At 48.1% G+C, this 72,089-nt stretch overlaps 2 protein-coding genes across 2 annotated transcripts in view; both read right to left on the reverse strand.

Annotated features, from left to right (window-relative positions):
• Positions 1-2,841: 2,841 nt before the first annotated feature.
• On the reverse strand, positions 2,842-29,275 carry LOC142244988 (lactase/phlorizin hydrolase-like). The gene is made up of 17 exons (XM_075317155.1): positions 28,750-29,275; positions 25,683-25,753; positions 25,284-25,364; positions 19,332-19,434; positions 19,119-19,197; positions 17,141-17,816; positions 15,316-15,961; positions 13,615-15,165; positions 13,128-13,396; positions 11,337-11,627; positions 11,042-11,247; positions 10,693-10,885; positions 8,338-8,447; positions 6,158-6,292; positions 5,854-6,074; positions 3,305-3,541; positions 2,842-3,118 (listed from the first exon to the last, which is right to left on the reverse strand). Exons 1-17 carry the CDS (start codon positions 29,273-29,275, stop codon positions 2,892-2,894), a joined length of 5,622 nt encoding a protein of 1,873 aa, XP_075173270.1. The 3' UTR covers positions 2,842-2,891.
• Positions 29,276-52,630: 23,355 nt separating this feature from the next.
• MCM6 (minichromosome maintenance complex component 6) overlaps positions 52,631-72,089 on the reverse strand; it is a 48,091-nt gene continuing 28,632 nt past the window's right edge. Inside the window, exons 9-17 of the mRNA XM_075317156.1 lie at positions 68,393-68,534; positions 56,401-56,508; positions 56,159-56,314; positions 55,738-55,866; positions 55,475-55,636; positions 54,824-54,953; positions 54,594-54,746; positions 54,367-54,506; positions 52,631-53,471 (exon numbers count right to left, since the gene is read on the reverse strand). Of these exons, the coding sequence (XP_075173271.1) occupies positions 53,355-53,471; positions 54,367-54,506; positions 54,594-54,746; positions 54,824-54,953; positions 55,475-55,636; positions 55,738-55,866; positions 56,159-56,314; positions 56,401-56,508; positions 68,393-68,534 (1,237 nt within the window). The 3' untranslated portion in view covers positions 52,631-53,354. The remainder of the gene's footprint in view (positions 53,472-54,366; positions 54,507-54,593; positions 54,747-54,823; positions 54,954-55,474; positions 55,637-55,737; positions 55,867-56,158; positions 56,315-56,400; positions 56,509-68,392; positions 68,535-72,089) is intronic.

Consider the following 72,089-nt stretch of genomic DNA (forward strand, 5'->3'; position numbering starts at 1 on the left):
GGCACTGATTATGGGGCGCCCACTGGAAGGGCACAATAAGCAGCGCATGTGTGGGCACTCCTGACACTGATTATGGGGCGCCCACTGGCAGGGCACAATAAGCAGCGCATGTGTGGGCACTCCTTGGCACTGATTATGGGGCGCCCACTGGCAGGGCACAATAAGCAGCGCATGTGTGGGCACTCCTGGCACTGATTATGGGGCGCCCACTGGCAGGGCACAATAAGCAGCGCATGTGTGGGCACTCCTGGCACTGATTATGGGGCGCCCACTGGCAGGGCACAATAAGCAGGGCATGTGTGGGCACTCCCTGGCACTGATTATGGGGCGCCCACTGGCAGGGCACAATAAGCAGGGCATGTGTGGGCACTCCTGGCACTGATTATGGGGCGCCCGTTGGCAGGGCACACTAAGCAGCGCATGTGTGGGCACTATTTTGGCACAGTTTATGCCTCTGCTGGCATTATTGTTTTCCAGGCGGCGCCCCTAGCAGTTACTGTATGCACTGGTGTAGTATTGCTTATAGCGGTGCCCTTTTGGCCCTGTTTATAAGGGGTTTCTGCTAGTTTGTGATGACACTGCTAGTAGCCACATTTCATAGCCACTGGCCAAACACTCTGCCCCTTATACACATTTTCTCAGCGGAGGAAGCCGGTGACAGTCTCCTATAGTAATGTCTTATCTCCTTGAAAACAAAAAGATCGGACATGTTGAAATCCAACTGCCTGGTCAGTCTGCTGTGGGGAGTTTCGGGAGGCCCCCATAAAGAATAGATGATGATCAGCTGTCCCGCCATGATGCGCCGATATACATTTGATATATATGGCCATCTACAGATTTATGTAGGGCGCTGTGCTGGCATTATTATCAGGAGGTGCCCTGCTCACAATGTTTTATGGGGTCACTTTCATGGCAGTATTTATAGGGGCGCTCTGCTGGCTCTGGTTTATGGGGTCACTCTCTGGCAGTATTTATGGGGTCACTTTCTGGCAGTATTTATAGGGGCGCTCTGCTGTCACTCGTTTATGGGGTGACTTTCTGGCAGTATTTATAGGGGTGCTCTGCTGGCTCTGATTTATGGGGTCACTTTCTGGCAGTATTTATAGGGGCGCTCTAGTTTATGAGGTCATATTCTGGCAGTATTTATAGGGGCGCTCTAGTTTATGAGGTCATATTCTGGAAGTATTTATAGGGGCACTCTGCTGTCACTTGTTTATGGGGTCACTTTCTGGCAGTATTTATAGGGGTGCTCTGCTGGCTCTGATTTATGGGGTCACTCTCTGGCAGTATTTATAGGGGCACTCTGCTGGCTCTGGTTTATGGGGTTACTTTCTGGCAGTATTTATAGGGGTGCTCTGCTGGCTCTGATTTATGGGGTCACTTTCTGGCAGCATTTATAGGGGTGCTCTGGTTTATGAGGTCATATTCTGGCAGTATTTACAGTATAGGGGCACTCTGCTGTCACTTGTTTATGGGGTCACTTTCTGGCAGTATTTATAGGGGTGCTCTGCTGGCTCTGATTTATGGGGTCACTTTCTGGCAGTATTTATAGGGGTGCTCTGGTTTATGGGATCATATTCTGGCAGTATTTATAGGGGTGCTCTGCTGTCACTTGTTTATGGGGTCACTTTCTGGCAGTATTTATAGGGGTGCTCTGCTGGCTCTGATTTATGGGGTCACTTTCTGGCAGTATTTATAGGGGTGCTCTGGTTTATGGGATCATATTCTGGCAGTATTTATAGGGGCGCTCTGGTGGCTCTGGTTTATGGGGTCACTTTCTGGCAGTATTTATAGGGGCGCTCTGATGGCTCTGCTTTATGGGTCACTTTCTGGTAGTATTGATAGGGGCGCTCTGCCATCACTCGTTTATGGGGTCACTTTCTGGCAGTATTTATAGGGGTGCTCTGCTGGCTCTGATTTATGAGGTCACTTTCTGGCAGCATTTATAGGGGCGCTCTGGTTTATGAGGTCATATTCTGGCAGTATTTATAGGGGCACTCTGGTTTATGAGGTCATATTCTGGCAGTATTTATAGGGGCACTCTGCTGTCTCTCGTTTATGGGGTCACTTTCTGGCAGTATTTATAGGGGCACTCTGGTTTATGGGGTCATATTCTGGCAGTATTTATAGGGGCGCTCTGCTGGCTCTGGTTTATGGGGTCACTTTCTGGCAGTATTTATAGGGGTGCTCTGGTTTATGGGGTCACTTTCTGGCTGTATTTATAGGGGCGCTCTGATTTATGGGGTCACTTTCTGGCAGTATTTATAGGGGCGCTCTGCTGGCTCTGGTTTATGGGGTCACTTTCTGGCAGTATTTATAGGGGTGCTCTGGTTTATGGGGTCACTTTCTGGCAGTATTTATAGGGGTGCTCTGGTTTATGGGGTCACTTTCTGGCTGTATTTATAGGGGCGCTCTGATTTATGGGGTCACTTTCTGGCAGTATTTATAGGGGCGCTCTGGTTTATGGGGTCATATTCTGGCAGTATTTATAGGGGCGCTCTGCTGGCTCTGGTTTATGGGGTCACTTTCTGGCAGTATTTATAGGGGTGCTCTGGTTTATGGGGTCACTTTCTGGCTGTATTTATAGGGGCGCTCTGATTTATGGGGTCACTTTCTGGCTGTATTTATAGGGGTGCTCTGGTTTATGGGGTCACTTTCTGGCAGTATTTATAGGGGCGCTCTGGTTTATGGGGTCACTTTCTGGCAGTATTTATAGGGGCGCTCTGCTGACACAGTTTCATGGTTTCTTGTAGATCCAGCATCTCATCTCTCAATAGTCGCACCGCTCCGGTCTGCTCATCTCCATACACGTCACACACATAATATTAAATACGTGTTTATTGTTTATTGTGTACATTTATGCTGAGATTTCCAGGACTTTTTTCTCACATCTAAAATAACTCTGACACCTTCACTTCTTTCCGGAGTTTACTATTCATAAATGAAAATAGAATAATGAGTAAGACGGCAGCGAGTAAGAAGGCGAACTCCACGTATAACGCGATCATCGCATCCGAGGTGGAGATCTTCAGTCCAAGAAAGTGGACAGCTGGCGGCTCCGGATCTCCCGGGGGTCCTGTAGTGCGGCCGCCGCCCGCTGTGGGGCCAGACGTTGTACCTGCTGGAAAAAGGGAACATTAACGACTATTTACAGGTGATACTTGGGCTCCAATATAAAGAAATAAGTGTATTAACGACCAGAATTTGACTGTCTGCAGGGGATCATCTCGAGGGATCAGCACCTGACACTTTTTACCCCTTTCATAGGCGCCTTTATTTATGCAACATGAGCGGTCACACTCACCTTCAGGCTCTGAATCAAGACAAGGATGAGACCCGTTATGTGGGTCGGGGAAACCGTTACACAGCACCACGGATCTGTAGTATTTCACAGACACTTTAGGAACACGATGCAGATCGGGGTCCGAAAAATTAGTGTAATATAAACCGAAACGTTCAGTGTAACCTGTGGCCCACTCAAAATTATCCATCAGACTCCAGGCTGAGTAACCGCGAAGATCAACCCCATCATACTGCACCGCTGCAGAAAAGAAGAGAAAGGAAAGAACAATACTGGGCAAATTATAATAGCAACTTGTACGAAGGGGCAGTATTATAGTAGTTATATTCTTGTACATAGGGGCAGTATTATAGTTGTTATATTCTTGTACATAGGAGCAGTATTATAGTAGTTATATTCTTGTACATAGGGGGCAGTATTATAGTAGTTATATTCTTGTATATAGGAGCAGTATTATAGTTGTTATATTCTTGTACATAGGAGCAGTATTATAGTAGTTATATTCTTGTACATAGTGGCAGTACTATAGTAGTTATATTCTTGTACATAGGGGGCAGTATTATAGTAGTTATATTCTTGTACATAGGGGCAGTATTATAGTAGTTATATTCTTTTACATAGGGGCAGTATTATAGTAGATATATTCTTGTACATAGGGGCAGCATTATAGTAGTTATATTCTTTTACATAGGGGCAGTATTATAGTAGATATATTCTTGTACATAGGAGCAGTATTATAGTAGTTATATTCTTGTACATAGGGGGCAGTATTATAGTAGTTATATTCTTGTATATAGGAGGCAGTATTATAGTTGTTATATTCTTGTACATAGGAGCAGTATTATAGTAGTTATATTCTTGTACATAGTGGCAGTACTATAGTAGTTATATTCTTGTACATAGGGGGCAGTATTATAGTAGTTATATTCTTGTACATAGAGGTAGCATTATAGTAGTTATATTCTTGTACATAGGGGGCAGTATTATAGTAGTTATATTCTTGTACATAGGGAGCAGTATTATAGTAGTTATATTCTTGTACATAGGGGCAGTATTATAGTAGTTATATTCTTGTACATAGGGGGCAGTATTATAGCAGTTATATTCTTGTACATAGGGAGCAGTATTATAGTAGTTATATTCTTGTACATAGGGGCAGTATTATAGTAGTTATATTCTTGTACATAGGGGCAGTATTATAGTAGTTATATTCTTGTACATAGGGACAGTATTATAGTAGTTATATTCTTGTACATAGGGGGCAGTATTATAGTAGTTATATTCTTGTAAATAGGGGCAGTATTATAGTAGTTATATTCCTGTACATAGGAGCAGTATTATAGTAGTTATATTCTTGTACATGGGGCAGTATTATAGTAGTTATATTCTTGTACATGGGGCAGTAATATAGTAGTTATATTCTTGTACATAGGGGGCAGTATTATAGTAGTTATATTCCTGTACATAGGGGGCAGTATTATAGTAGTTATATTCTTGTACATACGGGGCAGTATTATAGTAGTTATATTCTTGTACATAGGGTCAGTATTATAGTAGTTATATTCTTGTACATAGGGTCAGTATTATAGTAGTTATATTCTTGTACATGGGGTCAGTATTATAGTAGTTATATTCTTGTACATACGAGCAATATTATAGTAGTTATATTCTTGTACATCGGGACAGTATTATAGTAGTTATATTCTTGTACATAGGGGGCAGTATTATAGTAGTTATATTCTTGTACATAGGGACAGTATTATAGTAGTTATATTCTGCAGTATTATAGTAGTTATATTCTTGTAGTTATATTCTGCAGTATTATAGTAGTTATATTCTTGTACATGGGGCAGTATTATAGTAGTTATATTCTTGTACATGGGGCAGTAATATAGTAGTTATATTCTTGTACATAGGGGGCAGTATTATAGTAGTTATATTCCTGTACATAGGGGGCAGTATTATAGTAGTTATATTCTTGTACATACGGGGCAGTATTATAGTAGTTATATTCTTGTACATAGGGTCAGTATTATAGTAGTTATATTCTTGTACATAGGGTCAGTATTATAGTAGTTATATTCTTGTACATGGGGTCAGTATTATAGTAGTTATATTCTTGTACATACGAGCAATATTATAGTAGTTATATTCTTGTACATCGGGACAGTATTATAGTAGTTATATTCTTGTACATAGGGGGCAGTATTATAGTAGTTATATTCTTGTACATAGGGACAGTATTATAGTAGTTATATTCTTGTACATAGGGACAGTATTATAGTAGTTATATTCTTGTACATAGGGGGCAGTATTATAGTAGTTATATTCTTGTACATAGGGGGCAGTATTATAGTAGTTATATTCCTGTACATAGGAGCAGTATTATATTAGTGCTTCTATTACGACCTATCAGAATGTGTTAATGTCTATGAATATTATTATGCCTCCTTGTATATGATGTGCTTTTGCATACTGAATCTATATCAGACGTTTGGTTGTCTGATATGGGTTACAGATATGTTCTGCGTGCATTATATATAATCTCGTACCTTTCAGTGCCTCGTTCACGTAATGCTTATAATAATATGTTCTCCATTCATCATTTAGATCTGTCCCGCGCTCGGATATCCCATTTTCGGTGATATATATGGCAGGGTTGTCAAACTCTTCCTTTATCCAGTGTAATAACCTTCTCAATCCAAAAGGCGTCACTTTCAGCCATACACTACCAGATGTAAGCCAGGTCCGGTCGCTCAGTAAATAAACCCCCCTGTAAAGATGTACAAAAAAAATACATCTAATCGTCTGTTTATTTTCCTTAGAACCAAGTTACACTTTCTCTGTCACCTTTACCTGTCCCCTTCATAAGCCTGATACTCTATTCCAAAGTTCGCTTGCCCGACCAGCACGGTAGTATAGTGGTTCAGGCCAAAGAAGTCGTACGTCCCTTTTATTCTTTGCTTCTCGCTTTCGGTGAACTCTGGGAGCCTGGAGATAAAAATCATAGAAACGGCTAGTAATGCATAGCAAGAGAGGAAAAACTGCCGGTAGGTAATCATGAACCTCGCGACTTCAACCAAAATTGATGACGATGCCTCTATATACCCATATCACTTCCCACCTAGACTACTGCAACATCCTCCTCTACGGCTTTCCCTGTAAGGCTATGCTCACATCTGTATTATTTTTGCAGGTAATCGCATGCAACTCCATTTACCGTTAAATCAACATATAATGTTCCCCATTGTAAGTGAATGGTATCTGAATATAAATGGGATCCAATAGCATAAATGTAAACAGAGCCCAACATGCTCTTGCTTCTCCAAGTCATCTTTAACTATGTTAGTGGCTAATTCACTCCTATCCTTGTTCTTTCTTGCTTCTCCTAACAGGCCCTCTGTGGCCCTCCATGGGCTGATCATGGCAATGCAACCGGAACATAGCTTTTTAAATGAGTCAGGCGTGGGGATGGAAGTCCACTGGACCTATCCCTCCATCTTCTTCCCAATCAGATCAGCTTGATTGACAGATCTGCATTTACAAACATATAGGAAGAACCAAGTAAACTCCTCTACTTTTGCCCAGATTCTTTTTTTCTGTCTGGCTCATTTCTGAAGGTTTGTTCTCCCTGAAACGCTAAAAGTAACAAATAGTTTTCTCTCTCTGTGCCACTAATTGGAGGCTATATAGATCTGTATGCAGCGAACTCCCTCTAGTAGTGGCTGTATAGATCTATATGCAGTGAGCTCCCTCTAGTGGTGGCTGTATAGATCTATATCCAGTGAGCTCCCTCTAGTGGTGGCTGTATAGATCTATATGTAGTGAGCTCCCTCTAGTGGTGGCTGTATAGATCTGTATATAGTGAGCTCCCTCTAGTGGTGGCTGTATAATCTGTATGTAGTGAGCTCCCTCTAGTGGTGACTGTATAGCTCTGTATGCAGTGAGCTCCTTCTAGTGGTGGCTGTATAAATCTGTATGTAGTGAGCTCCCTCTAGTGGTGGCTGTATAGATCTGTATGCAGAGAGCTCCCTCTAGTGGTGACTGTATAGCTCTGTATGCAGTGAGCTCCCTCTAGTGGTGGCTGTATAAATCTGTATGTAGTGAGCTCCCCCTAGTGGTGACTGTATAGCTCTGTATGCAGAGAGCTCCCTCTAGTGGTGGCTGTATAAATCTGTATGTAGTGAGCTCCCTCTAGTGGTGACTGTATAGCTCTGTATGCAGAGAGATCCCTCTACTGGTGGCTGTATAAATCTGTATGTAGTGAGCTCCCTCTAGTGGTGGCTGTATAAATCTGTATGTAGTGAGCTCCCTCTAGTGGTGGCTGTATAGATCTGTATGTAGTGAGCTCCCTCTAGTGGTGGCTGTATAGATCTGTATGCAGAGAGCTCCCTCTAGTGGTGACTGTATAGCTCTGTATGCAGTGAGCTCCTTCTAGTGGTGGCTGTATAAATCTGTATGTAGTGAGCTCCCTCTAGTGGTGGCTGTATAGATCTGTATGCAGAGAGCTCCCTCTAGTGGTGACTGTATAGCTCTGTATGCAGTGAGCTCCCTCTAGTGGTGGCTGTATAAATCTGTATGTAGTGAGCTCCCCCTAGTGGTGACTGTATAGCTCTGTATGCAGAGAGCTCCCTCTAGTGGTGGCTGTATAAATCTGTATGTAGTGAGCTCCCTCTAGTGGTGACTGTATAGCTCTGTATGCAGAGAGATCCCTCTACTGGTGGCTGTATAAATCTGTATGTAGTGAGCTCCCTCTAGTAGTGGCTGTATAGATCTGTATGTAGTGAGCTCCCTCTAGTTGTGGCTGTATAGATCTGTAGACAGTGAGCTCCCTCTAGGGGTGGATGTGGGTAAAGAGAATTTCTTAGTTGTACTCAGTGATGTGAAGCAGTGAGGTTTCCTCCACCGCTGTGCTAGATATGCCATTATCTTTACTTGGTTTTCCAGATTTTGAAAACATCCAGCCATAAGACATTATGAAATAAGCGTTGGGACATGGATGATGCCGGCTGTTCTGTTATTGTCAGCATACACACCGGCTTTCAGTCAATCCTATAGCGAGGCTTCTCTCTCGAACTCTGTCCTTCATAACTTCTGGGTAATCCCCGGTTTTAAAAATAGGATATGCAAACCAGCCACAGAAAAACTGAAAGTCATTAATACATAAATATTATGTTAATATATGAAGCTGTCACATTTTACCAGCCACAATGCACTATAATGTATAACCTATGCTGAAATCACATGAAACGCAATGTAAAAAAATATGTAAGAATATACAGAGCAAAAATGTTCTAATGGTCTTCTTTCTAACTACTATTGTACTGCCCAATATGTACAAGAATATAACTACTATAATACTGCCCACTATGTACAAGAATATAACTACTATAATACTGTCCCCTATGTACAAGAATATAACTACTATAATACTGCCCACTATGTACAAAATATTAACTATTATAATAGAGCTCCTATGTACAAGAATATAACTACTATAATACTGCCCCTATGTACAAGAATATAACTACTATAATACTGCCCCTATGTACAAGAATATAACTACTATAATACTGCTCCTATGTACAAGAATATAACTACTATAATACTGCCCCTATGTACAAGAATATAACTACTATAATACTGCCCCTATGTACAAGAATATAACTACTATAATACTGCTTCCATGTACAAGAATATAACTACTATAATACTGCTCCTATGTACAGGAATATAACTACTATAATACTACCCTCTATGTACAAGAATATAACTACTATAATACTGTCCCTATGTACTAAAATATAACTACTATAATACTGCCTCCTATGTACAAGAATATAACTACTATAATACTGCCCCTATATACAAGAATATAACTACTATAGTACTGCCCCTATGTACAAGAATATAACTACTATAATTACTGCTATGTAAAAGAATATAACTACTATAATACTGTCCCTATGTACAAGAATATAACTACGATAATACAGCCCCTATATACAAGAATATAACTACTATAATACTGCCCCCTATGTACAAGAATATAACTACTATAATACTGCCCCCTATGTACAAGAATATAACTATTATAATACTGCCCCTATGTACAAGAATATAACTATTATAATACTGCTCCTTTGTACAAAAATAGAACTACTATAATACTGCCCCTATGTACAAGAATATAACTATTATAATACTTACTCCATGTACAAGAATATAACTACTATAATACTGCCCCTATGTACAAGAATATAACTACTATAATACTGCTTCCATGTACAAGAATATAACTACTATAATACTGCCCCTATGTACAAGAATATAACTACTATAATACTGCCCCTATGTACAAGAATATAACTACTATAATACTGCCCCTATGTACAAGAATATAACTATTATAATACTTACCCCATGTACAAGAATATAACTACTACAATACTGCCCCCTATGTACAAGAATATAACTACTATAATACTGCCCCTATATACAAGAATATAACTACTATAATACTGCTCCTATGTACAAGAATATAACTACTATAATACTGCCCCCTATATACAAGAATATAACTACTACAATATTGCCCCTATGTACAAGAATATATCTACTATAATACTGCCTCCTATGTACAGGAATATAACTACTATAATACTGCCCCTATGTACAGGAATATAACTACTATAATACTGCCTCCTAAGTACAAGAATATAACTACTATAATACTGCTCCTATGTACAAGAATATAGCTACTATAATACTGCCCCTATGTATTTTAATATTACTGCTCAGTGTAGATGTGGAGGAAGACATTGGTTAAATTAATATGAAACAATAGAGTGATTTCAAAAATCAAATACAGACCATTACTTTTATAACAATACATGGTGTAACTTAATGGTCTTCACTTACATCTCCATTAGAGATGGGCAAATAGTGACTATTCGAGTTCAGATAATGCTTACCGAATACCGAGTACTATTCCAGTGTTGGTCACGGCAAGAAAAATGCTCGGGTTCCCTGTTGACTTGCATTTATGTTCATTATTCGTGACAAATAGAACTTTAGGATTCCCTCCAAATACTCCTAACACGAATAGTTACTAATTTCGCCCCTCATGAATCCCCATCCCTCATACTTGTTTGATTTGCCGGTGACGTATTTGAGGCACGTACCTCACCTTCACTGGTAGAGGATCAAACCTTCTAGCGTCTGTTTCTAGATAGAGTATAAATCTTGGAGACCTATTTTTTCATGGAGGTTTGTGTGACCAAATCGGAAATGTTGTAGATTAATAATAATGACCACCTCGCCCCAATAATACTGAAATAACCACATTAATGCCATATGATACAAGAAGCCTGTAATCAGATTTTCCGTACCATCATGTACCGCCATGCCGCATCGATATCCTCTTGCTTATAGGGGTTGATCGGTTCGGCCCAATCAGAGTTGAGGGTGATGGAGATCAGACCTCCTTGAGCGACTCGGTATTTATCATTATACAGGTGCCATACTTCTGCATGGGCTTTAATCAGGTTATGTCCTGCCAAATACACACCAATCCCCGGTGATCTGATTCCTGTGAGGACGAAAAAGCTGAGTATTACAATCTGGAACAAAGACATGACGTGTGAAGTCCATTAAAGCAGTAGATAGACCTTCCCGATACCCTTCTTGTCTATTAGGTTGGACCCAAGAGACCCAAGCCTTAACTGTTCCAGAGGCCACAACATACCTGGTGCAAAGGCCCCTTCTCCGTACCCCAGGTTGGCAACGATGTACGGCTCGTTGAGAGTGATCCAGAACTTCACTTTGTCACCCAGTCTTTGGAAGAGAACTTCAGAGTAGTCCGTAAACCATTCTACTATTGTCTCGTTCTCCCAACCACCGAGGTTCTGCAGAGCTTGAGGAAGATCCCAGTGATAAATGGTGACCTGAGCAGACGAAAACAAAGTAAAAACTAAAAACAAGAGATATTGGAACTCATTGGACCGGTGATGCTATGAAAAGGATGATTTACTACCTGTGGTGTAATACCGGCAGCCAGCAAACCATCTATCAGCCGAGAGTAGTAACCGAGACCGGCTTCATTGACGTGGTCCTTAGACCCATTGGGGAGAATTCTCGGCCATGAGATTGAGAATCGGTAATACGAGACGCCAAGACCCTTGATAAGTTCTATGTCTTCGTCAACCCGGTAGTAGCTGTTGCACGCCACGTCTCCATTACTATCATCATCAATTTTAGATGACGTATGAGAAAACTGATCCCAGATGCTGAGTCCCTTCCCATCGGCCCTCCAGGCCCCTTCGATCTGAAAAGAAAGCAAAAAGAAATTTTTTTTGATTGTTTCTTTCCTAGAATTTTCTTGTTGAAAGTTCTAAAAAATGGCAGGTATATATTTTTATTTATTTCTGGGACCAGTGGCTAAATTAGTTTGAAAAGTGACAACTGTTCTACTGCAGGAGAAATTTGGTTACGGCAGTTGTCACCTCCCTTCCCCCACTCTTATTGAGCACTCATACAAAGTGTTTATGAGCACGGAATAATCTCGAGAGGAGGAGAGAGTGCAAAATCTGTCTTTAATCTGTATGAGTGGGACATTCACGTTACAAGAAGAGGAAGTATCCAAATCCTACTGCTGCTCGGATGGTATGGTGGAAAAATGCCCATAGAACAAGCGGCCTGGGAACTTAAGGGGTCTGTATTCCTCATCTCTAATGACGTCCGGATACACATGCTCAGCCGAGCATGCATGTGTTTTCATGTGGGAGAGCTAAGTAGGCGGCTATCTAAATATCATGTGTTGTAATTCAATATATCCGTTCTTTCCCCCATCTTTAGGGGAAGAGTCAAGACTCAAGAGGTCTCAATACACATTCAAAGTTGTCCTGCCAAAATCATCAGTTTGGTCAACATTAAAGCGCACTAATCACCAGGATTTTCCTATATAACCTAAAGCCAGTGCTATACTGGCACTATCAGGCTGATTCTATACATATCTTTAGGTGTCAGCTAGGATGTAATGTTTTAGAAACACAAGCAAGTAAAGTTTGTAAAATTATCAGCTTATTGATTGACAGCAGCTGCCGATCAGCTGATAGCTGGGGTGGGTGTTCATAGTGATTCCCGCCCCCTCGCCTGTCTGTTCTCCAGCTATCTATTATTTATGCTATTTCTATGATATATGTGTTTTACTAAGTGGCTAGAAGGACCTTTGCTGATGTCATACCCATGTGACCAGAAGGGGCGGGGCTTCAGACAACATAGCTGATACCAGGAAGCAACATTATTTTTCTGTTGGCTGAGGCTCTGCCAGGAAGCAATATTATTTTTCTGTTGGCTGAAGCTCTGCCCCATCTGGTAACATGGGTATGTCATCAGCAGAGGTCCTTCTAGCCACTTATTAAAACGCTTCTATAATAGAATTAGCATAAATAAATGGGGAAGGAAAAACAGGCAGGGGTTGGGAATCACTATGAATACCCACCCCAGCTATCAGCTGATCGGCAGATGCTGTCAATCAATAAGCTGATAATTTTACAAACTTTACTTGCTTATGTTTCTAAAACATTACATCCTAGCTGACACCTAAAGATATGTATAGAATCAGCATGATAGTGCCAGTATAGCACTGGCTTTAGGTTATATAGGAAAATCCTGGTGATTGGTGCGCTTCAATCTAATGGGGTCTTCTACGGGTGGCTTGAGAGGTATATACCAATTATTTTTGAAAGGTGGGATTTATACTGGGCTTTCCAACCAGATTTCACACATGACTATATAAAATGTGTTAAGTGAAGGTGTCTCCAACCTGGAAAGCTGAGGAGGCAACGCCCCAAGCAAAGTCATCCCGAAATTCTCCATATAAAAATTCTTCTTCCTCTTGCAAGGGGATACCATGGTTGCTGATAACGTCAGCGTAGTAAATCGCAGTACGTTTTGCAGTTCTTGGTCGGGAAGGATTATTGAAATCTACATGGTGAAGGCCAAACCGTATTCGGTATCCTTGAGCCCACTCAAAAGCGTCCATGAGTGAGTTAATTGAATAACCCTTCAGATTCACTCCGTCCACACTGTGAGCTTTTGGGGATTAAATGAAGACATTTGTCATAGTTGCATCCTCATCTTTAAGAAGAAAATCTACTTAACAACATAGAAGGTTAGAAAAACATGGCTACTTCCCCATGCTGTTTTTGGACACTTGTTCCCATTGATATTGTCTTAATCATTACATTATAACCAAATTTATTAAACTGTAATTAAATCTGTTATTTTAGCCCCGAAATGATGCTACTAACCTTTCAGGGCTTCGTCAATATACGTCTTATGATAGAAAATTCGAGCAGTGTCATCAAAATCAGGGTTGCTGTCCATTGCGACGCCGTTCTCAGTGATGTATACCGGGACATCGCCGTACTCTTCTTTTACCCAGTTAAGCAGCCTTCTCAGGCCCCAGGCTACTGCCTTGAAGTTTTCCGCAGCAGTCCCTGGCCAGTTATCAAACTCTTCTACGATGTCAATATCATTTTGGAAAGATGGTGGAAGAAGGGTTAAAGTTTTCTGTTGAACTATTTTTGTGGTGTAGATGTTTATGGAGAACACATCGGCTGTTCCTTGGATGTAGGTCTTCTCTTCATCTGTAAAAATTGGAAGTCTGGATTTTTTAAGAAACTGTAACTCACTCTTGTTGTCCACTTGCCATTTCATTACCTCTGGGTAGTCGCCATTTTTGAAAATGGGGTGTGCAAACCATCCCAAGGTGAACTGCAGGTAGCGATCAGCAGCTTCTATGTCCTTTGGTTCCGTGTGGTCTTTGGGTTCTACCCAATTAGTGTTGAGGCTCAGAGAAATGACGCCTCCTTGACTTTTTCGATATTGATCATCATAGGTATGGTAGACTCTGGCATGGACTTTAATTAGATTGTGAGACACTCTGTAGGGAGCTGAGCCAGGATCATCTTTCACCCCAGGTGGATATGAACCAATACCATAACCAGCTGCAACAATCGTGTGGGGTTGGTTAAAAGTCATCCAGAACCTGACTCTGTCACCGAAAGTTCTAAAACAAAAGTCTGCATAGCTGTGAAAAGCTTCAAGAACTCTATCATCCTCCCAACCACCCAAGTCTTGGAGAGCCTGAGGGAGATCAAAGTGGTAAAGGGTCACCATGGGTGAGATCTTGCTTGCCAGAAGGCCATCAATAAGCCTATTATAATACTTCACGCCATTAGTATTGACTGTTCCCTGTCCAGTAGGGAAGATTCGAGACCATGAGATGGAGAAACGGTAGCTGTTCACCCCTAGACTTCTCAGCATGTACAAGTCTGCATCCAGTTGGTGGTAACTATCACAGGCAATGTCCCCATTTCTATTTTCAAAAATATTCCCTGGGACATGTGAAAATGTGTCCCATATACTTGGTCCTTTTCCATCCGCATTCCATCCTCCCTCAATCTGATATGCTGAGGTCGAGGCTCCCCAGCTAAAATCACTTGGGACTGTAGAATAATGGTACATGTCCCTTTCGAAAGCTGATTGTCCCGAGAATTTATCCCAAACAAGTTTAGCCTTTGAGGGAACCTCTGAAGCTGGTAGAGCTGGTAATTTTTTTGTATGCACCCATCTTGCACGATTAACCTTTTTAGCCAATTTCATATTTGGGAAGCCATTATTTTCAATAATGCTGGAAAGGAAGTAGGCAGATTGTTTGGGGGTCCTTTGCCTGTTTGCATTTTCAAAGTCTACGTGATGTAAACCAAATCTTTGACTGTATCCTTCAGGTCCCTCAAAACTGTCAAGGAGGGAACGGACTATATAGGCACTTACAGTCACATTATCATTCACAACAGCTGCAAATAAATAAGGGTTTAAAGGGTTAAAATGGCAAACAACACTAGAAAAATAGAACATAAACAAATATACAGTGAGTTATTATGTTCGAAAGCCTCTAAGATATCTATAGTCAGTGACCTTCCAACTATGGTTGTAAATAGAATTACCTTTCAGGGCTTCATTGATGTAGGCCGTCAAATACTCCACTCGAGATGCGTCATTGAACACCTCTCCGGTGTATGGTGTAGGGATACCATTTCCAGTTATATATATGGGTAGTCCTCCATTTCCATATTCTTCTTTGACAAAGTTCAAAAGCCTCCTGAGACCCCATGGTACCACGTAGATCCATGGAGATTCGGTGGTCGGCCATGAAGGATCCACATGTGAGGCAAATCCTCCAATATTGTCATAATTAGCCTCACAACTAAGGCTTTCGGAGGCATTCACCAACCGGGAAGTATAGTGGGAGATGCCAAGGAAGTCTGCAGTGCCTTTGATGTAGACCTTCTCCTCCTCAGTAAATGTGGGCAGTTCTGCCACTGTGGAGACGCATTGGGTATTTATGTCAAGGACCTGGGTCTTAAGAACTCCTGGGTAGTCCCCATTGATAAGAATTGGATGGGCAAACCACCCGATCATGAACTGGAGGTATCGTTCAGCAGCGATCACGTCATCTGGATTATTAGGGTCTTTTGGTTCTGCCCAGTCTGAATTCAGTGAGATTCCCACCTGACCTTTCTGCGAGGCCCGGTACGTGTCGTTGTACACATGCCAGGCCTTAGCGTGAGCTTTCACAATGTTATGTGACACCTACAAGATACAACATGGAAAACTCAATTAGAGAAATACCTACAAGATACAAGGTAGAAGACTCGATTAGAGAAACACCTACAAGATACAACGTAGAAGACTCGATTAGAGAAACACCTACAAGATACAACATGGAAGACTCGATTAGAGAAATACCGATCTATTCCCGTTCTCTTCATGTTGTGATAAGTCTGTAAGGATCTAATCATTATAGTGAATCTGCTGTTATATTATTCTGCATTATCACAGTAACCTGTTATATTGAAAATATGTAGGAGTCCAATGGGTGTTGCTAATCAGTGATTAACAGCTATCTTTTATATCTTAAATATATGTTACATATTTAGTTTTACTATTAAAGTCAGGCAGCTATTCAATATTTTGACTTTTATTAATATTTTATTGACTTTTAAGAAGCAAAATGACAGATTTAAATCCCCTCGGGGGACTAAAAAAATAAGTTATCACGTTTCCCCTCAAAATAACAATAAAAAAATAAACATTTTTTTTAATATCTCCGAGTCTTTAAAGTTCCAATCCAGCAAAATCTAAAATGATTTCATCTATGTATTTAAGCTGTGTAGTAAAGTCTATAAAGCGCAAAAAATTGAAATTCAGAATTGACGTTTCTCAGTTGCTCCCCCCCCCCAAAAAAAAGATGCAATAAAAAAAATATCTTATGTACCCCTTTAATGGTACCAATAAACATGTCCTATGCAAAAAAAAGTCTGCACACAGCTTGATTGATGGAAAAAATAACAAAAATAAATAAAAAGATACTGGCCTCAGAAAATGGTTGCATAAAACTTTTTTTTTTTCTTTACAGATATACAAATTTGACATAGCTGTAATCATACTGATCGGGAGAATCAGGTTACAATGAGCGCTATAAAAACAAAAACCCTAAAATTTTGGAATTGCATTTTTATTATTGCACCTTGATTCCCCCCCCCCCCCCCCTGTTTTCCAGTCTGACTGTGATGATAATGAGTTTGCTGAAAAGTGATTTCTACACATCTGGAAAGTTTCAAACTAAAAACTGAAAGATTTCAGAATTATTTTTTTTAAATAATGACTTTGATCAAAACTCTAAACTATTTAACATAAAATATTTTTGGAAAAAGTGTTCTCTCTTTAAAGAATTTCATTTAAAATAAAGTTACTGTTCACAGTTTATACCTTGAAGGCGGCAATTCCTGGGTCTTTGATCCCCGGTGCATGTTGTCCGGTGCCGTAACCAGCGTAACTGACCACCCAAGGTTCATGGAACGTTATCCAATGTTGAACTCTATCTCCAAAACTGTTGAAGCAGAAATCTGCGTATTCCATGAATGCCTCGATGGTGGATTCATCCTGCCAGCCCCCGGACTCCTGCAGAGCCTGGGGCAGATCCCAGTGATATAAAGTTACTATCGGTTTGATATTTTCTTTGATTAACCTGTCAATTAATTTGTTGTAATATTTCACGCCGGCGGAGTTGATTTCAGATTTCAGTCCTGTTGGGAATATTCTGGACCAGGAGATGGAGAAGTGATAGACCTTAGACTGTAGACCCTTCAGAAGATACACGTCATAGTCAATCTTATTGTAGCTGTCACAGGCCACATTGGCGGTTGCATTGTTATTGGCTTGGCCCTGTTGTCCAAAAACATCCCATATGGATTGTCCTTTACCCCCCTCGGACCAGCCCCCTTCTACTTTGAAGGCTGAAGATGAAGAGCCCATAAGGAAACCTTCAGGGAACGTATCATGTAAGAAGACGTCTCTCTCTGCTGGTGTCTGGACCCCAAATTTATCCCATACAGTGGTGAATGCTGACCGCGATGATGAGGACTTTTCCGCTACATTTTCAGATCTATGTTATAAAACAGAGTATGTGAATTAATACCAAAATCCTTTATATATGGTATATAAACCTTAATGCATTTTATACAAATTTTCCTTGATTGTCTAAAATTGGATGCTTCATCTTCCACCATTCCTTGTTTTTTTTGCAGCCTTTTATGTTGTTTTATGATTTTTGAAGAGTGGTTGCAGAATTGCCCACGCTCAGTAGTGATGGTTTAGAGATTGTAGCAAGCATACCAAAGACATATGGTTAGCGGCTCATCAGTAGTGGAACGTCAGCTGCGAAAAAGGCCCAAAATACATGATAGTCATGAAAATTGATAAGGGGTGATTGATGGCTATTTGGGAGGCCAGCTGGATATACAGAGCTGGTAAATGTGACCTTAAAAGGTGGGCAGCCAGGCAAGAGTAGCCAGGCAGTCAAGGCTTGGAGGAGAGGAATTTGGCCTTAGTTGGACGCCCCCTGTGTAAGGTTAATGTGCCAAATAAAGAGTAGTTACCGCCACAATTTTTTTTTGCCCGGCTGGATTGTTGTGTGTATATTGGCCTTAAAGGGGGCTTTATACGGTAGCGATATCGCTAGCAATTTGTAGCGATAGCGACCGTGTAAGTACCCGCCCCCGTCGCGCATGCGATTGTTTGTGATCGCTGCCGTAGCGAACATTATCGCTACGCAGCGTCACACAAACTTACCTGGTCGGCGGCGTCGCTGTGACTGCCGAACAATCCCTCCTTCAAGGGGGAGGGACGTTCGGTATCACAGCGACGTCACCGCAACGTCACACAGCAGCCGGCCAATCAAAGCGGAGGGGCGGAGCCGAGCGTGATGTAAACATCCCGCCCACCTCTTCCTTCTGCATTGGGGCTGGCGGCAGGTAAGGAGACGTTCCTCGCTCATGCGGTGTCACACACAGCGATGTGTGCTGCCGCATGAGCGATGAATCACAACGCTAAACAACCCTTACCGATTTTTGAGTTTGGGACGACCTCTCCATGGTGAACGATTTTCACCATTTTTGAGGTTGCCTAAGGTCGCTGGTAAGTATCACACGCTGCGATATTGTTAATGACGCTGGATGTGCGTCACTAACAATGTGACCCCGATGATCAAACATTAACGATATCGTAGCGTGTAAAGCCCCCTTAAGTCTTGAACAGGCTTCACATCTAAAAAAAAAAATATCTGCCATGAGCCGACCAGAGAGTCGCTATAAAGAGTGAGTTCAGAATGTGGCACCTTGGGTGGAGATAAGGATGAGAGCAAACGAGGAGGCAATTTCTCGTACAATTCACCTTAGCACCGGCTCACCTTCCTTTCCCGGCAGTTGATGTAGGTAATAAATAACTTATGTCATATCCCATGAGGCTGGAAACAGAAGCACTGATTTCTGTAGGGACATAATAGAGGATTTAAGTATGATTTTGCGTAATCAAGAAGTTGAGTAACTTTGCCGTTTCCATTATTTTAGGTTCCTTCCTCCTTTGATATTGAATAGTAATTCTTCAATGTCCAGTGTCTTACCTGAGTATACATTAAAGGTGAGAACAGATTTATCCTTCTGTGATACAATATTGCAATCACCCAGTGACAATCTGAAGATGACAATCTCCATCGGCCTCTCGTGCTGGAATACAATAAGATTTTGTTTATTTTTCCACTTAATTCTTGCCTTCTGGGACGACCATTATGAAAAAAAAAACCTTTAAGGGATTCATCTACATTTGCCCAGCAGATCAACCAATTTTCTTTCCTCTTTTCCCCAAACTTTAGACTAGACTTGTTTCTGGCTGTGATTATATTTATTGAAGCAGGAGCTGTCCCAATGTATGTATGGATTCTATAGATGAGAAAATTGATTTGCAGGATCCTGGGTCCATTACGCTGGTCAATACTAGTCTGTGGCTCCTGGATGTGAGCTCTGCGTACATTCTCCTACCTGCAGCAAACCCCGGCACCACCTTGATTTGTAGGCCTGACATGACTTCAGCATTGCGGTAATGTTGTACTGAGCCTACTAATCAAAAGAGGAGCCGGGAATTCCTGCCGGTAGGAGAAGGTTTGCAGGACTCCTGTCCGGCAACCACGCACTACAGACAAGGCTTCTGGACCAGGGTACCCTTGCAAATCAATTCACACTTTTTAATAGATTACCCGGGGAATTTTGGGATTGTTTAGCCAGGAGACTTGGTGTTACGGTTGCTGTGGCCCTGGAGACTATGTTCGGATTTCTTGCTACTGCACATGTGCGAGCCCTGGAGACTATGTTTGGATTTCTTGCTACTGCACATGTGCGAGCCCCGTGAGACTATGTTCGGATTTCTTGCTACTGCACATGTGCGAGCGCTGGAGACTAAGTCCTATTTTGGAGCCATTGCACATGTGCGGCTGATATCATCGCTGACACGAGGTCACATGTCTCTGACACCTTCTATGCCGATTGGTCGCTGGTCATGTGCTTGTGACGCTTTGCTCGGTGATAGGCCAGCGTGACGTCATTGCTGTCGTTCTGGCAGCGGATTGGCTCTGGTGTCCTCCATCTTGGATGAGGCACAGAGTCTATATAAGACCCTGACGCACGCCGCCCGGCGCTTAGTCCTCTTTGTTCATGCATGAGAGTAGACGCTCTGTGCACGTCCCTCTAGGCATCTCTCTGTCTATGCTAGGTGAGCGCTACCGGCAGGGTAGCGTTCTTATATCTTACAGCTTCGGCTGCAGTCCGTATCCTCGCACCTTTTTGGAGCAGACATAGGAAGGTGCCTGAGGCACATGGTCTGGCTGGGCCTTGTGGGTCTACTCGTAGGTGGACGTTGCCGCTAGGGTAACGATCCTTATACTGCGTCTGGCAGTTGTTCGTATCCTCGCACACTAGGGGAGCGAACATAGGTAGGAGCTTTGTGCGGCTTTGTGCTGCTGTCCGTCTCTTTTGCACCACTAGTGGAGCGGACCTAGGCAGGTGCCATATCTAGTGGTTCGTGTCCTCGCACACTAGTGGACCGAACGCAGGTAGGAGCTTTGTGCGGCTTGTGCTGCTGTCCGTCTCTTTTGCACCACTAGAAGAGCGGACCTAGGCAGGTGCCATATCTAGTGGTTCGCGTCCTCGCACCCTAGTGGAGCGAACGCAGGTAGGAGCTTTGTGCGGCTTGTGCTGCTGTCCGTCTCTTTTGCACCACTAGTGGAGCGGACCTAGGCAGGTGCCATATCTAGTGGTTCGCGTCCTCGCACCCTAGTGGAGCGAACGCAGGTAGGAGCTTTGTGCAGCTTACGCTGCTGCCCGTCACCTGGCACCGCTAGAGGAACGGACCTAGGTAGGTGCCATTTCACACTCACTGTCTTGTCTCTGTGACCTTTAACAGAGACCATACCACACACCCTCCAAGTAAGGGAGGAATTGCTTTATTTCCTAACTATATTCCTCTGTGAGTTTAACAGAGGTATTGCACTCTGCACTTGTGCTACGACTATTTACAGCGGCACACATATACTTTTCCTCACACTTTAACATATCTTCTGCCATACACTGCAGCAGAGACTTTGCACGGTGGACCCTGACTGTCTGATATTCCTTTGTTTTTCATAATCAGGCAGCCCCCGTAACACTTGGCTAGGCCCTTCGTCCATATTGGTATTTCACATCTAAATGGAATGAATAAGAATTCCTTTGTTTTCAGCAAGATTTCATTCAGCAAGACTTTCGAGCAGCTCTCTTACAAACACCATTCAAAATGTAACAAATTTGGATATGAATTGAGACATACTGTGATTTGCATTCTTTTTTTTACTGAGTAGTCCTGTCCATAAAGACAGTGATTATATTTCAAGAGAATATCCCCTATATACAGTACCTGAAGAATGATTTACATAAACAGTGCCCTCAATAACAATACTGTCCGCACAGTGCCCCAAACAGTTCCAAAAGACTGCTTCTTACTAAGCAGTATTTTCAGCAGAGTGCCCCCAACAAACAATGCAAGAGGAGCGCCTCTTAATTAAAAATATTGCCAGTAAAGTGCCCTAAATAAATAATACTGTTTACAGTGCAACCAGAAACATAGCAAGCAGAGTGCCCCCATCAGTGCCAGAAGATTGTACCTCAATAAACAATATTTTCAGCAGTGTCCCCATTAAACACTGCCCGAATGCCCCTACAAAAACTACAGTGCCTAATGCTCCTCAATAAATAATGCCACTGGAGAACTGCTAAAAAAAAATATGTTATCAGCACAGTACCCTCAGTTCCCACAGTACCAACAGTTTCCTGATCAATAATGGCTGAAAAGAACCCCTAGTAAACAGTGGCAGAAGAATGCCCCCCAATAAACTTTACCAGCAGTGACCTAATAGACACTGACAACATGTCCCCCAAATCAATAATGCATGCAGAGTGCCCCATGATAAACAGCGCCAGGAGATTACGTCTAAATAATGTGATCAGCTGAGCGGCTCCAATAAACAATGTGAGTAGAGTATCTCCAATAAACAGTGCCAATATAGTGCCCCCAGTGAACAGTGCCAAAAGAGTACCCCTATTAAACAGTGCTCCAATAAACAATATCAGAACACCTTCTGATCAACAATGGCAGCACAGTGCCCCAATAAACAATGCCAGAAGTATACCCTCTGATAAACAGGCCCGTACAGGGCTCACAATATACAGTGCCAGAAGTGTACCCCCTGATAAATAGGCCCGTACAGTGCCCCAATAAACAGTGCCATAAGTGTACCCCTGATAAACAGGCCCGTACAGGGCTCAAAATATACAGTGCCAGAAGTGTACCCCCTGATAAACAGGCCCGTACAGGGCTCAAAATATACAGTGCCAGAAGTGTGCCCCCTGATAAACAGGCCCGTATGGGGCTCACAATATACAGTGCCAGAAGTGTACCCCCTGATAAACAGGCCCGTACAGGGCTCACAATAAACAGTGCCAGAAGTGTACCCCCTGATAAACAGGCCCGTACAGTGCCCTCAATATACAGTGCCAGAAGTGTACCCCCTGATAAATAGGCCCGTACAGTGCCCCAATAAACAGTGCCAGAAGTGTACCCCCTGATAAACAGGCCCGTACAGGGCTCACAATATACAGTGCCAGAAGTGTGCCCCCTGATAAATAGGCCCGTATAGGGCTCACAATATACAGTGCCAGAAGTGTACCCCCTGATAAACAGGCCCGTACAGGGCTCACAATATACAGTGCCAGAAGTATATAGATGTCGGAGTTGGCTGTGAAGACGATTCTCCTGCTCATCTGGGTGTCATTACTTTTGCACATACATTATCATTAATCAATTGAACTCTGTTCTGTTCTGTGAGGCCCAAGAACAACATCCAGCTAAGCCTGTAAATAATGGAGGATTCACCACAGGAGAAGAAATCCTAGTACACATGTCCTCCTATCATCATCCTGGGGAAAGTGAACTTTAATCAGCAAATATAAAGGATCATAAATATTTGAAAGCATACGGCTACTCAAAGGAAAAGGAATTGTTTGATAAAGAGCAGGTGACAGGGGCAAAAGTGACAACCAAATTATGTGCAAATCCCCTTGGTCACCATCTATATATATAATTGCCTTATTCTGTCTGTCTGTCTTGCTCCAAAATTGTGTCGTTACAGTGACAACCGTCGGATTGGCCGCTGGGCTCGCCCTGGCCCCCCCCCCCCCCACGGATTGGCCGCTCGCCTCAGCCTGGCCCCGCCCCCCGCTTGGATTGGCTGCTCGCCCCGGCCCTCTGCACGCATCGCCCGCTTGACCACGCCCCTTCCCCCGAATTCAAACGAAGCCCCGACTTCCAGGTGACTGCTGCAGTGCACTCCTAGGAATCCACACCGGCAACCCAGCCCAGACATAACCTTGTGATGCTGGGATCGTGACAGAGCCAGTGTACATTGGTAACCATGATACACATCGGGTAACTATAGGAAGCGCTTCCCTTAGTTACCCGATGTGTATCATGGTTACCAGCGTACACCGGCTCCCGGTACACATGTGCAGGGAGCCGGCATACATCTAGATATTTTTTAGATTCTTGAGATGAATAAAGGTAAAGCCCCATGTTCTTATCTCATTTTGGGTGGTCTCCTGGATTGTGTCTCCTGTGGATTAGGGATTGGGCTCCAGCGCTGCTCCTGCAGTTCATTTTGCACTTTTCTATTTTGTCCCTCCGATATTTGTACCCGCTGGTGCTGCAGCTCAGGGCTGTGACAAGGACAAGCCGGTTACGCGCCCGACACACGTTGGCACGCTCGGCTCCGCCCCCGGCGGCCCACTTGGCCCCGCCCCCGGCACACGTTGGCCCGCTCGGTCCCTCCCCCAGCACACGTTGGCCCGCTCGGCCCCGCCCCCAGTGGCCTGCTCGGCCCCGCCCCTGGCACACGTTGGCCCGCTCTGCCCCGCCCCCAGCACACGTTGGGCACCTATACACCTCCCCCCCAGGACTACTCCTCCCATTATACTCCTTTCCCCAGGACTACTACTCCTATTATAGTCCTCCTATTACACTCCTCTCTGAGTATAATAGGAGGACTATTATAGCATGGGGGATGGAGCACGATGGGGGTGCGCAGCATGGGGGATGGAGCAAGATGAGGGGTGCGCAGCATGGGGGATGGAGCACGATGGGGGGTGCGCAGCATGGGGGATGGAGCACGATGGAGGGTTTGCAGCATGGGGGATGGAGCACGATGGAGGGTTCGCAGCATGGGGGATGGAGCACGATGGAGGGTTCGCAGCATGGGGGATGGAGCACGATGGGGTGCACACCTCCCCCCAAAACACACACACACACCGCCACACGCGCATCGCACAACACACACCACACACACACACACTGGGAACCACAAACACCGCCCTACACAGACACCCACACACAGACAACGCCGCACACACACACACAACACCCAACACACAAACACCGCGGCATACACAAATATACGCACATACCGCGCAACACACACGCATTGCACAAAACATACCTCCCCCCAAAACACACACACGCACCCCACAAAAACCGCGCAACACACACAGCGCTCCACAAACAACGCAACACACAAACAACACCGCTCTCACACCCCCCACACCCAGAACATTTCCAGCGCCCTACACAAACACTTGGCAACTACACACAACAACATCATATTATATATATATATATATATAAATATAAATATATATATAAAAATATATATATATATATAAATATAAATATATATATATATATATATAAATATATATATATATATATAAAAATATAACAAAAATCATACATTAACTACACAATAAGTTCTAGAATACCCGATGCGTTAGACTCAGGCCACCTTCTAGTTTACAATATTACTTGGGACTCATTGCCCGTAGCAACCAATCACAGCGCTGCTTACATTTCTCTAGAGCTTTTTAAGAAATAAAAGAAGACAGCTGATTGGTTGCTATGGGCAACAAGGCCAGTTTTAATGAGGCCTTGGTTCTCCTCCAACCTTATCTGTTGTCCATGTTGGTAATTGCAGGGAATTCGTGCATTCATGATGTATATTCAGGGCAAGGAAGTCGACATATTTCTGAAAATAAAAGAAAAAGTAGATTGTTAGTGAATAAGAGGGACAATGTGAATGGTCATAGGGAGACGTAGGTGACCCAGAGGGTCCTGGTACCAGAATGGGCCCATAAGCTTCTTTCCCACATCTGACAATATAATATGGCCTCATTTTAGTTTATGTTCGTCATACTTGACTGGACAATCCTGCAAACCAGCCCGCAAAAGGGGGATAATTTACAAAAAAACGTGCCCAAAACTGGCCATTTTGTTAGCATTTCCAGAGGCAGAGCTTAAATGCCCTAAATTTTGTGTTTCAAATGTTGATATTTAAGGTAATTACCAGGAAGTTCCCTTGAAGAGATAAACAGGTGTCCAGGAGCGGCGAGGCTAATGCGATGGCTATCCGTCCACCTGCAAAACAAATGCATGAAAGGAAGATTACCAGGGTCATTAATCAGTGCAATCACTACTTTATATTTTATTATCATTACTGACAGATGCAATCGTATTTATTGACAGCAATGAATGAGTTAACCCATTGTAAGGGGTGGGCAGACCCCTTACAAGGGAGTGTAGTTCTTTTCTGATGTTATTTAATAAAAAATGTTTTTATTGTTAATGCACTGTTTTAGTGGGTTCCCCCTAGTGGCCGGGTGGGAGAGAAGAAGCAGAGCAGGGGCAGAGTGTGGGAGCTGGATGAATAAGGAAGCCGGAGAGAAAAGGAGCGGGCGGAACCTCAAAGTGCGAAGCAGTACTGGTGTGGGTCCGGTCTGTGGGTAGCCGTAGTGGGAGCCAGGTGAAGAGGATTAGCCGGGCACATCCCCACTGGAGGAGACGTCAGGACAGGCTTTCCCCCCCAGCTAAAGGAAGTGTGAAGTGTCATCTGTAACTGCCGGTTGTGTGAAGAACTGTGTAATAAAGAATGCCTTTTGTTTGCACCGAATCATGCCTGGAAAGTGTTTGTACGTCGGACAACATGTGTACCACCACACTCTGCCCCACCAAGACATCTCCTGTCCCGATAGTGACGGTGGAGCCAGGGGTAAGCCTAGCAGAAGGGGCCACGACTACAATCCCCGAGGCACCCCTGGCACCCCGTTACACCATAATAACCAAATGCTGACCTTATAAACCCATATATGTAAGCCTGGTCCTGTGACATGTTCCTCATACTACATGGAGAAAAGTATGGAGCCGCACGTCTTACTCATTGAATTCCAGTCTCTCATTCATTTAATTTCCATTGACTGCAGTGTATAACATCCGGCCCCTTAACACAGGTGTATAATACCTTCCGGCCCCCCACCGTGCGATCTTCCCTTACTACCATGTGACAGAGCGGCCGGTGGAGCAGAGCTCACCGATACCAGCGAATCCTGTAATAGGAGCCACAAGATTAACAAGTCCCGTTTGTGATATTTCTTCCTCCTGAATCTTCCCCATCACCTCTGAGTGATATCATTGAGAAGTGGAAGGAACCGCAGCAACTCAGCCATGAAGTGGAGACCCTGTAATGTTACAGAGCGGGGGGCTGAGCAGAGGGCGGAAAAGTCACCATAGATTACCCCATAACTGCAGAGTGCAGACCTCCTCTGAAAACACTGCACCCGTCGGGAGCTTCATAGCCGAGCAGCTGCAGCAGCCGTACATCACCAAGCACAATGCCGAGCCGTACATCACCAAGGACAATGCCGAGCCGTACATCACCAAGCACAATGCCGAGCCGTACATCACCAAGGACAATGCCGAGCCGTACATCACCGAGCACAATGCCGAGCCGTACATCACCAAGCACAATGCCGAGCCGTACATCACCGAGCACAATGCCGAGCCGTACATCACCGAGCACAATGCCGAGCCGTACATCACCGAGCACAATGCCGAGCCGTACATCACCGAGCACAATGCCGAGCCGTACATCACCGAGCACAATGCCGAGCCGTACATCACCAAGCACAATGCCGAGCCGTACATCACCGAGCACAATGCCGAGCCGTACATCACCGAGCACAATGCCGAGCCGTACATCACCAAGCACAACGCCGAGCCGTACATCACCGAGCACAATGCCGAGCCGTACATCACCGAGCACAATGCCGAGCCGTACATCACCGAGCACAATGCCGAGCCGTACATCACCAAGCACAATGCCGAGCCGTACATCACCAAGGACAATGCCGAGCCGTACATCACCAAGGACAATACCGAGCCGTACATCACCAAGCACAATGCTGAGCCGTACATCACCAAGCACAATGCTGAGCCGTACATCACCAAGCACAATGCCGAGCCGTACATCACCAAGCACAATGCCGAGCCATACATCACCAAGCACAATGCCGAGCCGTCCATCACCAAGCACAATGCTGAGCCATACATCACCAAGCACAATGCTGAGCCATACATCATCAAGCACAATGCCGAGCCGTCCATCACCAAGCACAATGCTGAGCCGTACATCACCAAGCACAATGCCGAGACGTACATCACCAAGCACAATGCCGAGCCGTACATCACCAAGCACAACGCCGAGCCATACATCACCAAGCACAATGCCGAGACGTACATCACCAAGCACAATGCCAACCTGTCCATAACCAAGCACAATGCAGAGCAGCAGATAGAGTGATCTAAAGATGCAACCACTGGATCTGGAGTAGACGTGTTCTGCGCAATGATAGATCACACTGCTCTATCTGCATCTGATGGAGGAGTCTGGGTTTGGTGAATGGAGGACGTGACCCCCTGACTGTATTGTGCCCGCTGTACAGATGGTGGAGTAGGATGATGCTCCGGGCTGTTATTATGGGTCAGCCTCGGGTCCTTCGTTGCAGTGAAGGGACATCTTAATGTTTTAGCTCAAGACATTAAACTTTATGTGCACAGTTTTGGGGAAGGCTCTTTTCTGTTCCCCATGATAGTGACCAGTGCATAAGGTCCATGCAGAGATGGTCCAGGGAGTTTAGTGGGAATAACATGACTGGCTGCACAGAGCCCGGACCTCAGCCCTATCCAGCGCCAATAAAGGAGATTGTGAGCCCGGCCTGTCCCCAAAATCAGTGTCACCTCACAAATGCTCTTCTAGATGAAGGAGCAAATATTCCTACAGACACCTCCAAAATCTTGTAGAAATAGAAGAGCGGGAGCCATTATATCCGCAGAGGGGTCGACACCAAATTAACGTCTATGGATGTAGCATGGGAGATCAGAAAAGCTCAGTTCTATTGTTCATATAGTGAATCTCCGCACTAGGCTAATATAATACAAATACATGTGTGTGTGTGTGTGTGTGTGTGTGTGTGTGTGTGTGTGTGTGTGTTTATATATATATATATATATATATATATATATATATATATATATATATATTATATATAAAATGTATGCCATTTATTAATCACACTCACCGCCTCCTGAATACTTCTGGCGATATACGCTGTACACTTTCTCGTGGGCGTCCAGCAGAGTCTTCAGGTGCTGCAACTCGGTTACAACTGTGCGGACATCAAATGTAATCCAGGTGTGGACCAAATCCCCGAATGAATAAAATGCAAATTCAGCATATTCTGCATAGGCATCAACAGGACTGGTGCCACCTGCAGAACGTTTAATGATGCTGCCATCATGTAAGATCACAATTGGTCTAATGTTGGCTCCATTAAGTTCCCGGAGAAGAGTCTTGTAACACCGCAGCTGCCGCTCGTCTGTGTCCTGATGGACATCCTCCCAGTCCAGCTGCACCTTGTAATGGGTGACACCATACTCCTGTAAGGTCTGGATCTGATCTCTCATATTATTAAGAACCTCTGTGTTGCACCCAGGACTCCATAAGGGTCCAGCGATGGCCATGAAGTCCTTCTCTGTGGCTTTCAAAATGCCATGACATAGTGAGGGGATTAGGAGCAGGAGGACCCCTCTCCACCCTACCTCCATCGTCAGCGGTGTTATCCAACACACACTAGGAATGACATTTATACCATAGCTTGGGCTGTAAAGCGCAATATCTCCTATACAGATAAGAAAACTGCTGAACCTGATTTATGGACAGACGTGTGTTAATCTATGACAAGGCCGGTATGCTCATTGTGCTCATTGTAAATTATTAGCGGCTGCAGAGCTGTAACTGGAGGCACTGACTATCCTCCAACCGCTGCACCCCACTTCATGTGATGTGCCTGGGAATAAAAGGGTTAATTGCACGGCCTAACCACACATGACACAAGCCTGTACACATGGATAGCAAAGGGAAACACATGTATAGGAACACTGCAGGCACAATGGCATGACTCATGGAAGAAAGTCATGCACAAAGATTTAGCAGAATATCTCCATTTATTTGCAGTGGTGCTTTAATTTTAGATGCATGGGGGAATCAGGATTACAAATGTGAACATACACAAGAGCCTCAGATATAATTTGAGTGGCATTCCCCTTTCAAACAGTCTAGTTTTTGGTGAACATTTAACTGCACTGAGGCCCAGATGCCCAAGGAGTTCACCGGCCACCAGTATTACAAATGCACAGTATAGCTGGAGGGACTGGAGCACCAAGTTACACTTCTAATATATAAAAGGGGTATAGTCACAAATTTGATCAAGATATGTTGTGTAGAAATATGCATGTTACATGTGGATTTTCTCAGAATTGCAGTAGATTTCTCCATTTGCATTACAAGGCTGCATTCATGCCAAACAGTCAACATGCTGCACATTTGAGCATCTGCAGAAACTTAACATTCCTGTATTACACTGTGCATTTGATGGGAAATTCACAGTAAATACAGTGTGAAAATATTCTAACGCTGCATGCATGAGCCTATACTTTATTAGCACAAACTATCCTTTTTATAAATTAGGTTTTACAGATTATGGAGTCCTAAATTACAGAGTTGAGCGAGTACCTTACTATTCACACTCACTATACTCATAACGAGTTCTGTCTAATACTCACATTCATTCCAAATGGTGTGTACAATGCAAGTCAATGGGGGAAAACTCGCAAAGTAACAAGTAACATGAATGCCGTACTATTCGAGCAAGTAGTGTGGAATTTGGGTTACTCGTTACCGTATTTTTCGGACTATAAGACGCACCTGACCATAAGACGCACCCTGGTTTTAAAGGAGGAAAATAGGAAACTAAAATTTTAAGCAAAAAATGTGGTCATGACACAGTTATGGGGCGAGGATCTGCTGCTGACACTGTTATGGGGTAATGTCCTGCTCATATACTCCCCAGCCTGCTCATATGCTCCCCATGCTGCTCATAATATACCCCTATCCTGCTATATGCCCTCATCCTGCTCATATACTCCCCAGCCTGCTATATACCCTCATCCTGCTCATATACTCCCCAGCCTGCTATATACCCTCATCCTGCTCATATACTCCCCATGCTGCTATATGCCCTCATCCTGCTCATATACTCCCCAGCCTGCTATATACCCTCATGCTGCTCATATACTCCCCATGCTGCTATATACCCTAATCCTGCTCAAAAACGTCCCAGCCTGTTCATAATATTCCCCTATCCTGCTATATGCCCACATCCTGGTGTATGGCCGCATCCTGTGGCACATAAAAAAAAAATAAACGTTCATACTCACCTCACCTCACTCCCTGCAGCACCGCTCCTCTTAGCGTCTAGGTCAGCGGCAGCGCCGCTGAATGCAGCCGTCCCCCTGCAGCGTCGCGATGTCCTCCGGTGGTCTGTGCTGGCGGCTGCGTGTGGACACGCAAGTCAGCTGACCGGACAGACGGAAGGAGGAGCGAGGCTGCAGGGGAACGGTGAGTAATGTGTACTGATTCACTGCCCCCCGCACTGATGATGATGCGCGGGGGGCAGTGAATACAGCCGCACATGATCACTCCAGGCTGCAGTTGCCAGGGGTGATCATGCGGGCCGGCTGTTTATCCCTGCCCATCCTCCCGCCCACCTGTCAGTGCCGGCTTCAGCGCTGAGAGATGGGCGGGAGGATGGGCATGCATATTAAATGAGCGGGTCCACGTGGTCACGGCAGACTGCTACAGCCTGCTCGTGCCCCCGATGACCCGCTCCACCCTCATTCCCCGCAGCCACAGTCAGACCATAAGACGCACCCCCAACTTTCCACCAACATTTGGGGGAGGAAAAAGTGCGTCTTATGGTCCGAAAAATACGGTACTTTGCGAGTTTTTTCCCCACTGACTTGCATTGCACACACTATTTGGAATGAATGTGCGAGTGTTAGACAGAACTCATTAAGAGTATAGAGAGTACGAGTAGATACCCTCTCAAATCTAGTTACAGACCATTTAAAAAAGGTCTGCACGCTGTCTCAGGGTTAGCACTGTTGCTCTGGAGTGCAATCCCACCCAAGACAAATCTGCAAGAAGTTGGTATGGGTTTCTTCCAGGTTCTTTGGTTTCCTCCCACCCTCAAAAAGACACTAGTAGGGATTTTTGTGAGCCTCTATGTGATGATTTCTGTAAAGTGCTGCAGAATATGAAGACGCTATATGGAGGGGGGGGGATAAACAAAATCATTTGTATGTATTGTCTTTTTCCCCCTCTCAGATTCATAAGAATGAGAAAACTATATTCCAATAAATATACTAAAATGTGCATTGTCTCAACTTTGCTTTTGGTGTAGTAATAGACTGCAGAAAGGAAAGCACAATAGGGTCATAACTGGGAAAAAAAAAAAAAATTAGAAGGAAAAAGAAGAGTAAACATATGGATAAACCAGCCACATAGTATAATCTATGGGCTACAGTAGGTGAGCCAGGAGATACTTTTGATGAAATGCAAGGGGGAGGGGGAGGAGAGATGGCGGAGGGGGGGATGGGGAGGGGTGGGGGTGTGAGGGGGGTTTGGGGGGGGGGGTTTGGGGGGGAAAGGTGCCATATAAATGTCAATAACGCACAACGGTGTCATTAAACGCAAAAGCGTAACAATTACCTCCCAGTTGTGGGATACAGACCAGTATAACCACCTCAAACCAAAAAACAGCACCCTCGGTTTCAAAGAATGAAACATAAGACAACTGCTCATTAAGTCCCCCAGGGTATACCGATTCCATCCTGAAGATCCACTCACACTCCTTTCTAAGGAGGATCCTATCATGATCCCCCCTCTAGGGTTCTTTTTGACCACCTCCAATACGCGGAAGGATAACTGATGGATATCTCCTCCATGATGTCCATTTATGTGTCTCCCCAGTGGTGTGTCACGCTGATTGCGGACATCTCCCAGGTGTTCCCCAACTCTTCTGCGTAGTTCTCGCTTAGTCTTTCCTACGTAGTCTAGGGGACATGAACAAGTGGCCACATATATCACCCCTGTGGTCTTACAATTACAGAAGCTCTTCAGGAAAAACTCTACCATTTTTGGCACTAATCACCGATTTGGAGGGCTTCATAGAGCCACAATATGCGCAATCACCGCATCTAAAGAAACCGCAGAGGCCCCTATTAAGCCAGGTGCCCACAGGTTGTGGTCTTGTGTACCAACTGTGAACCAATCTATCCCTGATTGGTCTACCTCTCCTATACGTAACGCTAGGTTTCTGGGATATCATCCCCCTCAAATCTGGATTCAGGGTAAGTACATCCCAATGCTTTCTGAGGACCCCTAGCACCCGCTCATTCTGGCAATCAAATGTGCCAATTAATCTGGTGATGTCCTCATTATGTTTAGCCTTATTACCACATCTATGCAGGAGTACTGCTCTATCCTGTTTCTCTGCAAAGTCACGGGCTGTATGTAGAATTTTGCCGGGATAACCTCTATCAAGGAAACGTCGGGTCATGTCCCTAGCCTGTGTTCTAAAATTCGTCATAGTCGCGCAATTCCTCCTCAGGCGCAAATATTGGCCCTTTGGGATACCCATCTTAAGGGGAATCGGATGGTGGCTATCCCATCGAAGTAGATTATTTGTTGCAGTAGGTTTGCGATAAGTTCGAGTGGAAAGGCCACCATCCCGCTCCCTCAATATAGTGACATCCAGAAATGGCAATTCATTAGCATTTATCTCAGATGTAAAATGGAGCCCCAAATCATTAGTATTTAGCTGTTCTACAAACTTCTCAAACAGGGCACTCGAACCTGACCATAACACAAAAACGTCGTCGATAAATCTTGACCATAAAATAATATATGTGTCTGCCACCAGTGGTCCTCATCAGTAAATACGACGGTTTCTTCCCACCAGCCCAGGAAGAGGTTAGCATACGAGGGAGCATAAGGGCTCCCCATAGCTGTCCCCATGAGCTGGTGGAAGTACTTACCGTCGAACTTAAAGACATTATGATGTAACAAAAATTTAAGTAGGCTCAGAAGGAACAGAGTATGATTGGAGCATTCAATGTTTCTGGTGTTTAGATAATACAAAAAAAAAAAAAAAAGAGTACTCACCTATAGTGGTTGTGCCAGTCACAACCACTATATTAGCCAGATTGCGATGGATAGCTGCAGCTCCCCAATATAACCGATAGTGTGTGTACTGAAGAAGAAGGGAATTTTGTTTACTTACCGTAAATTCCTTTTCTTCTAGCTCCAATTGGGAGACCCAGACAATTGGGTGTATAGCTACTGCCTCCGGAGGCCGCACAAAGTACTACACTTAAAAGTGTAAGGCCCCTCCCCTTCTGGCTATACACCCCCCCGTGGGAGCACGGGTCCCTCAGTTTTAGTGCAAAAGCAAGAAGGAGGAAAGCCAATAACTGTTTCAAAAACAAATTCAATCCGATAAACAATATCGGAGAACGTAACTTATCAACATGAACAACATGTGCACCCGAAAAACAAATACCCTAAGAAAAAACAGGGCGGGTGCTGGGTCTCCCAATTGGAGCTAGAAGAAAAGGAATTTACGGTAAGTAAACAAAATTCCCTTCTTCTTTTTCGCTCCTAATTGGGAGACCCAGACAATTGGGACGTCCAAAAGCAGTCCCTGGGTGGGTAAAAGAATACCTCGTGATCGGGCTGTCAGGCAGCCCTTTCTTACAGGTGGGCCACCGCCGCCTGCAGGACTTGTCTACCTAGGCTGGCATCCGCCGAAGCGTAGGTATGCACCTGATAATGCTTGGTAAAAGTGTGCAGACTCGACCAGGTAGCCGCCTGGCACACCTGCTGAGCCGTAGCCTGATGCCGTAATGCCCAGGACGCACCCACGGCTCTGGTAGAATGGGCCTTCAGTCCAGAAGGAGTCGGAAGCCCAGCAGAACGGTAGGCGTGAAGAATTGGTTCCTTGATCCACCGCGCAAGGGTGGATTTGGAAGCTTGCGACCCTTTATGCTGACCAGCGACCAGGATAAAGAGTGCATCCGAACGGCGCAGAGGCGCCGTGCGGGAAATGTAGATCCTGAGTGCTCTCACCAGGTCCAACAGATGCAAACCCTTTTCAAATTGGTGAACTGGATGCGGACACAAAGATGGTAAAGTGATATCCTGATTGAGATGAAAGGAAGATACCACCTTGGGAAGAAACTCTGGAATTGGACGCAGTACTACCTTGTCTTGGTGAAACACCAGGAAGGGAGATTTGCAAGATAACGCCGCCAGCTCTGACACTCTCCGAAGAGACGTGACCGCCACCAGAAAAGCCACTTTCTGTGAAAGCCGAGAAAAGGAAATCTCCTTCATAGGCTCGAAAGGTGGCTTCTGGAGAGCAATTAGAACCCTGTTCAGATCCCAGGGTTCCAATGGCCGCTTGTAAGGGGGAACGATATGACAAACCCCTTGCAGGAACGTGCGTACCTTAGGAAGTCGCGCCAGGCGCTTCTGAAAGAGTACGGATAGCGCAGAGACTTGTCCTTTAAGGGAGCTAAGCGACAAACCTTTTTCCAACCCAGACTGCAGGAAGGAAAGAAAAATAGGCAATGCAAATGGCCAGGGAGAAACTCCCTGAGCAGAGCACCAAGATAAGAATATCTTCCACGTTCTGTGGTAGATCTTGGCGGAGGATGGTTTCCTAGCCTGTCTCATGGTGGCAACAACATCATGAGATAAACCTGAGGTCCCTAGGATCCAGGACTCAATGGCCACACAGTCAGGTTCAGGGCCGCAGAATTCAGATGGAAAAACGGCCCTTGAGACAGCAAGTCTGGACGGCCTGGTAGCGCCCACGGTTGTCCTACCGTGAGATGCCACAGATCCGGGTACCACGACCTCCTTGGCCAGTCTGGAGCGACGAGAATGGTGCAACGGCAGTCGGACCTGATTTTGCGGAGCACTCTGGGCAACAATGCCAGAGGTGGGAACACATAAGGTAGTCGGAACTGCGACCAATCCTGAACTAAGGCGTCTGCCGCCAGAGCTCGGTGATCGTGAGACCGTGCCATGAAAACCGGGACCTTGTTGTTGTGTCGTGACGCCATCAGGTCGACGTCCGGCATCCCCCAGCGGCGACAGATCTCCTGAAACACGTCCGGGTGAAGGGACCATTCCCCTGCGTCCATGCCCTGGCGACTGAGAAAGTCTGCTTCCCAGTTTTCCATGCCTGGGATGTGAACTGCGGATATGGTGGATGCTGTGTTTTCCACCCACGTCAGAATCCGCCGGACTTCTTGAAAGGCTTGTCGACTGCGTGTTCCCCCTTGGTGGTTGATGTACGCCACCGCTGTGGAATTGTCCGACTGAATCCGGATCTGCTTGCCCTCCAGCCACTGTTGGAAGGCTCGCAGAGCAAGATAGACTGCTCTGATTTCCAGAACATTGATCTGAAGGGTGGACTCTCTCTGAGTCCACGTACCCTGAGCCCTGTGGTGAAGAAACACTGCTCCCCACCCTGATAGGCTCGCATCTGTCGTGACCACCGCCCAGGATGGGGGTAGGAACGACTTTCCTTTTGACAATGAGGTGGGAAGAAGCCACCATCGGAGAGAGTCCTTGGCTGCCTGAGAGAGGGAGACATCCCTGTCGAGGGATGTCGACTTCCCGTCCCATTGGCGGAGAATGTCCCATTGTAGAGGGCGCAGATGAAACTGCGCGAAAGGGACTGCTTCCATTGCTGCCACCATCTTCCCTAGGAGATGCATGAGGCGCCTCAAGGAGTGGGACTGGTTCTGCAGGAGAGATTGCACCCCTGTCTGCAGAGAGCACTGCTTGTCCAGTGGAAGCTTCACTATCGCTGAGAGAGTATGAAACTCCATGCCAAGATATGTTAGTGATTGGGTCGGGGTTAGATTTGACTTTGAAAAGTTGATAATCCACCCGAAACTCTGGAGAGTCTTCAGTGCCACGTTCAGACTGTGTTGGCATGCCTCTTGAGAGGGTGCCTTTATAAGTAGATCGTCCAAATACGGGATCACGGAGTGACCCTGCGAGTGCAGGACAGCTACTACTGCTGCCATGACCTTGGTGAAGACCCGAGGGGCTGTTGCCAGCCCGAAAGGTAACGCTACGAACTGCAGGTGTTCGCTTTCTATAACGAAGCGTAGAAAACGCTGATGCTCTGGCGCAATCGGCACGTGAAGATAAGCATCTTTGATGTCTATTGATGCTAAGAAATCTCCTTGAGACATTGAGGCTATGACGGAGCGTAGAGATTCCATCCGGAACCTCCTGGTTTTTACGTGTTTGTTGAGCAACTTTAGATCCAGGACGGGCCGAAAGGACCCGTCCTTCTTTGGCACCACGTGACCTTGTTCCTGAAGAGGAACGGAAGTCACCACTCCTTCCGCCTTTAGAGCGGCCACCGCCTGCAGCAGAGCATCGGCTCGGTCGGGCGGTGGGGAAGTTCTGAAGAAACGAGTTGGAGGACGAGAGCTGAACTCTATCCTGTACCCGTGAGACAGAATGTCCCTCACCCAACGGTCTTTGACCTGTGACAGCCAAATGTCGCCAAAGCGGGAGAGCCTGCCACCGACCGAGGATGCGGAGAGAGGAGGCTGAAAGTCATGAGGAAGCCGTCTTGGTAACGGTTCTTCCTGCTGTCTTTTTTGGGCGTGACTGAGTCCGCCAAGAATCTGAGCCTCTCTGATCCTTTTGAGTCCTTTTGGACGAGGAGAATTGGGACCTGCCTGAGCCTCGAAAGGACCGAAAACCAGACTGACCCCTCCTTTGTTGGGGCTTGTTTTGTCTGTGTTGAGGTAAGGATGAGTCCTTACCCTTGGAGTGTTTAATGATTTCATCCAAACGCTCCCCAAACAATCGGTCACGAGAAAAAGGCAAACTGGTTAAGCACTTCTTGGAAGCAGAATCTGCCTTCCATTCTCTCAACCACAGGGCTCTGCGCAAAACCACGGAGTTGGCTGACGCCACCGCCGTACGGCTCGTAGAGTCCAGGACAGCATTAATCGCGTAAGACGCGAATGCAGACATTTGAGAGGTCAATGGTGCCACCTGCGGGGCAGATGTACGTGTGACCGAGTCGACTTGTATAAGCCCAGCTGAAATAGCTTGGAGTGCCCATACGGCTGCGAAAGCTGGCGCCAACGACGCTCCAATAGCTTCATAGATGGATTTCAGCCAGAGCTCCATCTGCCTGTCAGTGGCATCTTTAAGTGCCGCTCCATCTTCTACTGCAACTAAAGATCTAGCTGCAAGCCTGGAGATTGGAGGGTCCACCTTGGGACACTGGGTCCAACCCTTGACCACGTCAGGGGGAAAAGGATAGCGTGTATCTTTAAGCCGTTTAGAAAACCGCTTCTCAGGATAAGCGTGGTGTTTCTGGATTGCATCTCTAAAGTCAGAGTGGTCCAGAAAAGTGCTTAATTTACGCTTGGGATATCTGAAATGGAATTTCTCCTGCTGTGAAGCTGCCTCCTCCGCAGGAGGAGCTGGCGGAGAAATATCTAACATCCTATTGATGGACGCTATAAGATCATTCACTATGGCGTCACCATCCGGGGTATCTAGATTGAGAGCGGTCCCAGGATCAGAATCTTGATCAGTTACATCCGCCTCATCACCCATAGATCCGTCCCGCTGGGACCCTGACCAGTGAGACGAAGTTGAGGGCCCCTCATAACGAGCCCGCTTAGGTTGTCTGGGACTGTCGTCCGAGTCAGAATCGTCACTCTGGGGTGCATGTGACACCCCCGGAGCTTGGAAGTGTTCCAGCTGAGGGGGACCAGGGAGCAATGATGCCACAGTGTCCATGGTCTGAGTTACTGGTCTAGACTGCAATGTTTCAAGAATCTTTGACATGGTCATAGACAATCTGTCAGCAAAAGCTGCAAACTCCGTTCCTGTCACCTGGACAGCATTCACAGGTGGTACACCCTGGGTCACGTCCAGCAGAGGCCCCGGCTGTGCAAGTTGCACAGGGGCCGAGCACTGCACACAATGGGGGTCAGTGGAACCTGCCGGTAGAGCAGCCCCACATGCGGTACAGGCAGCATATAATGTCTGTGCCTTGGCACCCTTGCGTTTTGCGGACGACATGCTGTTGCCTCCTTGTAATCTAGGAGGGTATATAGCCGAGAATCACCAGCGACCGTACAGTACAAAGTATTTGCAAACACAAAATACTCAGTATACAAACGGCACAAGTGGGGGTGAGCCCTTGAGGCTGCTTACCGCCCGCTGAACAGCGGGTATGAGGCCGTAGAATCCCGTGTCTGGGTCTCCCCGTCTCCCCTCTGCAGCTCAGCGTGCAGGCAGGAATGGCTGCCGGCGTTCTGTGAAGAGGGGCGGACCGTGGGCGTGCCACAAACAAAGTGCGGGAAACTGCGTCCTACTGTGCCTGGTGTGAGGGCTGGAGTATGTAAAAAAGACTCCAGCCCTCAGCGCTGATGCTCTGTACAGCGTCCCGCCCTCCTCCTGACTGGCAGGTGCGGAGGCGGGAACGAACGAACTAGGCCGCAAAAGCCGGGGACTGTAGTAATAAGCGCGGCCGTGATATATGCACGGTCAGCGCGGAAGTCCCCGGCGCACCACAAGTCCCAGCCGCGTCGCAGTCCCAGCGGCCGGCGCGACCGCTCTCCCTGAGTCTACCCACTCAGCTAAGCTGAAGTGAGGAAATGGCACAAGCGCAGCAGCGCTGTTGTCCCCGGCGCACTAACACACCCAGCAATGTTGCGGTGTGCGCGCGTATGCACGGGGACACAGAGTACCTTGACGGAGCAGGGCCATGTCCCTGACGATACTCAGCTCCATATCCAGCGGCTTCTCCAGAGGCTGCGGATGGAGCACGGTCTCAGTGCCTGGAGACCGGTAAAATCCCACTTCGCCCAGAGCCCTAATGGGGATGGGGAAGGAATCAGCATGTGGGCTCCAGCCTCCGTACCCGCAATGGGTACCTCAACCTTAACAAGCACCACCGACAGAAAGTGGGGTGAGAAGGGAGCATGCTGGGGGCCCTGTATGGGCCCTCTTTTCTTCCATCCGACATAGTCAGCAGCTGCTGCTGACTAAACAGTGGAGCTATGCGTGCGTGTCTGACCTCCTTCGCACAAAGCAAAAACTGAGGGACCCGTGCTCCCACGGGGGGGGTGTATAGCCAGAAGGGGAGGGGCCTTACACTTTTAAGTGTAGTACTTTGTGCGGCCTCCGGAGGCAGTAGCTATACACCCAATTGTCTGGGTCTCCCAATTAGGAGCGAAAAAGAAAGGAATTTATGCCGCGCTAACACCACATAAAATTTATAACTAAACTGTGTCTTTATTGGCACGGGTAAATGTGTTTCGAGGGACACAGCCCTCTTCATCAGGACAGCAGACCAAAAGAATTTGCTGTCCTGATGAAGAGGCCTGCATCCCTCGAAACACGTTGACCTGTACCTACAAAGAATAAAGACAAATTTATAACTAAACTACGTGGTGTGAGAGCGGCATGAATCCCTTTCTTCTGTACACACACTATCAACTTTGCTTTTGGGGGAGATGATCTGTAATATGGTTTATCAGAGGAGTACAGCACACCTCTGGCATGGTAGAATATAAAAGGTCACCGCATGCCATCATCTGGCCCACCTACTATGACGACAAGGGCACGGTATCTTGAAAATGCATGCAATGCCAGTTAGGTCTGATTTCTGGATAGAAAATTAAGTGTATATTACAGCACAAAAGTGCTGCATGAGATTTTAAGAAATCTCATTCCCATTCTGCAGAGACTATCAGCAGTAAAAGCTGACCGATGCTGCAGATCGAAAAAAAAAAAAACAAAAAAACAAAAAGCATCCTATCAAATTATGCTGCGTTTGTTACTGTGAATTTCAGATTTCCTCCATTGCAGACTTATTTGCAATGCAAGTTGCCAAGTTGATTATTTCAAACCAGCAGCGTGCGAGATTGTAAATGAAGGGAATTTTGTTACTTACCGTAAATTCCTTTTCTTCTAGCTCCAATTGGGAGACCCAGACAATTGGGTGTATAGCTACTGCCTCCGGAGGCCACACAAAGCATTACACTAAAAAGTGTAAGGCCCCTCCCCTTCTGGCTATACACCCCCCGTGGGATCACGGGCTGCTCAGTTTTAGTGCTAAAGCAAGAAGGAGGAAAGCCAATAACTGGTTTAAACAAATTCACTCCGAATAACATCGGAGAACTGAAAACCGTTCAACATGAACAACATGTATACCCGCAAAAAAACCAAAAATCCCGAAGGACAACAGGGCGGGTGCTGGGTCTCCCAATTGGAGCTAGAAGAAAAGGAATTTACGGTAAGTAACAAAATTCCCTTCTTCTTTGTCGCTCCTAATTGGGAGACCCAGACAATTGGGACGTCCAAAAGCTGTCCCTGGGTGGGTAACTTAATACCTCATGTTAGAGCTGCAAAACAGCTCTCCCTTACGAGGAGGCAACTGCCGTCTGCAGGACTCTTCTACCTAGGCCGGCGTTCGCCGAAGCGTAGGCATGCACCTGATAATGTATGGTGAAAGTGTGCAGACTCTACCAGGTAGCTGCCTGGCACATCTGTTGAGCCGTAGCCTGGTGACGTAATGCCCAGGACGTACCCACGGCTCTGGTTGAATGGGCGTTCAGCCGTGATGGAACCGGAAGCCTAGCAGAACGGTAGGCTTCAAGAATTGGTTCTTTGATCTATCGAGCCAGGGTGGATTTGGAAGCCTGCGACCCTTTGCGCTTACCAGCGACAAGGACAAAGAGTGTATCCGAGCGGCGCAAAGGCGCCGTGCGGGAAATGTAGATTCTGAGTGGTCTCACTAGATCTAACAAATGTAAGTCCTTTTCATACCGATGCACCGGATGAGGACAAAAGGAAGGTAAGGAGATATCCTGATTAATATGAAACGAGGATACTACCTTAGGGAGAAACTCCTGAATGAGGCGCAACACTACCTTGTCCTGGTGGAACACCAGGAAGGGAGCCTTGGATGACAGTGCTGCTAGCTCAGACACTGTCCTAAGAGACGTGATCGCTACCAGAAAGGCCACTTTCTGAGATAGTCGAGAAGGTGAAACATTCGTCAGAGGCTCGAAAGGCGGCTTCTGGAGAGCAAGTAGTACCCTGTTCAGATCCCATGGATCTAACGGCCGCTTGTACGGGGGGACGATATGACAAACCCCATGCAGGAACGTGCGTACCTGAGGAAGTCGTGCTAGACGCCTCTGAAAAAAACACCAATAGCGCCAAGCCTTGCCCTTTAAGGGAGCCGAGCGACAAGCCCTTTTCCAACCGAAATTGCAGGAAGGAAAGAAGAGTAGGCAATGCCAATGGCCCGGGGGACACTCCTTGTACAGAGCACCAGTATAAGAAAATCTTCCACGTCCGTGGTAGATCTTAGCAGACGTGGGCTTCCTAGCCTGACTCATAGTGGCAACGACCCCTTGGGATAATCCTGAGGACACTAGGATCCAGGACTCAATGGCCACACAGTAGGTTCAGGGCCGTAGAATTCAGATGGAAAAAACGGCCCTTGGGACAGTAAGTCTGGCCGGTCTGGTAGTGCCCACGGTTGACCGACCGTGAGATGCCTGTCGCCAGAGCTCTTTGATCGCAATGAAAATCGGGACCTTGCTATTGTGCCGATTCTTGACACCCGTCCGGGTGCAGAGACCATTCTGCTGCGTCCACGCCCTGGTAACTGCGGATATGGCGTATGCTCTGTCTGCCACCCACAGCAGAATCCGGCGAACTTCCTGGAAGTCTCGCCGACTGCGTAGTCCGCCTTGGTGGTTGATGTATGCCACCGCTGTGGATTGTCCGACTGAATTCGGATCTGTTTGCTTTCCAGCCACTGCAGGAAGGCTTGTAGAGCAATATACACTGCCCAGAGCTCCAGACAATTGATCTGAAGAGTGGACTCCTCTGAAAAGAGTTCTTGATCGTCTGAGAAAGAGGGACGTTCCTGTGTAGGGACGTCGACTACTCCTCCCATTAGCGAAGAATGTTCCATTGAAGTGGACGCAGATGAAACTGCGTGAAAGGGACTGCCTCTGGATGAGGCGTCTCCTTGAAAGAGAGACTGCACCCCCGTCTGTAGTGAACGCTGTTTGTCCAGCGGACGCTTCACTATCGCTGAGAGAGTGTGAAAACTCCTTGCCAAGATATGCCAGCGATTGGGTTTAACTTTGAAAAGTTGAAGACCCACCCGAAACCCTGGAAAGTCTCCAGCGCCATGTTCAGGCTGTGTTGGCATGCCACTTAAGAGAGTGCCTTGACAAGTAGGTCGCCTAAATAAGGGATCACAGAGTGACCCTGAGAGTGCGGGACTGCTCACACTGCTGCCGTGAAGTCGGTGAAAACCCGTGGGGCTGTCGCCAGACCGAAGGGTAGGGCTACGAACTGAAGATGCTCGTCTTCAATAACGAATGGTAGCAAACGCCGGTGTCCTGGAGCAATCGGCACGTTGAGATAAGCATCCTGATGTCTATTGATGCTAGGAAATCTCTTTGAGACATTGAGGCAATGACGGAGCGGAGGGATTCCATCCGGAACCGCCTGGTTTTCACGTGCTAGGTGAGCCGTTTTATGTTGGCCCTACGACCAGATCGGAGTAAAAAGCGTATCTTGTTCCTGAGGAGGAACAGGGATTACTACTCTTTCTGCCTTCAGAAGAGCCTCGGCTCGGCCGGTGAGGAAGTTTTGGGACAAACTGTCTCTCATCCACCGGCCTTTGACCTGTGGCAGGTAAGTGTCGCTAAAGCGGGGGAGTCTGCGACCGATCGGGGACGCGGAGTGAGAGGGCTGAAAGTCATGAGGAAAACGCCGTGGTAGCGGTCCCTCCTGCTGCTTTCCCCGGGCGTGATGGAGCCCGCCAGGAATCTGCGCCCCTCTGAGCCTTTTGCGTCCTTTTGGACGAGGACCACTGGGACCTGCCCGAGCCTGGGAAGGACCGAAACCTCGACTGTCCATTCTCCTGTTGGGTTTTGTTTGATGTGGGCCGGGGTAAGGAAGAATCCGTACCCTTGTACAGTTGAATGATTACATCCAACCACTCACTAAACAGTCTGTCACCAGATAACGGCAACCTGGTTACGCACTTTTTTGGAAGCAGCATCTGCTCCAATCCCTTAACCACTAGGCTCTGCGTAAAAACACGGAGTTGGCGGACGCCACTGACGTACGGCTCGTAGCGTCCAGGACAGCATTAACAGCTTGAGTCGCAATGCCGACATTGCGAGGTTAAGGACGCTACTGCGGCCAAGATGTACATGTGACAGCGTCCCCCTGCGCAATACTAGCTGAAATAGCTTGGAGTGCCTCTACGGCTGCGAATGCCGGAGCAACCGATCCGCCGATAGCTTCATAGACAGATTGCAACGAGAGGTCTATCTGTCTGACAATGGCATGTTTAAGTGAAGTCCCATCTTCCACTGCAACTATAGATCTAGCCGCAAGCCTGGAGATTGGGGGATCCACCTTTGGACACTGGGTCTAGCGCTTGACCACGTCAGGGGGAAAGAGACACCGCGTATCCTAAATACGGTTGGAGAAACTGTTATCGGGATAAGCGTGGAGATTCTGGACTGCTTCTCTGGAGTCAGAGTGACCAGAAAAATACTCAATATACACTTGAGATACTGAAAGAGGGATTTATCCTGCTGTGAAGCTGACTCCTCCACTGGAGGAGTTGAGAGGGAAATACCCAACTTTCCATTGATGGACGCTATAAGATTATTCACTATAGCGTCACCATCCGGTGCATCCGGATTGAGAGCGGTCTCAAGATCAGAGTCCTGAACAGCTACGTCTGTCCCCTGATACAGAGAGTACTCCTGTGGTGACCCTGACCAGTGATGAAGTCGAGGGCCGTTTCCATGGAGCTCGCTTAGGCCGTCTGGGACTGTCGTCCGTGTCAGAGCCTGCACCCTGGGATGTATGGGACCCCCCTGGAACCCTGATTTATTCCAAGTCAGGGTGGCCAGGGGCATTGAATCAACCTTGGCCAAGGTCTATCTGGACTGCAAAGTCTGTAAGATATTAGTCATAATCACAGACAATAAAGCAGCGGAAACTGCAACTCCATCCCTGACCATGGACAGGAATCACAGGTGGTCTTTTGGCTACCTGTAGCGGAGACCCCGGTTGAGCAATTGCACATACTGGGGGCCCTGGAACCGTATCACGTGCAGTACAAGCAGCATAGAAAGCCTGTGCCTTGGCACCCCTGCTTTTTTGCTGTTGTTGTCTAGCCATCTAGGAGCATTAGCTAAGAATAGCGACCTTACAGTGAAAGCATACAAGCATGAAGTACAAATTAACACTTCAGCACATGTAGTACAAGCAGCTTAGAAAGCTTGTGCCTTGGCACCTTTGCTTTTCTGCTGCTGTTGTCTAGTTATTCAGGAGCATTAGCGAAGAATAGCTACATACAGTGAATGTATAGCATACACGCATGAAAGAAGGGAATTTTGTTACTTACCGTAAATTCCTTTTCTTCTAGCTCTTATTGGGAGACCCAGACGATTGGGTGTATAGCTACTGCCTCCGGAGGCCACACAAAGCATTACACTAAAAAGTGTAAGGCCCCTCCCCTTCTGGCTATACACCCCCCGTGGGATCACGGGCTGCTCAGTTTTAGTGCTAAAGCAAGAAGGAGGAAAGCCAATAACTGGTTTAAACAAATTCACTCCGAGTAACATCGGAGAACTGAAAACCGTTCAACATGAACAACATGTGTACCCGCAAACAAACCAAAAATCCCGAAGGACAATAGGGCGGGTGCTGGGTCTCCCAATAAGAGCTAGAAGAAAAGGAATTTACGGTAACAAAATTCCCTTCTTCTTCGGCGCTCTATTGGGAGACCCAGACGATTGGGACGTCCAAAAGCAGTCCCTGGGTGGGTAACAAAATACCTCAAGTTAGAGCTGCAAGACAGCCCTCCTCTACGAGGAGGCCACTGCCGCCTGCAGGACTCTTCTACCTAGGCTGGCGTCCGCCGAAGCATAGGTATGCACCTGATAATGTTTGGTGAAAGTGTGCAAACTCGACCAGGTAGCTGCCTGGCACACTTGTTGAGCCGAAGCCTGGTGTCGTAATGCCCAGGACGCACCCACGGCTCTGGTTGAATGGGCCTTCAGCCCTGAAGGAACCGGAAGCCCCGCAGAACGGTAGGCTTCCAGAATTGGTTCTTTGATCCATCGAGCCAGGGTGGCTTTAGAAGCCTGCGACCCCTTGCGCTGGCCCGCGACAAGGACAAAGAGTGCATCAGAGCGGCGCAGGGGCGCCGTGTGGGAAATGTAGATTCTGAGTGCTCTCACCAGATCTAACAAATGTAAATCCTTTTCATACCGGTGAACCGGATGAGGACAAAAGGAAGGTAAGGAGATATCCTGATTAATATGAAACGAGGATACTACCTTAGGGAGAAACTCCTGAATGGGGCGCAGCACTACCTTGTCCTGGTGGACCACCAGGAAGGGAGCCTTGGATGACAGCGCTGCGAGCTCAGACACTCTCCGAAGAGACGTGATCGCTACCAGAAAGGCCACTTTCCGTGACAGTCGAGAGAGTGAAACATCCGTCAGAGACTCGAAAGGCGGCTTCTGGAGAGCAACTAGTACCCTGTTCAGATCCCATGGATCTAACGGCCGCTCGTACGGGGGGACGATATGACAAACCCCCTGCAGGAACGTGCGTACGTGCGGACGTCGTGCTAGACGCTTCTGAAAAAACACCAATAGCGCCGAGACTTGCCCTTTAAGGGAGCCGAGCGACAAGCCCTTTTCCAACCCAGATTGCAGGAAGGAAAGAAAAGTAGGCAATGCCAATGGCCAGGGGGACACTCCTTGTACAGAGCACCAGTAAAAGAAAATCTTCCACTTCCGTGGTAGATCTTAGCAGACGTGGGCTTCATAGCCTGTCTCATGGTGGCAACGACCCCTTGGGATAATCCTGAGGACACTAGGATCTAGGACGCAATGGCCACACAGTAGGTTCATGGCCGTAGAATTCAGATGGAAAAACGGCCCTTGGGACAGTAAGTCTGGCCGGTCTGGTAGTGCCCACGGTTGACCGACCGTGAGATGCCTGTCGCCAGAGCTCTTTGATCGTCATGAAAACCGGGACCTTGCTGTTGTGCCGATTCGTGAAACCCGTCCGGGTGCAGAGACCATTCTCCTGCGTCCACGCCCTGGTGACTGAGGAAGTCTGCTTCCCAGTTTTCTACGCCCGGGATGTGAACTGCGGATATGGTGTATGCTCTGTCTTCCACCCCTAGCAGAATCCGGCGGACTTCCTGGTAGGCTCGCCGACTGCGTAGTCCGCCTTGGTGGTTGATGTATGCCACCGCTGTGGATTGTCCGACTGAATTCGGATCTGTTTGCCTTCCAGCCACTGCAGGAAGTCTTGCAGGGCAATATACACTGCCCAGAGCTCCAGACAATTGATCTGAAGAGTGGACTCCTCTGAAGAGAGTCCTTGATCGTCTGAGAAAGGGGGACGTTCCTGTGTAGGGACATCGACTTCCCCTCCCATTAGCGAAGAATGTTCTATTGAAGTGGACGCAGATGAAACTGCGTGAAAGGGACTGCCTCTGGATGAGGTGTCTCCTTGAAAGAGACTGCACCCCCGTCTGTAGTGACCGCTGTTTGTCCAGTGGAAGCTTCACCATCGCTGAGAGAGTGTGAAACCCCAAGCTAAGATATGCCAGCGATTGGGTTTAACTTTGAAAAGTAGAGGACCCACCCGAAACTCTGGGAAGTCTCCAGCGCCATGTTCAGGCTGTGTTGGCATGCCTCTTAAAAGAGTGCCTTGACAAGTAGATGGTCTAAGTAAGGGATCACAGGGTGACCCTGAGAGTGCGGGAGTGGTCCCACTGCTGCCATGAACTTGGTGAAAACCCGTGGGGCTGTCGCCAGACCGAAGGGTAGGGCTACGAACCGAAGATGCTCGTCTTCAATAACGAATCGTAGCAAACGCCGGTGCTCTGGAGCAATCGGCACGTGGAGATAAGCATCCTGATGTCTATTGATGCTAGGAAATCTCCTTGAGACATTGACGGAGCGGAGGGATTCCATCCGGAACCGCCTGGTTTTCACGTGCTTGTTGAGCAGTTTAAGGTCCAGAACGGAACGGAAGGAGTCGTCCTATTTTGTCACCCCGACCAGATCGGAGTAAAAAGTGTCTCTTGTTCCTGAGGAGGAACCGGGATTACGACTCCTACTGCCTGCAGAAGAGCCTCGGCTCGGCCGGTGAGGAAGTTTTTGCGACAAACTGTCTCTCACCCACCGGCCATTGACCTGTGGCAGTTAAATGTCGCTAAAGCGGGGGAGTCTGCCACCGACCGCGGACGCGGAGAGAGAGGGCTGAAAGTCATGAGGAAACCGCCTTGGTAGCGGTTCCTCCGGCTGCCTTCTCCGGGCGTGATTGAGCCCGCCAGGAACCTGCGCCCCTCTGAGCCTTTTGAGTCCTGTTGGACGAGGGCAATTGGGACGTGCCCGAGCCTGGGAAGGACCGAAACCTCGACTGTCCCTTCTCCTGATGGGTCTTGTTTGATAGCTGGGGTAAGGAAGAATCCGTATCCTTGGACAGTTGAATGATTTAATCCAACCGCTCACGAAACAGTCTGTCACCAGATAAAGGCAATCTGGTTAAGCACTTTTGTGGAAGCAGCATCTGCTCCAATCCCTTAACACTAGGAGCGTAACAACACGGAGTTGGCGGACGCCACTGACGTACGGCTCGTAGAGTCCAGGACAGCATAAACAGCTTGAGTCGCAATGCCGACATTGCGAGGTGAAGGACGCTACTGCGGCCAAGATGTACATGTGACCGCGTCCCTCTGCGCAATACTAGCTGAAATAGCTTGGAGTGTCTCTATGGCTGCGAATGCCGGGGCAACCGACCCGCCGATAGCTTCATAGACAGATTGCAACCAGAGGGCTATCTGTCTGTCAATGGCATCTTTAAGTGAAGTCCCATCTTCCACTGCAACTATAGATCTAGCCGCAAGCCTGGAGATTGGGGGATCCACCCTTGGAGCGCTTGAGCACGTCAGGGGGGAAGAGACAACGCGTATCTTCAATACGGTTGGAGAAACGCTTATCGGGATAAGCGTGGTGTTCCTGGACTGCTTCTCTGGAGTCAGAGTGACCAGAAAAGTACTCAATATACGCTTGAGATACCGAAATAGGGATTTCTTCTGCTGTGAAGCTGACCCCTCCACTGGAGGAGTTGAGGGAGAAATACCCAACCTTCCATTGATGGACGCTATAAGATTATTCACTATAGCGTCACCATCCGGTGTATCCGGATTGAGAGCGGTCTCAGGATCAGAGTCCTGAACAGCTACGTCTGCATCATCATACAGAGAGTACTGTGATGAAGTCGAGGGCCGTTCTTAGGGAGCTCACTTAGGCCGTCTGGGACTGTCGTCCGTGTCAGAGCCTGCACCCTGGGATGCATGGGACCCTCCTGGAGCCATGATTTGTTTCGAAATCAGGGTGGCCAGGGGCATTGAATCAACATTGCCCAAGGTCTGTCTGGACTGCAAAGTCTGTAAGATGTTAGTCATAGTCACAGACAATATATCAGCGGAAACTGCAACTCCGTCCCTGTCCCTGGACAGGGATCACAGGTGGTTCTTTTGGCCACCTGTAGCAGAGACCCCGTTGAGTAATTGCACACACTGGGGGTCCTGGAACAGTATCGCATGCAGTACAAGCAGCATAGAAAGCCTGTGCCTTGGCACCCATGCTTTTTTTTTTTTTTTGCTGTTGCTGTCTAGCCATCTAGGAGCATTAGCCAAGAATAGCGACCGTACAGTGCAATGTATAGCATACAAGCATGAAGTACAATAAACACTTCAGCACATGCAGTACAAGGAGCATAGAAAGCCTGTGCCTTGGCACCTTTGCTTTTCTGCTGCCGTTGTCTAGTTATTCAGGAGCATTAGCCAAGAAAAGCGACATACAGTGAATGTATAGCATACAAGCATGAAAATAACCACTGCAGCACATGCAATCCAAGCAGCATTGAAAGCTTGTGCCTTAGCACCCTTGCTTTTCTGCTGCTGTTGTCTAGTCATCAAGGAGCATTAGCCAAGAATAGCGACATGCAGTGAATGTACAAGCATGAAAATAAACTCTGCAGTACATGCAATCCAAGCAGCATTGAAAGCTTGTGCCTTAGCACCATTGCTGTTTGCTGCCGCTGTCTAGCCATCTAGGCGGGTAGACAGCCAAGAATAGCCCTTACAGTGCAATGTAAAGCATACAAGCATAAAGGACACATGACACTGCAGCACATGCAAGACAAGCAGCATATAGAGTCTGTGCTTTAGCACCCCTGATCTTTTGCTGCTGTTTCTAGGTCTGCATCCTGAATAGCGACCGTACAAAAGTACAACAGGACACTTCGGCATTAGTGGGTCAGCACTTTAGTTGCCGCTTACCGCCCGCACAAAAGCGGGTGTGTGGCGCCGGAATCCTGTGCTGGTAGCTCAGCGCTTGTCTCCGTTTTCCCGCTCTGCGTGCCGGAATGGCTGCCGGCGTCCAGAGGAGAGGGGCGGACCGAGGGCGTGCCCGAGACAAGAGCGGGAACCCGGCGCCCACTGTGTCTAGTGAAGGGGGCTGGAGAATGCAAATAAGGCTCCAGCCCTCGGCGCTGCTATAGAACAGCGTCTCTCCCTTTCCCTGAGTGACAGGGTGGGGGCGGGAACGAAGCGGCGCTAGGCCGCAAAAGCCGGGGACTAAAGTTAGAAGCGCCGCCGCCGTAAAAGCGCGGTCGGCGCGTCCCCGGCGCACTACAAGTCGCAGCTGCGCCGCCGCTCCAGGGGCGGTCGGCGCGGCGGTCCCCACACGTAAAGTCCCCCAGTAATCTGCAGGGACTATAAGCCCAGCGCACAGCGCTACAGTCCCCGGCGCACTAGCACACCCAGCAAGCCTGGAGTGTGCGTGGCCTGCCATACGGGGACACAGAGTACCTGAAAGTTGCAGGGCCTTGTCCCTGAACGGCACTCCCGCTCCACATCCAGCAGGTTCTATGGGTCTGTGGATGGAGCCCGGCCTCAGGGCTTGGTGGCCGGAAAGATCCCACTTCCTCAGAGCCCCTCAGGGGGATGGGGAAGGAAAACAGCATGTGGGCTCCAGCCTCCGTACCAGCAACAGGTACCTCAACCTTACAAACCGCAAGTGGGGTGAGAAGGGAGCATGCTGGGGGCCCTATATGGGCCCTCTTTTCTTCCATCCGATATAGTCAGCAGCTACTGCTGACTAAACAGTGGAGCTTATGCATGGATGTGTGCCTCCTTCGCACAAAGCTTGAAAACTGAGCAGCCCGTGATCCCACGGGGGGTGTATAGCCAGAAGGGGAGGGGCCTTACACTTTTTAGTGTAATGCTTTGTGTGGCCTCCGGAGGCAGTAGCTATACACCCAATCGTCTGGGTCTCCCAATAGAGCGCCGAAGAAATAAACACTGCAGCACATGCAATCCAAGCAGCATTGAAAGCTTGTGCCTAGGCACCCTTGCTTTTCTGCTGCTGTTGTCAAGTTATCTAGGAGCATTAGCCAAGAATAGCGACATACAGTGAATGTATAGCATACAAACATGAAAATAAACACTGCAGCACATGCAATTCAAGCAGCATTGAAAGCTTGTGTCTTAGCACCCTTGCTGTTTGCTGCCGCTGGCTAGCCATCTAGGCGGGTAGACAGCCAAGGATAGCCATTACAGTGCCATGTATAGCATACAAGCCCAAAGGACACATGACACTTCAGCACATGCAAGACAAGCAGCATAGAAAGTCTGTGCTTTAGCACCGCTGCTTTTTAGCTGCTGTTTCTAGGCCTGCATCCTGAATAGCGACTTTACAAAAGTACAGCAGGAGACTTCGGCATTAGTGGGTCAGCACTGCAGCTGCCGCTTACCGCCCGCACAAAAGCAGGTGTGTGGCGCCTCCTGTGACTGCTAGCTCAGCGCTTGTCTCAGTTTTCCCGCTCTGCGTGCCGGAATGGCTGCCGGCGTCCAGAGAAGAGGGGCGGGCCGAGGGCGTGCCCGAGACAAGAGCGGGAACCCGGCGTCCCACTGAGTCTAGTGAAGGGGGCTGGAGAATGCAAAGCAGACTCCAGCTCCCTGCGCTGACTTACTGTACAGCGTCCCGCCCCTTCCCTGACTGGCAGGGCTGGGGGCGGGAACGAAAGGAAAACTAGGCCGCAAAGCCGGGGACTCGAGTAATAAGCGCGGCCGTCCTATGTGCACGGCCGGCGCGGAAGTCCCCGGCGCACCACAAGTCCCAGCCGCGCCACAGTGTAAAACACCCAGCAGCGGCCGGCGCGGCAGTTCCCAATACATAAATTCACTCAGCAAAGCTGCAGTGAATAATAGCACAAGCGCTCCGCGCTGTTGTCCCCGGCGCACTAGCACTCCCAGCAATGCTGGCGTGTGTGTGCGCGATGTGTACGGGGACACAGAGTACCTTAATGTCGCAGGGCCCTGTCCCTGAGGATACCCAGCTCCAAATCCAGCAGGTTCTCTGGGTCTGTGGATGGAGCCCGGTCTCAGTGCCTGGAGACCGGTAAGATCCCACTTCACCCAGAGCCCTGAGGGGGGATGGGGAAGGAAAACAGCATGTGGGCTCCAGCCTCCGTACCAGCAATAGGTACCTCAACCTTACAAACCGCAAGTGGGGTGAGAAGGGAGCATGCTGGGGGCCCTATATGGGCCCACTTTTCTTCCATCCGACATAGTCAGCAGCTACTGCTGACTAAACAGTGGAGCTATTGCATGGATGTGTGCCTCCTTCGCACAAAGCTTGAAAACTGAGCAGCCCGTGATCCCACAGGGGGTGTATAGCCAGAAGGGGAGGGGCCTTACACTTTTTAGTGTAATGCTTTGTGTGGCCTCCGGAGGCAGTAGCTATACACCCAATTGTCTGGGTCTCCCAATTAGGAGCGACAAAGAAATACTTTTTTTTTTTTTCAGCCGTTATATAAAATACAGAGGAAGAAACCAAAAACTGAACACAAAGTTGTAATGTATTTTGACAAATCTACAAACACTTATTATAAGCAATATAAAACAACCTGGTGTGTAATACACAGGATAACATCCAAAGACATAAAATGAATGTAACTAGACAGAATAAAAAGCAAAAATATTTCAGGCTGTCCTAAAAGATGAAGCATAAAATGACTATATTACATACTGAGAAACAGGACAGAATTAAAATGCAAGTCAGATTTGTAATGTGTCAGTTCAGGGACAGGTAAAGGGAAGTTGTGGGACTTTATAGTCTTGAAATAAGCCATTATATAGATTTCTGTGAGGTCCCACATTGATGCAATGAATCAAGAGGCAGCAACCAATGCTTTTCCCATTTGAGAGAACAGTGAGCTGCAGTACCAGGCAGAGGCACACGGGTATGGATGGCGCTGTGTTGGGCACTGCAGACAGGGTCACTGCTTACTGTTTGATTCGAGAGTTTCAGGACCTCCATACTAAAAGATTACCCATGTCATGAGATATGATGGATCCAGTAAAAATCAGTACAAAATATACTTTCCTTGCTTTGGTAACTGGTGAAAAGCATAAAGAAAAAGATTGTTACCCTAATGAAATGTGTGATGTTCATTCCAAACCCCAAAACGTAAGGAATAAAATAAAAAAAAAAATAAAAAAAAAATAAAGTGAAGATAAAAGTTTTAAAAGTCCTTAGAAATAAAAGTCCATGTGTCTATAGAGTATTAGTCCTCCAGTAAATAGTTGGGGTTCACAACCAAGTAAGGGTCCTCATCCTTCGTGGCGTCCTCTTCTCCGGAGCCTTTTAGGCCGGTCTGAGACAATTCAATTAAGATTTGATCCTGAAGAGGAAATATAAAAACGTAAGCAGGTTTCACTAAACGTATTACATATTTAGAGGTCGTACGATATGAAAAAAGGGATCAGATTTCTTCCAAAATAGCACCACACCTGTATATGGGTTTGTCTGATATTACAGCGGGGGGTGGGAAAGAGTTGTAATTTCACACATAAGTGTTTTCCCAAATCCTAAACAACCTCCCGGGTAAAATGCAATATACTACATCAGCAGTGACCATCTCTCCTCACATCTAAAGGATAAAACCCCATCTAAGTATCAACAGTGTTGCCTGTATAGCAGCCATATTGCATTATGATCTGACATTTGCCAAAAGCCCTAGGATTGCCTAAAGGTACGGGTTGTGAAAGTAGCTTTAGCATCCGACAGAAATAGCCGAAGCCACATCAGAAAGACTGATGGGATCAATTTTATCCAGGACATTGCAGCGAAACGCGTCAGAACCATCTCTATGTAAATAGTACATAGACATATGATGGCAGCCATACTGCTCACAAGAGTTCACCCCAACAGATAAGTCTGGTTTAACATCTCCGGTATTTTGCCGGAAGCCGGATCCGGCACAAATGCAGTACGGTTACATTCATTTACAATGGAAGCGTGACACCATGCGGACACAATACAACCGCATGATGTCGTGCTTCCATTGTAAACGAATGTAACCGCACTGCATTTGTGCCGGATCCGGCTTCTGGTAAAATACCGGAGATGTGAAACCAGCCTAATATGGTTACTATTCAGCAGAACATCCAGGGGAGATATAAGCGTCCCATTCCCTGAATATGGCGACTTCTTATAAATGAGGGTTTGGCGCGGTGATTAGGACAGAGCACATTCAGCCGTCCTGTCGAGGTGAATTATAAATCGCAGATACTCACGTAATGAACGAGCCGGTGAATCACTTTCTCGATGATTTGCTTGCGGTTAACGAGTTCTTCTTCAGAGTCTATTTCAGATTCGATCTCCTTCAGATACCAGTTAATGAGTTCACTTCTCTTCTGGGAAGATTCGTCCTCATCTGCAAAAAGAGCAAATACCAAACTAACCTCCAAGTGTCCAAAACACATACATTAATATGCACAATGATGACTGGCGCAAGACCAACCTTCTATCTTCCTCAGCTGCAGGACCAGGAGGTTGGAGATTCGCCTGTATTCTGTAAAGCTGAGACGCAGGGAAGGTTTAGCTGCAGTCTCCTTCGGTTCCTCAGCATGGCCGTTAATTCCATTCACGTGACCATTGGGTATTGCGGCATCACCTAAAACAGAAAGAAAAAATTAGTAAAAAAGCAAACCATCAAGACAACATTTGTAGAAAGCAAGAACCAGGTCTCACCGTTCACACCTTCCTGAGACTCTTCCTCCTCCATTTCTTCATCCTGATCCAAGTTCACATCAGGAGTCTCAACCCGGATAATGGACTTGTTCAATAACCGGAAAGCTTCTTTCACATGTTTAGGATGTACCTGGGGGTGAAAGAAGACAGGACATTAATAAAATACTCCGTATGAGACAATGCTGCGATGATTGTACTATAGAACAAATATTCAATAGTGAAGAGGAGCTGAAGAGGCTATCCAGGACAGGTTATGGTCTGACACTTCCACTAAACACCTGTTTGTAGGTCTTGTGACCCCTGGAGAACATGGCTTAAGGAGCAAGACCACCATAGCTCTGTACTCTGGAGTGTCCGGGATAGGCCAAACAAGAAGTGGCAAACCCCTTTATAATTGCATTGCAGAAAATAGTAAGATATCCGGCATATTTCACCTGTTGCTTTGCAAAGGGTGAAATTCACAAGGAGATCTGCAGAACGATGCTGCCGATTCTAAATACTCCACACTGCGCAACTTACACGGCAGATCTTTTATTCATCGTAACCAGATACGTTGCTAGTAATGAAATATTCAGATTTTCGGCACTTAGTCCTCAGTATTGCATCTTACTCCCAAGTTCTGCTTTGCTATATGGTGAAATTAATCCTCACCTCATCGCTGCAGTGCATTCTCGCCATCGCCTCGGACAGACGGATCATGCTCTCCAGCTGTCGAACGGTAATTCTCCACGCAGACTTGGTGACCCCAGATCCATCTCTCTGACGCAGACGCTTGTATTGTTCCACTATGAAATTCTCGGAATCTTTGGAGATCTTGGGAGAAAAATAAAATAAATTAAAAAAAAAAAAAAATCTGGGTAGATAAAATGCAAGATGTAAGCAATGTCCAGGCAGAGATTTATTCGGAAACTTACTTTGGGCTTGAACTGGCGAGCAAAGAGCAGATATCTGCGGACTTCATCCAGGGTGTAGACTCTGTCGATCGACTCTTCGATCCGGGAGTGGAGATCCACAATGCGTCGGGCAATGGCGTAATCTGTCACCTGATAAAAACATCACAGTAAATATATATATATATATATATATAAAAATTTTTATTTACATATTTTGGAATCGCTAACTTTACCAAGCAACACAGAGGGGGTAGTAAAAAAAAAAAAAAATAGTTGCAGGATTTTGTTTTTTTTTTAAATTACTGCATTTAAAAAGAAAGTAAGGTATTTACTTGATCATTTATCTAAAGTGGTTTCCTTTCATTGAAAGCAAGCAGAGATCTTAAAAATAGTGAGGAACTGGAATATTAATATACAATAAGTCAAATGTAGGATACTTTACCTCATTACATTCATCAACCAGGATGAAGAAAAGGTCAAATCTCGACATGATTGGAGCAGACAAGTTTACATTTTGCTTCAGGGACTTTGATCGGTCGTAACGACCCCCGATGGGGTTTGCGGCCGCCAGGATGGAGGTTCTTGCATTCAGTGTGGCCTGGTGTAAGAGAAGGTTTCGTCAGAGACTATACAGCTCGCACCGATGGCTGCGTCTTTGCACCGATGATGATCGGGGACGCCCACCTTAACGCCAGCTTTGGTGATGGAAATGGTTTGCTGTTCCATAGCTTCATGAATCGCCACTTGGTCCTTGAGGTCCATCTTGTCAAACTCATCGATGCAACATACGCCCTGAAAAAGTCGTAGTATTCTGATCAGATGTCACCAAAACTTAAGGACACAGGTACAGACATGCCCTGCTCTGGATTAAAGAACATAGCGGCTTGTCCCGATGTTACTAGTTATTACCCCGGATGCTTTTATCTGGCGCAGAGTAGACATTGCTGCTCAATATATTCAGATGTTATGTATTAACCATAAAAGACTACAAAAGCTAAAATCTTTTAGGACCAGAAGTGGCAGATCATGCAATATGTCGATTTACTGAAAACCCCAATGATCCATGCAGAGGTTGCGTCTAATAATGCAGCTCAGCCATAGGTGACTTTAATGGAGCAGAGCAGTAATGTCAGACAACCCGCTCATAACGGAGGGGATTTTAATAGGTCAATTGCTAAAGTTGGTCCTTTTTTACCAGCAGTTTGCAATTGTACTTTAAATAGAATTTCTTATCTAGATGAGAAGAAGGGAATTTTGTTTACTTACCGTAAATTCCTTTTCTTCTAGCTCCAATTGGGAGACCCAGACAATTGGGTGTATAGCTTCTGCCTCCGGAGGCCACACAAAGTATTACACTAAAAGTGTAAAGCCCCTCCCCTTCAGCCTATACACCCCCCGTGCTGCCACGGGCTCATCAGTTTTGGTGCAAAAGCAAGAAGGAGGAAAAAAAATTATAAACTGGTTTAAAGTAAATTCAATCCGAAGGAATATCGGAGAACTGAAACCATTTAACATGAACAACATGTGTATACAAAAACAGGGGCGGGTGCTGGGTCTCCCAATTGGAGCTAGAAGAAAAGGAATTTACGGTAAGTAAACAAAATTCCCTTCTTCTTTGTCGCTCCATTGGGAGACCCAGACAATTGGGACGTCCAAAAGCAGTCCCTGGGTGGGTAAATAATACCTCATAATAGAGCCGTAACGGCTCCGTCCTACAGGTGGGCAACTGCCGCCTGAAGGACTCGCCTACCTAGGCTGGCATCTGCCAAAGCATAGGTATGCACCTAATAGTGTTTCGTGAAAGTGTGCAGGCTCGACCAGGTAGCTGCCTGACACACCTGTTGAGCCGTAGCCTGGTGTCGCAAGGCCCAGGACGCTCCCACGGCCCTGGTAGAATGGGCCTTCAGTCCTGAGGGAACCAGAAGCCCCGAGGAACGGTAAGCTTCGAGAATTGGTTCCTTGATCCACCGAGCCAGGGTTGACTTGGAAGCTTGTGTCCCTTTACGCTGGCCAGCGACAAGGACAAAGAGTGCATCCGAGCGGCGCAGGGGCGCCGTACGAGAAATGTAGAGTCTGAGTGCTCTCACCAGATCTAACAAGTGCAAATCCTTTTCACATTGGTGAACTGGATGAGGACAAAACAAGGGTGAGGAGATGTCCTGATTGAGATGAAAAGTGGGCAAGGCAAATGGCCAGGGAGAAACCCCTGAGCAGAGCACCACGACAGGAATATTTTCCACGTCCTGTGGTAGATCTTGGCGGACGTTGGTTTCCTAGCCTGTCTCATAGTGGCAATGACCTCTTGAGATAATCCTGAAGACGCTAGGATCCAGGACTCAATGGCCACCCAGTCAGGTTGAGGGCCGCAGAATTCAGATGGAAAAACGGCCCTTGAGACAGCAAATCTGGTCGGTCTGGCAGTGCCCACGGTTGGCCGACCGTGAGATGCCACAGATCCGGGTACCACGACCTCCTCGGCCAGTCTGGAGCGACGAGGATGACGCGGCGGCAGTCGGCCCTGATCTTGCGTAACACTCTGGGCAACAGTGCCAGAGGAGGAAACACATAAGGAAGCCGAAACTGCGACCAATCCTGAACTAAGGCGTCTGCCGCCAGAGCTCTGTGATCTTGAGATCGAGCCATGAATGTTGGGACCTTGTTGTGCCGTGACGCCATTAGGTCGACGTCCGGCATCCCCCAGCGGCAACAGATCTCCTGAAACACGTCCGGGTGAAGGGACCATTCCCCTGCGTCCATGCCCTGGCGACTGAGAAAGTCTGCTTCCCAGTTTTCTACGCCCGGGATGTGAACTGCGGATATGGTGGATGCTGTGGCTTCCACCCACAGCAGAATCCGCCGGACTTCCTGGAAGGCTTGCCGACTGCGTGTCCCACCTTGGTGGTTGATGTAAGCCACCGCTGTGGAGTTGTCCGACTGAATTCGGATCTGCTTGCCTTCCAGCCACTGCTGGAACGCTTTTAGGGCAAGATACACTGCCCTGATCTCCAGAACATTGATCTGAAGTGAGGACTCTTGCTGAGTCCACGTACCCTGAGCCCTGTGGTGGAGAAAAACTGCTCCCCACCCTGACAGACTCGCATCCGTCGTGACCACCGCCCAGGATGGGGGTAGGAAGGATTTCCCCTTCGATAATGAGGTGGGAAGAAGCCACCACCGAAGGGAAGCTTTGGTTGCCTGAGAGAGGGAGACGTTCCTGTCTAGGGACGTCGGCATCCTGTCCCACTTGCGTAGGATGTCCAATTGAAGTGGACGCAGGTGACACTGCGCGAAAGGGACTGCTTCCATTGCTGCCACCATCTTCCCCAGGAAGTGCATGAGGCGCCTCAAGGGGTGTGACCGACCTTGAAGGAGAGATTGCACCCCTGTCTGTAGTGAACGCTGTTTGTCCAGCGGAAGCTTCACTATCGCTGGAAGAGTATGAAACTCCATGCCAAGATATGTCAGCGATTGGACCGGTGTCAGATTTGACTTTGGAAAATTGATGATCCACCCGAAACTCTGGAGAATCTCCAGAGTAACGTTGAGGCTGTGTTGGCATGCCTCTTGAGAGGGTGCCTTGACCAGCAGATCGTCTAAGTAAGGTATCACTGAGTGACCCTGAGAGTGGAGGACCGCAACTACTGTAGCCATGACCTTGGTGAAAACCCTTGGGGCTGTCGCCAGGCCGAACGGCAGTGCCGCGAACTGAAGGTGTTCGTCTCCTATGGCGAAGCGCAAGAAGCGCTGATGCTCTGGAGCAATTGGTACGTGGAGATAAGCATCCTTGATATCGATCGATGCTAGGAAATCTCCTTGGGACATTGAGGCGATGACGGAGCGGAGGGATTCCATCCGGAACCGCCTGGTCCTTACGTGTTTGTTGAGCAGTTTTAGGTCCAAAACAGGACGGAAGGACCAGTCCTTCTTTGGAACCACAAACAGGTTGGAGTAGAAACCGTGACCCTGTTGCTGAAGAGGAACCGGGACCACCACTCCTTCTGCCTTCAGAATGCCCACCGCCTGCAGAAGAGCCTCGGCTCGCTCGGGAGGCGGAGATGTTCTGAAGAATCGAGACGGAGGACGAGAGCTGAACTCTATCCTGTAACCGTGAGACAAAATGTCTCTCACCCAACGGTCTTTTACTTGTGGCAGCCAGGTGTCGCAAAAGCGGGAGAGCCTGCCACCGACCGAGGATGCGGTGTGAGGAGGCCGAAAGTCATGAGGAAGCCGCCTTAGTGGCGGCACCTCCGGCGGTCTTTTTAGGGCGTGATTTAGACCGCCATGCGTCGGAGTTCCTCTGATCCTTCTGCGGCCTTTTGGACGAGGAGAATTGGGACCTGCCCGCACTCCGAAAGGACCGAAACCTCGACTGTCCCCTCTGTTGGGGTGTTTTTGGTTTGGCCTGGGGTAAGGATGTTTCCTTTCCCTTGGATTGTTTGATGATTTCATCCAATCTCTCACCAAACAAACGGTCGCCAGAAAATGGCAAACCAGTTAAGCACTTTTTGGAAGCCGAATCTGCCTTCCATTCCCGCAGCCACAAGGCCCTGCGTATTGCCACCGAATTGTCGGCTGCAACCGCCGTACGGCTCGCAGAGTCCAGGACAGCATTAATAGCGTAGGACGCAAATGCCGACGTTTGAGAGGTTATGGACGCCACCTGCGGCGCAGACGTACGTGTAAGTGCGTCAATTTGCGCCTGACCAGCTGAGATAGCTTGGAGTGCCCATACGGCTGCGAATGCTGGAGCAAAAGACGCGCCGATAGCTTCATAGATGGATTTCAACCAGAGCTCCATCTGTCTGTCAGTGGCATCCTTGAGTGAAGCTCCATCTTCCACTGCAACTATGGATCTAGCCGCCAGTCTGGAGATTGGAGGATCCACCTTGGGACACTGAGTCCAGCCCTTGACCACGTCAGGGGGGAAAGGGTAACGTGTATCCTTAAGGCGCTTGGAAAAACGCTTATCTGGACAAGCTCGGTGTTTCTGGACTGCCTCTCTGAAGTCAGAGTGGTCCAGAAACACACTCTTTGTACGCTTGGGAAACCTGAAACGGAATTTCTCCTGCTGAGAGGCTGACTCCTCCACTGGAGGAGCTGAGGGAGAAATATCCAACATTTCATTGATGGACGCAATAAGATCATTCACTATGGCGTCCCCATCAGGAGTATCAAGGTTGAGAGCGGCCTCAGGATCAGAATCCTGATCAGCTACCTCCGCTTCATCATACAGAGAGTCCTCTCGCTGAGACCCTGAACATTGTGATGATGTCGAGGGGATATCATAGCGAGCTCGCTTAATCGTTCTGGGGCTGCGGTCCGTGTCAGAGACCTCACCCTGGGATCCATGAGACACCCCGGGAGGACATTGCTGTTCCAACTGAGGGGGACCAGGGGGCAATGATTCCACAGTGCCCCTGGCTTGAGATGCCGGCCTGGACTGCAAGGCTTCTAATATCTTAGCCATAGTCTCAGAAAGTCTTTCAGTAAAAACTGCAAACTCCGTCCCTGTCACCTGGACAGTGTTAACAGGTGGTTCTCCCTGGGCCGCCCTTAGCAGAGGCTCCGGCTGAGAAAGTGCCACAGGGGCCGAGCATTGCACACAATGAGGGTCAGTGGAACCTGCCGGCAGTATAGCCGTACATGCTGCACAGGCAGCATAGTAAGTCTGTGCTTTGGCACCCTTGCTATTTGTGGACGACATGCTGTTGTCTCCTCTGAGCAATACAGGAGGGTATATAGACAAAAATAAACAGTGCACCATACAGTGTAAAGTATAGTCTATAAACATATAATCTATAAGTACACTTCTGCACTAGTGGGGCCAGCACCACAGGTGCTGCTTACCGCCTGCGCAAAGCGGTTGTGTGGGCACCAGAAATCCTGCCTGGGTCTCCCTGAGCTTGTCTCTCCTCTCCAGCGTTAGCAGAGCTGAGAGGAATGGCTGCCGGCATCCTGAGGAGAGGAGGGAGCCGTGGGCGTGACCCAGAAAAGTGCGGGAACTGGTGCCCCACTGTGCAGAGTGAGGGGGGTGGAGTATGCAAAGCATGCTCCAGCCCTCAGTGCTGCCGTCCTGTACAGCGTCCCGCCCTTCCCCTGATTGGCAGGGCTGGGGGCGGGAAGAAAAACGAGACTAGGCCGCAAAAGCCGGGGACTCGAGTTATAAGCGCGGCCGCCGTATAAGCGCGGTCGGCGCGGAAGTCCCCGGCGCACTAACAGTCCCAGCCGCGCCGCAGTGATAACCATGGCAGCGGCGGTCAGCGCGGCAGTCACCCTACACGAACACACTCAGCGACGCTGAAGTGTGTAATGGCACAAACGCAGTCAGCGCTGCTGTCCCCGGTGCACTAGCACACCCAGCAATGCTGGAGTGTTGCAGTGCGCGGTCCCCACGGGGACACAGAGTACCTCAAAGTAGCAGGGCCATGTCCCTGAACGATACTCGGCTCCTATCCAGCATGGTCCTCAGGAGCTGTGGATGGAGCACGGTCTCCTGTGCCTGGAGACCGAAAGGATCCCACTTCACCCAGAGCCCTAATTGAGGGATGGGGAAGGAAAGCAGCATGTGGGCTCCAGCCTCCGTACCCGCAATGGATACCTCAACCTTAACAACACCGCCGACAAGAGTGGGGTGAGAAGAGAGCATGCTGGGGGCCCTGTTATGGGCCCTCTTTTCTTCCATTCGACATAGTCAGCAGCTGCTGCTGACTAAGCTGTGGAGCTATGCGTGCATGTCTGACCTCCTTCGCACAAAGCATAAAAACTGATGAGCCCGTGGCAGCACGGGGGGTGTATAGGCTGAAGGGGAGGGGCTTTACACTTTTAGTGTAATACTTTGTGTGGCCTCCGGAGGCATAGCTATACACCCAATTGTCTGGGTCTCCCAATAAGGAGCGACAAAGAAAGAACAATTCAACATGAACAAGTGTACACAAAGAACAACAGCCCGAAGGGAACAGGGGCGGGTGCTGGGTCTCCCAATTGGAGCTAGAAGAAAAGGAATTTACGGTAAGTAAACAAAATTCCCTTCTTTGTCGCTCCATTGGGAGACCCAGACAATTGGGACGTCCAAAAGCAGTCCCTGGGTGGGTAAAATAATACCTCGTAATAGAGCCGAAAAACGGCCCCTTCCTACAGGTGGGCAACCGCCGCCTGAAGGACCTGCCTACCTAGGCTGGCATCTGCCGAAGCATAGGTATGCACCTGATAGTGTTTCGTGAAAGTGTGCAGGCTCGACCAGGTAGCCGCCTGACACACCTGCTGAGCCGTAGCCTGGTGCCGCAAAGCCCAGGACGCACCCACGGCTCTGGTAGAATGGGCCTTCAGCCCTGAGGGAACCGGAAGCCCAGAAGAACGGTAGGCTTCGAGAATTGGTTCCTTGATCCACCGAGCCAGGGTTGATTTGGAAGCCTGTGACCCTTTTCGCTGGCCAGCGACAAGGACAAAGAGTGCATCCGAGCGGCGCAGGCGCGCCGTACGAGAAATGTAGAGTCTGAGTGCTCTCACCAGATCCAACAAGTGCAAATCCTTTTCACATTGGTGAACTGGATGTGGACAAAGAGAAGGTAAGGAGATATCCTGATTGAGATGAAAAGGGGATACCACCTTAGGGAGAAATTCCGGAACCGGACGCAGAACCACCTTGTCCTGGTGAAACACCAGGAAAGGGGCTTTGCATGACAGCGCTGCTAGCTCAGACACTCTCCGAAGTGATGTGACTGCCACTAGGAAGACCACTTTCTGCGAAAGGCGTGAAAGAGAAATATCCTTCATTGGCTCAAAGGGTGGTTTCTGAAGAGCCATCAGCACCCTGTTCAGATCCCAGGGTTCTAACGGACGCTTGTAAGGAGGGACTATGTGACAAACCCCCTGCAGGAACGTGCGTACCTTTGGAAGTTTGGCTAGGCGCTTCTGGAAAAACACAGAGAGCGCTGAGACTTGTCCCTTAAGGGAGCCAAGCGACAAACCCTTTTCCAATCCGGATTGAAGGAAGGAAAGAAAAGTGGGCAAGGCAAATGGCCAGGGAGTAAAACCCTGATCAGAGCACCAGGATAAGAATATTCTCCACGTCCTGTGGTAGATCTTGGCGGACGTTGGTTTCCTGGCCTGTCTCATAGTGGCAATGACCTCTTGAGATAACCCTGAAGACGCTAGGATCCAGGACTCAATGGCCACACAGTCAGGTTGAGGGCCGCAGAATTCAGATGGAAAAACGGCCCTTGAGACAGCAAGTCTGGTCGGTCTGGTAGTGCCCACGGTTGACCCACCGTGAGATGCCACAGATCCGGGTACCACGACCTCCTCGGCCAGTCTGGAGCGACGAGGATGGCGCGGCGGCAGTCGGACCTGATCTTGCGTAACACTCTGGGCAACAGTGCCAGAGGAGGAAACACATAAGGCAGTTGAAACTGCGACCAATCCTGAACTAATGCGTCTGCCGCCAGAGCTCTGTGATCTTGAGACCGTGCCATGAATGCCGGGACCTTGTTGTTGTGCCGGGACGCCATTAGGTCGACGTCCGGCATCCCCCAGCGGCAACAGATCTCTTGAAATATGTCCGGGTGAAGGGACCATTCCCCTGCGTCCATGCCCTGGCGACTGAGAAAGTCTGCTTCCCAGTTTTCTACGCCCGGGATGTGAACTGCGGAGATGGTGGAGGCTGTGGCTTCCACCCACAGCAGAATCCGCCGGACTTCCTGGAAGGCTTGCCGACTGCGTGTTCCGCCTTGGTGGTTGATGTATGCCACCGCTGTGGAGTTGTCCGACTGAATTCGGATCTGTTTGCCTTCCAGCCACGGCTGGAACGCTTTTAGGGCAAGATACACTGCCCTTATCTCCAGAACATTGATCTGCAGGGAGGACTCTGGCTGAGTCCAGGTACCCTGGGCCCTGTGGTGGAGAAAGACTGCTCCCCACCCTGACAGACTCGCGTCCGTCGTGATCACCGCCCAGGATGGTGGTAGGAAGGATTTCCCCTTCGACAATGAAGTGGGAAGAAGCCACCACCGAAGAGAGGCTTTGGCTGCCTGAGAAAGGGAGACGTTCCTGTCGAGGGACGTCGGCATCCTGTCCCACTTGCGGAGAATGTCCCATTGAAGTGGGCGCAGATGAAACTGCGCAAAAGGAACTGCCTCAATTGCTGCCACCATCTTCCCTAGGAAGTGCATGAGGCGCCTCAAGGTGTGTGACTGGCCTTGAAGGAGAGATTGCACCCCTGTCTGTAGTGAACGCTGTTTGTCCAGCGGAAGCTTCACTATCGCTGAGAGAGTATGAAACTCCATGCCAAGATATGTCAGCGATTGGGCCGGTGTCAGATTTGACTTTGGAAAATTGATGATCCACCCGAAACTCTGGAGAGTCTCCAGAGCAATGTCCAGGCTGTGTTGGCATGCCACTCGAGAGGGTGCCTTGACAAGCAGATCGTCTAAGTAAGGGATTACGGAGTGTCCCTGAGAGTGAAGGACTGCTACCACTGCTGCCATGACCTTGGTGAAGACCCGTGGTGCTGTCGCCAGGCCGAAGGGCAGTGTCACGAACTGAAGGTGTTCGTCCCCTATGGCGAAACGCAGGAAGCGCTGATGCTCTGGTGCAATCGGTACGTGGAGATAAGCATCTTTGATGTCGATTGATGCTAGGAAATCTCCTTGGGACATTGAGGCGATGACGGAGCGGAGCGATTCCATCCGGAACCGCCTGGTTTTTACGTGTTTGTTGAGCAGTTTTAGGTCCAGAACAGGACGGAAAGATCCGTCCTTTTTTGGCACCACAAACAAGTTGGAGTAAAAACCGTGACCCTGTTGCTGAAGAGGAACAGGGATCACCACTCCTTCTGCCTTCAGAGTGCACACCGCCTGAAGAAGAGCATCGGCTCGCTCGGGGGGCGGAGAAGTTCTGAAGAAACGAGTCGGAGGACGAGAGCTGAGCTCTATCCTGTAACCGTGAGACAGAATGTCTCTCACCCAACGGTCTTGTACGTGTGGCAGCCAGGCGTCGGAAAAGCGGGAGAGCCTGCCACCGACCGAGGATGCGGTGTGAAGAGGCCGAGAGTCATGAGGAGGCCGCTTTGGGAGCGGTTCCTCCGGCGGTCTTTTTAGGACGTGACTTAGACCGCCATGAATCGGAGTTCATCTGACCCTTCTGTGTCCTGTTGGACGAGGAGAACTGAGACCTGCCCGCGGGCCGAAAGGACCGAAACCTCGATTGTACCTTCCGTTGTTGAGGTCTCTTTGGTTTGGACTGGGGCAAGGACGATTCCTTTCCCTTGGATTGTTTAATGATTTCATCCAATCGCTCACCAAACAGGCGGTCGCCAGAAAATGGCAAACCGGTTAAAAACTTTTTGGAAGCAGAGTCTGCCTTCCATTCACGTAGCCACATGGCCCTGCGGACTGCCACCGAATTGGCGGATGCTACCGCCGTACGGCTCGTAGAGTCCAGGACAGCATTAATGGCGTAGGACGCAAACGCCGACGCCTGAGAGGTTAATGACAAAACCTGCGGAGCAGAGGCACGTGTGACTGCATTAATCTGCGAGTGACAAGCTGAGATAGCTTGGAGCGCCCATACGGCTGCGAATGCCGGAGCAAAGGACGCGCCGATAGCCTCATAGATGGATTTCAACCAGAGCTCCATCTGTCTGTCAGTGGCATCCTTGAGTGAAGCCCCATCTTCCACTGCAACTATGGATCTAGCCGCCAGTCTGGAGACTGGAGGATCCACCTTGGGACACTGAGCCCAACCCTTGACAACGTCAGGGGGGAAGGGATAACGTGTGTCCTTAAGGCGCTTAGAAAAGCGCTTATCTGGACAAGCTCGGTGTTTCTGGACTGCGTCTCTGAAGTCGGAGTGATCCAGAAACATACTCATTGTACGCTTGGGAAACCTGAAACGGAATTTCTCCTGCTGAGAAGCTGACTCCTCAATTGGAGGAGCTGGGGGAGAAAGATCCAACACCTGATTGATGGACGCTATAAGGTCGTTCACTATGGCGTCCCCTTCTGGTGTATCTAGGTTGAGAGCGGCTTCAGGATCAGAGTCCTGATCTGCCACCTCCGCTTCATCCTCTAGAGAGTCCTCCTGCTGAGACCCTGAGCAGTGTGATGAAGTCGAGGGAAGCTCCCAGCGACCCCGCTTAGGCGGTCTGGGACTGCGGTCCGTGTCAGAGACCTCACATAGGGACCTATGAGTCACCCCAGGAGCACTTTGCTGCTCCAACCGAGGGGGGCCTGGGGTCAATGATTCAACAGTGCCCGGGGCCTGTGTTACCGGCCTGGGCTGCAAGGCTTCTAGTATCTTAGCAGACCATTTATCCATAGTCTCAGAAAGTTTGTCAGCGAATACTGCAAACTCCGTCCCTGTCACCTGGACAGTGGCAGCCGGTGTTTCTACCTGGGCCGAGGGTCCCACCAGTGGCAAAGGCTCCGGCTGAGTAAGTACCATAGGTGCCGAGCATTGCACAAAATGAGGGTAGGTGGAACCTGCAGGTAGCATAGCCGCACATGAGGTACAGGTTGCAAAGTAAGCCTGTGCTTTGGCACCCTTGCTATTTGCGGACGACATGCTGTTGTCTCCTCTGAGTACAATCCGGGAGGGTATATAGCCAAAAACCTACAGTGCGACCGTACAGAGTAAATGTATAGCATATAAACCTATATAAATACACTTTGGCACCCAGGGGGGCCAGCACCTAGAAACAGGTGCGGCTTACCGACCGCCCAAAGCGGTTGTGTGACCACCAGATTCCCTTGCCTGGGCCTCCCAGAGCCGTGTTGTCTCTCCTCTCCAGCTTCAGCAGTGCTGACAGGAATGGCTGCCGGCGTTCTGTGAGGAGGAGGGGGCCGTGGGCGTGCCCAAGAAAGTGCGGGAATCTGGTGTCCCACTGTGCTCAGTGAGGGGGGAGGAGGATACAAAGTATGCTCCAGCCCTCAGCGCTGACGTCCTGTGCAGCGTCCCTCCCTTCCCCTGACTGGCAGGCCCGGGGGCGGGAATATGCGGTACTAGGCCGCAGAAGCCGGGGACTAAAGTTATAAGCGCGGCCGGCTAACAAGCGCGGTCAGCGCGGTAGTCCCGGCGCACTAACACACCCAGCAGTGCTGCAGCGTGTATGACACAAGCGCTCCATGCGCCGTCCCCAAGGGGACACAGAGTACCTTACAGTAGCAGGGCCTTGTCCCTGACGATACCCAGCTCCTGTCCAGCAGATTCCCCAGGGGCTACGGAGGGAGCACGGTCCCAGTGCCTGGAGACCGATTAGGATCCCACTTCACCCAGAGCCCTGAAGGGATGGGGAAGGAAAACAGCATGTTGGCTCCTGCCTATGTACCCGCAATGGGTACCTCAACCTTAACCGCACCGCCGACCAGAGTGGGGTGAAAAGGGAGCATGCTGGGGGCCCTTATGGGCCCACTTTTCTTCCATCCGATATAGTCAGCAGCTGCTGCTGACTAAATTGTGGAGCTATGCGTGCATGTGTGCCTCCTTCAACACAAAGCATAAAACTGAGGAGCCCGTGATCACGGGGGGGGTGTATAGGCAGAAGGGGAGGGGCTTTACACTTTTAAGTGTAATACTTTGTGTGGCCTCCGGAGGCAGAAGCTATACACCCAATTGTCTAGGTCTCCCAATGGAGCGACAAAGAAAACCCCTGTAAACAAAAAACAAAATCCAGGACACTCACATTGTCGGCCAACATCAGCGCTCCGGCCTCTATCACAAACTCGTGAGACTCCTCGTCTTTCACTACAGCCGCGGTCAGACCGGCGGCGCTGGACGCCTTCCCGCTTGTGTAGACGGCCCGGGGACTGAACTCCTCCACGTGCCTGTCAGCGGGAACAAAAATTTACACTTTTTTTTTAACCCCCCACCCAAAATTATATTATAATTATACACATATACACAAAAAGAAAAAAAAACTGCCTTGACAGTCAATACCAAGATCGATTTCCAGTTAAGTAGTAAAACAGGGTGACAAATGTAGTAATTGTGCACGGCCGTCATACACTTATCAAACAATGTGCTAATGAACAATGGCCGGGTGAACGCATAGATGTGTGAACTGGACCTTACAATCACAGCTGTTCCACAATAGGTTCATGGCACTGAAAATCCTCTACATCAATTGTATATCCGGTGCTTCTGTCAGCGCCATTCCTGTATAATATAAGGCAAGATCTATGATATAACGTGTTTCTTACATAAAAGCTACAAGTTATGTCATGGACCTCACCTTATACAAGAGCCACACGTCATGTCACGGACCATACCTTATATAATGGAGAGGTCCGTTACACAACGTGTGGTTATCTGCAGCACTATTTCACTGGCCAAGGTTCACGTAGTCCGTGCCGTGTGGATAAAGATCCTGCGCTTTACACAACGGGTTACGGCTTTATTGCCCGATTATGTCAAAGCTGAATACAGAGTGGAAAATGTCTCGGGCTCTAAAGATTCCATATAGGCTTCTGAAGGCTACATTTAACAGGCAGTACCACAGTCCCTGCTCTCTCCCCAGCAAAAAGGCTGTCTGTGCATTAAAACCTAAAATTATGGTGCAGAAGCCTGAAGCAGCTGCGGGACAAAAGAAAAGCAGCATATGCAGCATTCCTGGCAAAAGAAGGGAATTTTGTTTACTTACCGTAAATTCCTTTTCTTCTAGCTCCAATTGGGAGACCCAGACAATTGGGTGTATAGCTATTGCCTCTGGAGGCCACACAAAGTATTACACTTAAAAGTGTAAGGCCCCTCCCCTTCTGGCTATACACCCCCAGTGGGATCACTGGCTCACCAGTTTTAGTGCCAAAGCAAGAAGGAGGAAAGCCAATAACTGGTTTAAAGACCAATTCAATCCGAGGAAACATCGGAGAACTGAACCATACCACATGAACAACATGTGTACCCGAAAAAACAGAAAAACCCCGAGAAAACAGGGCGGGTGCTGGGTCTCCCAATTGGAGCTAGAAGAAAAGGAATTTACGGTAAGTAAACAAAATTCCCTTCTTCTTTGTCGCTCCATTGGGAGACCCAGACAATTGGGATGTCCAAAAGCAATCCCTGGGTGGGTAAAAGAATACCTCATGATAGGGCCGTCAAACGGCCCTCTCCTACAGGTGGCCAACCGCCGCCTGAATGACTTATCTACCTAGGCTGGCGTCTGCCGAAGCGTAGGTATGCATCTGATAATGCTTGGTAAAAGTAAGTAGACTCGACCAGGTGGGTGCCTGACACACCTGCTGAGCCGTAGCCTGGTGCCGTAATGCCCAGGATGCACCCACGGCTCTGGTAGAATGGGCCTTCGGCCTTGAGAGAACCAGAAGCCCAGTAGAACTGTAGGTTTCAAGAATTGGTTCCTCGAGCCCCCGAGCAAGGGTGGATCTGGAAGCTTGCGACTGTTTACGCCGACCAGCGACAAGGACAAAGAGTGCATCCGGGTGGCGCAGGAGCGCCATGCGGGAAGTAGAACCTGAGTGCTCTCACCAGAACCAACAGATGCAAATCTTTCTGAAATTGATGGACTGGACGAGGACACAAAGAAGGTGAGGTGATATCCTGATTGATATGAAAATGGGATACCACCTTAGGGAGAAATTCCGGAACCGGACGCAGAACTACCCTGTCCTGGTGAAGGACCAGGAAGGGAGTTTGTATGAGAGCGTTGCTAGCTCGGAAACTCTCCTAAGAGACGAGACCGTTACTAGAAGGCCACTTCCCGTGAAAAACGGGAAGGGAGACATCCTTCAAAGGCTCGAAAGGCGGCATCTGGAGAGCAATTAGAACCTTGTTCAGATCTCAGGGCTCTAACGGCCGCTTGTACGGAGTGCTGAGAAGACAAACTCCCCGTAGGAACGTGCGTACCTGAGGAAGTCGTCGTTTCTGAAAAAATACAGATAGCGCTGAGACTTGTCCCTAAAGGGAACTGAGCGACAACCCATTTTCCTACCTAGATTGCAGGAAGGAAGGAAACATAGACGATGCAACCGGCCAGGGAGAAACACCCTGCGCCGAGCACCGAGATAAGAACATCTTCCACGTCCTGTGGTCAATCTTGGCGGACGTTGGTATGCTAGCCTGTCTCATGGTGACAACCACGTCCTGAGGTAATCCTGACGACAGTAGGTTCCAGGACTCAATGCCACACCATCCGGTTGAGGGCCGTAGAATTCAAATGGAAGAATGGCCCTTGAGACAGCCAGTCTGATTGGTCTGGTAGTGCCCCCGGTTAGCCTACCGTGAGGCACCACAGAACCGAGTACCACAACATCCTCGGCCAATTTGTAGCGACGAGGATGGCGCGGCCGCAGTCGGTCTTGATCTAGCGCAGTACTCTGGGCAACAATGCCAGAGGTGGCACCTAAGGTAGCTGGAACTGCGACCAATGCTGAACTAAGGCGTTTGCCGCCAGAGCTCGATGATTGTGAAACCGTGCCATGAAGCTGGCACATTGTTGTTGTGCCGTGACGCCATTAGATCGACGTCCGGCCTCTGTCAGCGGCGCCAGATCTCCTGAAACCCGTCCGGGTGAGGAGACCATACTCTTTCGGCCACACCTCAGCGACTTAGGAAGTCAGCTTCCTAGTTTCCACACTTGGGATGTGAATTGTGGATATGGTGGATGCCGTGTCTTCCACCCACATCAGAACCTGCCGGACTTCCTGGAAGGCTTGCCGGTTGCGCGTTCTTCCTTGGTGGTTGATGTATGCCACCGCTGTGGAGCTGTCCGACTGAAGTCGGATATGCTTGCTTTCCAGCCGCTGTTGGAAGGATTGTAGGGCAAGATACACTGCTCTGTGTTCAAGAACATTGATCTGAAGAGTGGACTCTTGCTGAGTCCACGTACCCTGAGCGCTGTAGTGGAGAAAAACTGCTCCCCACCCTGATAGACTCGCCTCTGTCGTAACTATCGCCCAGGACGGGGATAGGAAGGACCTTCTTTTTGACCAAGAGGTGAGAAGAAGCCACCACCGAAGAGATTCCTTGGCCGCCTGAGAAAGAACGACGACTCTGTTGAGGAACGTCGACTCCTCGTCCCATTGGCGGAGAATGTCCCATTGTAGTGGACGCAGTAAAACTGCGCGAAAGGAACTGCCTCCATTGCTACCATCTTACGTAGGAAGTGCATGAGGCGTCTCAATGTGTGCGACTGGTTCTTAAAGAAGAGCTTGCAGCCCGTAGTGAATGCTGTTTGTCTAGCGGCAGCTTCACTATCGCTGAGAGAGTAAGAAACTCTATGCCTAGATATGTTATCGATAGGGTCGGGGTCGGATCTGACTTTAAAAAGTTGATGATCCACCCAAAACTCTAGAGAGTCTCCAGCGCAACGTTCGGGCAGTGTTGGCATGTTTCCTAAGAGAGTGCCTTGACAAGTAGATCGTCTAAAT

This window comes from Anomaloglossus baeobatrachus, chromosome 7, assembly GCF_048569485.1.
Source record: "Anomaloglossus baeobatrachus isolate aAnoBae1 chromosome 7, aAnoBae1.hap1, whole genome shotgun sequence".
In the NCBI taxonomy this organism is placed as follows: domain Eukaryota; kingdom Metazoa; phylum Chordata; class Amphibia; order Anura; family Aromobatidae; genus Anomaloglossus; species Anomaloglossus baeobatrachus.

Bases quoted from the DNA above. Each gene is read 5' to 3' on its own strand.
- LOC142244988 (XM_075317155.1), bottom strand. From the start codon at position 29,275: ATGGAGGTAGGGTGGAGAGGGGTCCTCCTGCTCCTAATCCCCTCACTA. The intron at 19,198-19,331 runs GTAAGACACTGG...ATGTCCCTACAG, and splicing joins CACCTTTAATGTATACTCAG to AAATCAGTGCTTCTGTTTCC. The intron at 8,448-10,692 runs GTACGGAAAATC...AATGACTTTCAG, and splicing joins CGGCATGGCGGTACATGATG to TTTTTCTGTGGCTGGTTTGC.